The 69,784-nt window shown below is 40.8% G+C and overlaps 6 protein-coding genes and 1 long non-coding RNA gene across 7 annotated transcripts in view; 5 read left to right on the top strand and 2 right to left on the bottom strand.

Moving 5' to 3' along the window:
- Positions 1-9,554, top strand: part of rbl1 (retinoblastoma-like 1 (p107)) — an 11,667-nt gene extending 2,113 nt beyond the window's left edge. The window contains exons 2-22 of the mRNA XM_026349473.1: positions 1-107; positions 920-1,123; positions 1,388-1,452; positions 2,022-2,150; positions 2,781-2,944; positions 3,028-3,092; positions 3,181-3,355; positions 3,446-3,612; positions 4,012-4,124; positions 4,201-4,304; positions 4,387-4,524; positions 4,900-5,064; positions 5,270-5,411; positions 5,496-5,723; positions 5,953-6,143; positions 6,401-6,577; positions 6,880-6,951; positions 7,482-7,569; positions 7,716-7,864; positions 8,764-8,928; positions 9,217-9,554. The exon at positions 1-107 is cut by the window's left edge and continues 27 nt beyond it. Coding sequence (XP_026205258.1) covers positions 1-107; positions 920-1,123; positions 1,388-1,452; positions 2,022-2,150; positions 2,781-2,944; positions 3,028-3,092; positions 3,181-3,355; positions 3,446-3,612; positions 4,012-4,124; positions 4,201-4,304; positions 4,387-4,524; positions 4,900-5,064; positions 5,270-5,411; positions 5,496-5,723; positions 5,953-6,143; positions 6,401-6,577; positions 6,880-6,951; positions 7,482-7,569; positions 7,716-7,864; positions 8,764-8,928; positions 9,217-9,411 — 3,003 coding nt within the window. The 3' untranslated portion in view covers positions 9,412-9,554. The remainder of the gene's footprint in view (positions 108-919; positions 1,124-1,387; positions 1,453-2,021; positions 2,151-2,780; positions 2,945-3,027; positions 3,093-3,180; positions 3,356-3,445; positions 3,613-4,011; positions 4,125-4,200; positions 4,305-4,386; positions 4,525-4,899; positions 5,065-5,269; positions 5,412-5,495; positions 5,724-5,952; positions 6,144-6,400; positions 6,578-6,879; positions 6,952-7,481; positions 7,570-7,715; positions 7,865-8,763; positions 8,929-9,216) is intronic.
- A 7,661-nt stretch (positions 9,555-17,215) lies between these two features.
- tmem74b (transmembrane protein 74B) lies at positions 17,216-21,232 on the top strand. Its single transcript, XM_026349248.1, has 2 exons — positions 17,216-17,686; positions 19,641-21,232. The coding sequence occupies exons 1-2, from the start codon at positions 17,474-17,476 to the stop codon at positions 20,265-20,267; spliced, it is 840 nt and encodes a 279-aa protein (XP_026205033.1). The 5' UTR covers positions 17,216-17,473; the 3' UTR covers positions 20,268-21,232.
- Positions 21,233-28,906: 7,674 nt separating this feature from the next.
- On the bottom strand, positions 28,907-36,277 carry psmf1 (proteasome inhibitor subunit 1). The gene is made up of 7 exons (XM_026349462.1): positions 36,056-36,277; positions 34,927-35,079; positions 34,379-34,461; positions 33,788-33,985; positions 31,009-31,065; positions 30,326-30,487; positions 28,907-29,683 (listed from the first exon to the last, which is right to left on the bottom strand). Exons 1-7 carry the CDS (start codon positions 36,182-36,184, stop codon positions 29,632-29,634), a joined length of 834 nt encoding a protein of 277 aa, XP_026205247.1. The 5' UTR covers positions 36,185-36,277; the 3' UTR covers positions 28,907-29,631.
- A 1,182-nt stretch (positions 36,278-37,459) lies between these two features.
- On the top strand, positions 37,460-44,662 carry pigu (phosphatidylinositol glycan anchor biosynthesis, class U). Its single transcript, XM_026350076.1, has 12 exons — positions 37,460-37,601; positions 38,683-38,747; positions 38,867-38,926; positions 39,149-39,211; positions 39,453-39,562; positions 39,932-40,032; positions 40,236-40,333; positions 40,490-40,644; positions 40,917-41,060; positions 41,371-41,495; positions 41,753-41,895; positions 42,021-44,662. Exons 1-12 carry the CDS (start codon positions 37,472-37,474, stop codon positions 42,132-42,134), a joined length of 1,308 nt encoding a protein of 435 aa, XP_026205861.1. The 5' UTR covers positions 37,460-37,471; the 3' UTR covers positions 42,135-44,662.
- A 238-nt stretch (positions 44,663-44,900) lies between these two features.
- On the bottom strand, positions 44,901-46,477 carry LOC113155381. Its single transcript, XR_003298123.1, has 3 exons — positions 46,342-46,477; positions 45,366-45,488; positions 44,901-45,227 (listed from the first exon to the last, which is right to left on the bottom strand). It is a non-coding gene; the product is annotated as an uncharacterized LOC113155381 (long non-coding RNA).
- A 641-nt stretch (positions 46,478-47,118) lies between these two features.
- Positions 47,119-54,139, top strand: mcm2 (minichromosome maintenance complex component 2). Its single transcript, XM_026349678.1, has 20 exons — positions 47,119-47,181; positions 47,976-48,169; positions 48,259-48,431; positions 48,821-48,951; positions 49,044-49,182; positions 49,281-49,378; positions 49,473-49,594; positions 49,796-50,003; positions 50,090-50,224; positions 50,326-50,517; positions 50,653-50,746; positions 51,112-51,190; positions 51,306-51,477; positions 51,548-51,674; positions 51,834-51,946; positions 52,065-52,229; positions 52,443-52,517; positions 52,637-52,819; positions 52,945-53,100; positions 53,222-54,139. The coding sequence occupies exons 1-20, from the start codon at positions 47,176-47,178 to the stop codon at positions 53,330-53,332; spliced, it is 2,673 nt and encodes an 890-aa protein (XP_026205463.1). The 5' UTR covers positions 47,119-47,175; the 3' UTR covers positions 53,333-54,139.
- A 424-nt stretch (positions 54,140-54,563) lies between these two features.
- podxl2 (podocalyxin-like 2) lies at positions 54,564-68,276 on the top strand. Its single transcript, XM_026347129.1, has 13 exons — positions 54,564-54,796; positions 60,316-60,662; positions 60,868-61,213; positions 61,469-61,578; positions 62,339-62,567; positions 62,768-62,944; positions 63,138-63,385; positions 63,478-63,552; positions 64,185-64,341; positions 64,582-64,643; positions 65,598-65,777; positions 65,982-66,143; positions 66,243-68,276. Exons 1-13 carry the CDS (start codon positions 54,745-54,747, stop codon positions 66,300-66,302), a joined length of 2,205 nt encoding a protein of 734 aa, XP_026202914.1. The 5' UTR covers positions 54,564-54,744; the 3' UTR covers positions 66,303-68,276.
- Positions 68,277-69,784: the final 1,508 nt, after the last annotated feature.

The following is a 69,784-nucleotide window of genomic DNA, read 5'->3' as shown; positions in this document are numbered from 1 at the left end:
TCTCTGTATGCAGCCTGCAGGAAGGGATCCACTCCAACAGTGGGTAAAGGGCTGATGGAGGGAAACTGTGTCTCTCTCACCAGGATCCTTCGCTACTCCAAACTCAGGTGAGTTAATGTGAAATAAGATATAATCTGGAATACGGCACAATATTAACCTAAGAGAGCTGTTACATGGCAGTAATAAATAATAGAAACAGCTGATTTCTGGGGTTTGTTTAGCTCAGAAAAACAAATTTACTGTTTATAGCTGCTTCTTTTTTATTGTTCTCTAAAAAAAAAAGCCATTTTAGATCCATCTGCATCATGTGTTAAATGTGGAATTTGCACAGAACAGCACAGATCCTGATGTGCATCGCTGCTACATCCGTTCTGTCAGAGTGCATCTTCTCAGCAGCAGGAACACCAGCTCCTCAGAGAACAACCCTCACATGAAACCACACATTCATGTGGTGCACAGAATGAGCATCCACAGCACTTTGAATTACACGTTCACTCCTTCAGAAATGTTCCAGCTTCATGTTTTCAGTGACAAAGCAAAAACCGTTCCCTTATGAGGGACAACAGGAACATCTGGTTGAATTACTGGCTTTATTTTATCTGCAGAAATGTTTCTGTTCATTCTGTGAACATATTCTTTGAGCTAGTGTCAGTCTAGCAGTTATTTCAAATTAACAGTCAATGCAGGGTGAGATTGTAGCAGCTGGGATTAGTTAAGTTTTTTTAATTTTGAAATCACTGTGTCTCCAGGTCTGTGGTGTTAAAACATTGTGATTTAACCAAATATTTATCTTCTCCTACACATTTGATCTTGTTCATATTGAACTATTTTACTCCCACAAATCTGTCTTTGTTAGGCTTTGAAGGCTTTTCTTTGTGTCTGTATTCTGTTCCTAACACTCCTCCTCCGGTCCTCACAGTCTGATCCAGTTCTTCTCTAAGATGAGAAAGTGGGTCGACATGTCCAACCTGCCTCAGGACTTCAGGCTGCGCATGGAGCGGCTGGAGCGAAACTTCGAGGTTTCCACAGTGATCTTCCGCAAGTTTGAGCCCATCTTCATGGACATGTTTCAGAATCCACAGGGAGGCGAGCCGCCGCGGCAGCCGCGCAGCAGGAAGCACAGGCACGACACACACACACACACACACATTTATACCAATGTTACCACTAACTTTATTAATTAATTTATTCTTATTGTCAGATTCAGTGTTTGTCTTTGTTTAGTTTGTATGACCACACACACGCTGCCAGCCCTAAAGCTGGAAACACAAGCAGAGATTTTATTCTCTTTGTCGCATTTAGTCAGTTTTTCTGCGTTGGTGCTGCTAATGGAAAGAAAAACACACCCAGGCCGGTCTAACTGAATGTTCTCTGTTTGGCTCTACAGGCGCCTGCCCTGTCACATCAGCGATTTGTTCAAGTTCTGCTGGACCCTGTTTGTCTACACCAAAGGTACAAAGAAACTGAAGCTAACGGAGCAGCTGGAAGCTCAAGTACAGATAAAGCTTTTAAAACGTGTCAACTGTAGTGAGGTGTCTGTAGATCTTTGCAGTTCAACTGCACATATCTGTGAACATTATTTATGACTCTTCAGCCATGAGGACTAAAATACTACTTGCATTAATTATTGCATTAAAACAGGCATCAAATGCTGATTGGTTTATAGGACTCAACATTTGTAGATCTTATCATACTAATGATGGGGAACTTAACAGTACCTACGCTCTGTATGGTTCCTGAACGCCTCCACACCACATGCTGAAACACTGCTTATCTTATGCTGCCTGTTTGCACACAGAGTCAATTTACAGACGTCTAACTTGCATTAAACTTAAGCTTCTTGAGAATGGTGACCGTTCTCTGGTAGAGCCCAGCTGCTCCCGACTCCTTTTCTGCTTGTGTCACTGTTTGTCCAAAGAGCCCAAAGAGTCTCCTTTCAATTTGTTGTTGGGTTAGAAGACAGATTAAGTTTGGGTAGTACTGTACACTGACTGACCGTGAACTCCTCTGCGCTTGTGAAGGTAACTTCCGTATGATCGGTGATGACCTGGTGAACTCGTACCACCTGCTGCTCTGCTGTCTGGACCTGGTGTTTGGCAACGCTCTGCTGTGTGCCAACAGGAAGGACCTCATCAACCCAGCGTTTAGAGGTGTGTGTGTGTGTGTGTGTGTGTAAAAGCCAAATGGTTCTATTACTTCAGTAATATACAATATTGTATTACTGCAGTTTTTTGCTGTATTTTTTACCACAGACAGCCGGCAGTGTTTTTGTGGCTGTGTATGTGCAGAGTGATCTCAACAAATTAAATATCATTAAAAAGAACGGACAAACCAAATCCTGGCTCTAAAGAGGATATTTGACCCTGAGGCAGGAGCTTGAAGTGATGCTATCACACATCTTGGAGAATATAGAGTAAAAATTTACCTCATCATTGGACGTGATTGCTGCTTGATGCAGTTGTCGACGACTTTATGGCACCTGACAGCCTCCACAAACTCTTTACTATTGGAAAGAGTGAGTCGGGGCATTTTGATAACAATCTGCCACCTCACCACTAGATGTCACTAAAGTAAACGTACTTCACATCTCTACTCTGAGACACTTTGGTTAAATTCTGGTCCTGATCAGCAATCAAACAACAACAAAGCTTATTATTAGAGAGACGGGGAGACTGTTTGTAAGACAGCAGAAGAATGAAATAAGAATTCCTCTTTAAACACGTGTACACACTGCTTGTGTACTGACATATACGCTTACTGTGTGTGTGTGTTGTGTGTAGGTCTTCCTGCTGTGTACCACGCTGATGGTCACATTTCACCTGATGAGCCTCCTCCATGTGTGTTGGAGAGGCTGTGTGAGTTCCATGATGGGCTGGTGGTGGAGGCTAAAGGCATCAAACAGCATTACTTCAAACCCTACATACAGAAACTGTTCCAGAGACAGGTACACTCACAGTCACACATCCGTGGTTTATCTCCTGATGTTTAGTTTCTTCTTTTTAATTATCTCCTTTTTTCCCCATTCAGATTCTGAAAGGCCATGAGGAGCACTTGACAGAAATGTTAGATCCTCAGAACTTCATTGATAACAAGTAAGCTGATCACAAATGGAAAAACAAATCTTCCAAAATACATTCTGTGCTTTGACTGCCCTTCATTAACTCTGAGTGTTCCCTACAGTAAAGCCATAAACAGGGAGTATGAGGAGTATGTGCTGACAGTGGGAGACTTTGATGAACGAGTGTTTCTGGGAGCAGATGCCGATGAGGAAATTGGGACTCCGAGGAAGATCGTTCAAGAACCTTCTGCCGGTCAGACGAGTGCTCAGAACCAGCTGCAGCAACATGTAGAGAAGGTACACACAGGTTTAGCAGCGTGGGAGGAAGGAAAACTAAACACCCCCTCACAGAAACATGTGTAGTAGTATGAATCTGTCTTTCTGCAGTCTGGCTCTCTGGCTCCCTCCACCCCACTGACGGGACGAGTGTACCTGAAGGAGAAGGACCTGCTCGTCACTCCTGTGTCCTCGGCGACACAGAGCGTCAGCCGGCTGCAGACCATGGTGACCAGGCTGCGGGCAGCCCCCAGCGACCAGCTGATGCAGATTTTCAAGTCAGTTCCCTTTTGGTTTCTCCTCCTTTGTCTCATTTAGTTACACTGGTAAATGTCCTTTTTCCTCAAGTGAGAACGCATCTGACACAAACAAACCTCTGTTGTTTGTCTTTAAACACAGGTTTTATTTTATTTTCCTACATTTAGGATCTTGTTTTTAAGTGTCTTTTACACCATGAGCCTACTGAAATTATATTTTGGTCTTAACAGATGGAGCACAAGATTAGTGAAGTACATTATTCGTACTTTCAGCTTGGCAAAGAGATTTTAGGTTATGGTCTCACATCCTATTACTCTATTTTGGTCGGCTGCCTGCAGCATGAGCAGCTTGTGACTTCTCTGATTATTTTGGGGTTTGTGCTTTTTGTACCAACACTGTGTTCTGTACTGTTATTAAAGGTCGTGTTCCAGAGATCCCACAGAGTCCGTACTGGCCAGAGTAAAGACACTGGGACAAACTTTCAAAGAACATTACACCAAGGACTCAGTGGACACACCTGGCTCTCATATAGGTGAGTAATAAATTCATATACGATGTAAAACCTGAGATTAACACAAACTAAACTCATTTAGAAATTTTTGTGTCAGATTTTGCAGAGAACCGTCTGAAGCTGGCTGAGGTTCTCTACTACAAGGTCCTAGAGAACGTCATGGTTCAGGAGACCAAACGGCTGCAGGGCAAAGACATGAGTGTAAGAAGCAGACACAGTGTGCTTCATGTGAAGTAAACATTGTGTTTAATTTCCTATGTACTAAATGTGTTTGTGTTGTTAGGTGTTGCTGGAGCAGGATATCTTCCACTGTTCCCTGATGGCCTGCTGTCTGGAGGTGGTGTTGTTCTCCTACAGCTCCCAGAGGACTTTCCCCTGGATCATCAACGTCTTCAAACTGACCCCTTTCTACTTCTTTAAGGTGACACACTCTCAAAAACACACATTTAAAACATTAAACGCTAACAGCCAGTAAGGAGTCTGTCATTGCTGAAGTTATTTCACCTATTTGCAGAAACACAGGAAACTGTGTTTCAAGGTTGGAGCAGCGTTTCCTGTAGATTGAGAAATTTGCTGTCAGGGTGCATATTATTATCTATTTTTGCCCAGATTCCCTCAATTTGTCTTTAGTTTAACATCATCTGTGAATTTTGCCTGTTCAAAAAAACATTATCAGATCCAGTTTTATCAGAAATTACACTTCTTAAACTATTAGCTTAATGAAATGCGAGTCTGATTGTTGAGTAATGTTTTCAGGCTGTACGTGAATGATGAATGTGACTGTTGTTGTGTGCAGGTGATCGAGGTGTTTATCCGCTCAGAGGAAGGTCTCTCCAGAGACATGGTGAAACATCTGAACCTGATCGAGGAGCAGGTCCTGGAGAGCAGAGCGTGGACTGCAGACTCTGCCATGTGGAGCGCCCTGCAGGCTGCTGGGAACAAAGTCCCCACAGTGGAGGAGGTCAGCAGGACACACACAAACACACATATGAACAAATTCTAATGAGAGACGCTCAGTTTTCTCTGGAAAAGGAGGAACAAGAGTCAGATCTGCTTTTAAAAGTGAAAACATTTAGTTTCACACAGTTACTAAACAAATCTAAATTTACTTCTGTCTTCTTTTCTTCCTCCCCTCATGTTTTTACACATCTCTTCTCTTTCTGCAGGTGAATTTTTCCTCCTGTCTCGACACAGGTTCTGGTTCAGGGTCCTCTAGTGGTCCGTCACATCTACCATTGGTCGCCCTCTCCCCCATCATTCACCCTCGCATCAGAGAGTTCAGATCAGGTCTCGGCAGTGCTCGCAAAGGTGGGTGTTAAAGTGGATCAGTGTGTTTAGGTTTCTATTTTTTGAATGGCCGTTACATTTGTTCGTTTGTATTTCCCCCCCCAGAGGTGCCTCCTTCTCCGCTGTCGGTCCACGACAGGTACAGCTCCCCAGCTGCTGGCAGCGCTAAACGGCGTCTCTTCGGGGACGACCCCCCAGGCCAGACTTCAGGACTGAGTTCTAGTATGAGTCCAGTGTCGTCTCCAGCCAAGCGGCTGACGTTTGGCTCGTGCAGCACCCTGAAGATCGGAGGCCAGAGTACACACACAACCGTCCTGAGTGTGCCGCTGCAAGGTGAATGACGGATCATCATATCAGAATTTGGATGAATTAAGACACAGAAATACATGTTAAAGAAGAAACGCGTATCATTCCAGAGAGATATCATTCTTAACAATGACATCAGTTAGTTTTCTATTCTAATGCTGCAGATTCAAATATAACTCCCAGACAAACAGATTAAACCCAAACAGGTTTGGATGTTTTGCCAACTGTGCGTCTCTGGATCTGTGAATATCTGCAGGTGTGAGTAACGACCGGACTATCACACTGATCCCAGTTCAGCCGTATGACTCCTCCGGTGCAGTCAGTGCTCAGTTCCTGCTGACCGCCTCTCCGAGCCGCCCCGCCCCCACTGCACCCACCACCTCCGACAGCCAGACAGGAAACGGCCGTCCGCGACGCACCGGATCACTTGCTCTGTTCTTCAGAAAGGTACGAGCTGCTAGAACAGCGATCACAAACAGAAACATGTCATCAATCATATTGCATCTCGTAATTATGAGATCGGGGTTTGTAATCATGTGCTTATCATCTCGTACTTAATAAAATACTGTAATGGAACTGGAATTAGAGCTGACAGTCATCACGTTTTAAGACGTGACATCACAGTAGTGAAACTGTATGTTAATGAGGGAGGATTTTGTTTCCGTCTTCTGATCAGCTTGTCGTCTCCCTCTCTGTGTTTTCAGGTGTACCACCTGGCCAGTGTACGTCTGAGGGACTTGTGTGCGAGATTGGACATCTCCTCTGAGCTGCGAGGGAAAATCTGGACGTGTTTTGAACACTGTCTGGTTCAGTGTACAGATCTGATGAAGGACAGACACCTCGACCAGCTGCTGCTCTGCAGCATTTACATTATATCAAAAGTGAGAAAACTAAACTTATTCAGCAAATATATCATTTAATTAAGAAATCTGGCTTCTGCTGTTTTAAAACGTGCAAGAAGCTGCAATGTTGTCTCAGTGTTGGCAGCTTAACAAGGTTTTTAATTTCTAGATCAAAATAGTTTTCTTTGGAGGAAAACGTGTTCCTGGCAGCTGCCCTGAACCATTTTTGTCTCATGTTCCCTCTCTTGTTATAAATAACCTCGTAAAGACCTTAGTACTGGTATTTTTATGCACCTAGGAATACATGTAACGGTTACCTGTGTGTGATTCCTTCTTTGTAGATCACCAAAGAGACTCACAGCTTCCAGGACATAATGAAGTGTTATCGCAATCAACCACAGGCCAGCAGCCACGTAAGACGCACACGCTGCAACACACGGGTGACACTTTGAATGCCATGATACATAAAACACGGTACATTACAAACATCATGGAACAAGCAGTTCAACCATTACATGTATGTATGTACTTTTAGATACAAACACTAGTACTGAAACTTACTAAATAGTGCTTTTAAAACATTTTTAGAAATTAAACATTACATTTTAAGCATATGCTAAAAAAAAATAAAACAAATATTGATGTGTGATGCTCAAAACCTTAGAATGATGATTAAATAATGTTTGTTTTAGTTGTGACCATTTTGCTGAGACTTTCTTAATAATATGTTGAACTTGTCAAGTAGTGTGATCATGTTCTTACGGTCCTGGAAGAACGTTCCACCAATTCTAGATGAAATGTATCATATCGATAATGTGACTTTAACTTTAAGTTAATGACTCTTTGGTTTGGCTACAACAACAACACTGCTGATAAAAGCAACCGTCAACACTTAAAATAGAGCATTTAGTGAGTTTGTGAAATCTTATTTTGTGTTTTGTAGGTGTACCGCAGCGTTTTACTGCGTCACACTCCCAGAGAACCGGTGGCTGATGAGAACATGGAGGTTGATCCTGTTTCAGGCGGCGAATGTAAGACCACAGACGCAAACGCTTCTTAGACACTGAACTTTGCTGTTCGTCTTTCAACCGCTCTCCGAACCACACGTGGCCTGTATTATAATATTGAAATTAGATTATAGATTATAGAACACTCACCGAGTCATGTGTGTCTTCAGCTGCAGAGAAAACCAATCTGCTCTCAGGAGACACAAACTCGGACCAATCGGTGGAGGAGGAGCGCGGTGACCTCATCCAGTTTTACAACACCATCTTCGTCCTGAGGATGAAGAGCTTCGCACTGCGATACGCCACACATGATAACCGGGTACGACACAGAGCAGGAAATAAAATAAAAGCATTTAGACTGAATGAACAGAAACGTGTTCTGACTCTGTGTGATCTGACTCTGTGTGTGTTCTGACTCTGTGTGTGTTCTGACTCTGTGTGTGTTCTGACTCTGTGTGTGTTCTGACTCTGTGTGTGATCTGACTCTGTGTGTGTTCTGACTCTGTGTGTGTTCTGACTCTGTGTGTGATCTGACTCTGTGTGTGATCTGACTCTGTGTGTGTTCTGACTCTGTGTGATCTGTTTGTGTTCTGACTCTGTGTGATCTGACTCTACTCTGTGTGTGTTCTGACTCTGTGTGTGTTCTGACTCTGTGTGTGTTCTGACTCTGTGTGTTCTGACTCTGTGTGTTCTGACTCTGTGTGTTCTGACTCTGTGTGTTCTGACTCTGTGTGTGTTCTGACTCTGTGTGTGTTCTGACTCTGTGTGTGTTCTGACTCTGTGTGTGTTCTGACTCTGTGTGTGTTCTGACTCTGTGTGTGTTCTGACTCTGTGTGTTCTGACTCTGTGTGTTCTGACTCTGTGTGTGTTCTGACTCTGTGTGTTCTGACTCTGTGTGTTCTGACTCTGTGTGTGTTCTGACTCTGTGTGTTCTGACTCTGTGTGTGTTCTGACTCTGTGTGTTCTGACTCTGTGTGTGTTCTGACTCTGTGTGTTCTGACTCTGTGTGTTCTGACTCTGTGTGTTCTGACTCTGTGTGTTCTGACTCTTTGTGATCTGTTTGTGTTCTGACTCTTTGTGATCTGACTCTTTGTGATCTGTTTGTGTTTTGACTCTCTGTGTGTTCTGACTCTTTGTGATCTGTTTGTGTTCTGACTCTTTGTGATCTGACTCTGTGTGTTCTGACTCTTTATGATCTGACTCTTTGTGATCCTCCAGGCCGACGCTCCTCCTCTCTCCCCGTTCCCGTCGGTTCGGGCTCAGCCTCTCTCTCCTCGTCGGATCTCTCAGAGACATTCACTGTACGTCTCCCCTCACAAGAACTCCACAGGCTGCCTGACGCCAAACTCCTACACCTACAGGATCAACAGCAGCCCGTCCAAGGCAAGAACACACAGACAGGGCGGGGGGGGGGTTCTGCAAGCTGCTCTATTTATACCTTAACTGTGTTTTATTCTCAGCGGTCGGTCTCTGTCTGCTTTAAGTTTGTGAATCCTTAAGAATGTTTTGTATAAATGTGAGTTAAGTTACAAAAGACTTTCGTTTTGGACTCCCAAAGCCATTGTTGCCCTCCCCAGTAGTGGCAGACCAACAAAAACCACATTAGGTGTAGGTAACGTCCCTCTTTCTGTTGCTTACTCACCGTCTCCTCATCTTTCCTGCTCCCTCCAGGAGTTATCAGACATCAACCGGATGATCAGACAAGGCTGTGTGAGCAGGAAACGGGCCTTCACCATGGAGGGGGATGTGCTGATGTCCTCTGCGTGTGACTCCCCCAGCAAGAGAGCGTGTCCAGAGAATGGCAACAGTCCAGATGTGCTGCTCAAGCGTCTCCAGGACGTTGTGTCCGAACGGCAGAGTCACTGAAGAAAACAAGTAATCAAGTAAATCATTACACAAAACTTGTGTAAGTAATATTTCAGGAAACTTCTCTGAGTAATGACTTACACGAAGCAGCGTGTAGTCAGACGCTCATATCAACACAGAATCTGTTTTTTCTTGTCGTTGAAAGTGGCCATTACCAAAAATGCTCTAAAGTTTCATTCCAGTCTACAGTAATAATAGTTCAATGACTGTGGTGCTGGAAGTCCGGTTTCTGCTGGTGATGTTAATTCAACTGCATGTTAAGTACCGAGGTTGTGGTGTTACACTGCACTACATTATTTTAAAACGTGTTTCTAATATTTTGACCCTTTGCATTTTTAAATGTGATAAAACTTTAGAAGAACCTTTCACTATAATGGAGTCCAGCTCTGAACCCCTCTCCAAATAAAAACTACAGTTGAATTTGAAACATTATGAGCTTCATGAAGATGTTATGATCGAGTATTAGATCATAACCTATGATGATGTTAAACCCAACAAAGTGCTTCAAGGATTTGAACAACTAAACGTGTTAATAAAAGGTTCTTTTGTCAGAATATGATAAATCAAGCTCTATTGTACATACAGTCGTGTTCTGCTACACTATTTGCAGAAGTCTTTTTTTGTGGAAACATTTTGCTGAGAGGAAAATTTAATTCTTTCTCACGTTTCTGTTTCTTTTAATTTTTGCTTTTTGTCATTTTGAACAATTCAGTGTTGGATAATGTTGTAATAATGCTAACAAGAGTGCTTCAGAAGCAGCATTTGTTCCTGTGTGTGTAGTATCTACACTTCATTTTACTGAATTTAACATTTTATTGAGTGTTTGTTCATACAACAGTACTGCTGTTAGAAATCTTTGTAACTTTAAACAATCTGCTGTTTTGTTCATACCTAGTTTGCTAAAAGCACGCTAGAAGGAGTGGATAAACTAACCGCTTGTTGTAAAATACAAATTAAAACTGGCAAATTTGCCTTTAAAATGCTTAAAGTACAATAATGAATGGGAGTGTGTAAACAGAACACAGCTTTGTGTTGTTCTGAGGTTTTTCACACAGGTTTTGTACAATAAAACTAACTTTGAGCACATCGGCTTTATTTTTATTTTTTTTTAATTTAACATCTTTAACATCCTACGTAGGCACTGGTGCCACATACTTTAATTACACAAGCTAGTTAATCTACCTACAAACCTAGTTCACATGTACAGTATTGTAGGAAACTAAGGTTTGGTAGTTATACTAGTTGTAGTTTCCAGTTGAGCCAGTGCACCTTTCAAACACGAGTCTCAAGAGCAGATACTGGACCTGGTATTAGATCGGTTGAGTTCACACGTACATGCAGCATATACTATATCCCAGACTTAGTTTTAGAAATTATTGTATTTTAGCATTCAGACTGTTTTACATGAAGTCCAAATGAAACGATGTTACACATGCAGAGATTCTCCAGGAGAACTCTAACTAAATCTAAAATCAGGATTATCTCACTTCTCGATGACAGAAATCTGATTCCTCGTCTTTATTTCTCATTAACAAATCAGCTACTGAAAAAAATAAGACTGTAAAGAGGTTGTTGAAGTGCATGTCAACGCTAAACCCAGCAGCAGCTACCTGTGAATGACACACAGCATCACATGGTACATCTCACCATAACAACCAACATGCTCAACACAAACTACGATATGTCACCTTCCTTCACAAGCTGCCACAGTGCTAACTGGTCACCACCATCCACCTCTATGTCAAGCTATACACCATGATGTCGCCACCAGGAGCGTTCTGCTAACTCCTTCTTAGCCACTAAGCCTGAGTCAAACAACAAGGACTACGACTGCTTTACAAACACATCCTGAACTGTGCTGCTCACAGGAGAAGGTGAACGCCTCCTGCTGTGGAGTCAGAGAAGGGATGGGATGGGGGCTTGTCATACATAATGCATTATGTTGTTCTTAAAGCAGCTTATTAACAGGTTACCACAGCAGCCTCATCAGTTTCCATTCCTATCCTTTAATTCTCAGTGAGTTCATGTCTCTGTTGACGTCTTATTTATTTTAAATTATTATTATTTTTATTTATTAGTCTGATCTTACATCACTACGTTAAATAACATTGAGAAAGTTTAGCTTTAAACTAATTTGTCATAAAACATAATAATATAATCCATCTGTACTGAGGTACTGTCAATGTGTTTACTTCTCTTTTACCAGTTTAGTACTTTAGTGAGTACACACAGGTACCGTGCACTACTATTGTTTCTCTACCTGCTAGTTACCATGACGATACACCTCTTTCACTGGGTAAAAGTAAATTCTCCCTCTGAGATGAGTCACTGAGCACATGAGCAATACAAAACAACATGTGGAGGTGCAAAGTGATGAATAACAAAGACAATTACAGACTTCACAGGAGCTTCATTCTGGTGCATTAAGCGTCCTAGAAACCTGATGGATCCCAGCGTGGGGTCCGGTAAATCCAGATCAAGGTCACAGAGTAAAATAAGCGATACCTCAACTTTATTCCATCTGAAGAACGTTGAGTTGGATCATAGCAGTGAAACTATCCCATCATAAATCACATTATTCTTGGTAGAAAATCCAACCGACAGTGATAAAAAATTATAATTTAAAGCACAAAACATCTAAAAATGGACTTTATGACTGTAAATGTGCAGAAAATTACTACAATAAGATGCAAACACCAACAGAGAGACCAACTAAGAATAACCAAGGTAAAAGAAAACCACAAAGATCCTCAAACAGCCACTGTTTGAACATGTAGACTGTAAATACACAAAAAAAGGGATGAAAAAACTTAAAGAGACTGAAATTACAACAAATCTTAGCCAACAGCAAAAGACTCAAAACTACAAAGATATAGAAAACAACAACAGACAAAATGACTATAAAGTCCCAAACCGACTTTAGAGACTCGTGACTACAAAGAGGTAAAACGATCACAAAGACACAAAATAACCACAGAGACTTTTTACGAATCAATTTCCTGTAAAATATAAAACTAAAGAGACAAAATGATTGGTCAGTACAACATCCTTTCTCCTGTTAAACTGACTACAACAACAGTCTGATCTAAAAGAGTCTTTAGTCCACCTCTAACGAGTGGCTTCTCAGTGCAGTGACTGATTCACCTCACGTCTCCACAAGGTGAGCGCTGATAATCAGCTTGAGGCTGGAAAACGATCAGTCACCATGTCACGTTTTATTTTTAGATAGTCGTAGATTTTCTAAACATGAGTTGATCTAGTGTTGTTGAACTGGTTCAGGTCTCTCTCCAATCAACAGTCCGTCTGTTTTCTGCAGCGTCTTATTCTAAAAGGAAACTTTCTCTGAGCTCACATTAAAAATTGAAGACGTGCATTATTTGTGGAAGCTGACCCCAGTCTAATAAGCACATTAAAGTAGTAAGAGTTTCAGTAAGAGACATCTTTAGCTACAGTAAACCCCCCCCCCCCCCCCCCATTACATCTATACAGTCTAATAGTGAATCTGTTTATTTGACATTTGCAATATTTGAGACTCCAGAAATCTACATATCAGTTTACGATTTCTCTTCATGGAGCTGTGAATCAGAGCTTTTACTCCTCACATCACGTCACTTTCTTTCTGTTGTAGACTATTCAACATTTTAACAGACAAACTGCTGTTTAAACTTAAAACTCATCAATGTTCAGCTGAGGATGAAACATCTGTGAATATGTTGGAGAGTCGGACGTTAATTCATGTGGAAACATTTTGAATGATAAAAAATTCATCTTTCAAATCTCGGCATGAGGAGACTGATGTTTATTCTAATGTGATATTTCACTATTTCTCTGTGATCATAGGGTTTTACTTCAATTTAAATTCACAACCGATGCTCGTTTCCACTATTTCACAGCAGTTTGAATCAGGTGAAAGTGGAAAAACTCAGCTGACGTTTCTTTACTTAATACAAAACGCTGCCAAACTTTACTAATTTAAAGTTGTTTAAACAGTTAAGTCTATTTTAATAAAAATATCCTTGAATTTAATTGCTAAAGAAGCTTCTAGTAAAAATCAGAAGAACCCACGATTAACTTGTGAAATAACACAATTTAAGAAATAAAAGACATTAAAAAAATCTGACTTTGTTGACTGAACATTTATAAATCATATAGAAAAAGCTGAAACCTGCAGTCAGCAGAGGACAAAACTAAACTCAAACAGTCAAAATAATCTGCTGAATCAAAAATTAAAACCCACTAATAAATGGAATTAAATTAATGTCTGGTTATGTTTGAGATGTTTTAAAGCCGTTTTAGTTTGACCGTGGGGTGGATTCAGGAACTATTTTGACCAAACCTTGAGTGTGTCTGGGGACATAATGAAACACAGAAGGGGTCAACCCCCACTGTTGGCCCCGGGGCCCCTCAGGAGGGGACTCCAGCCCTGAAAGCCTCACATGATGCAGCTCGGTCCATCTGTGTCACCACCAGCAGAGGAACCACGGGCTGCTTCTGCGCATGGTCAGTGTCACCCCGCTCCTCTCTCCCCCCTCACATCCTCCAGCAGCATCCAGCCTCCTCCTCTCCAGGAGCGATGCCCACAGCCGCCTGAATCCCGCCCGGTCGCGGCACCAGCTCCAGGTAAGAGCCGCTGTCAGTCCGACACTTTCACCGACACGTCCGTTCATCGATCCGCCGGCAGATGATCGATGCTTTCAGGCGGCGTTTCTTCGGATTCAGCGCGGGGTGGATGCTGCCTGTGTGCTGCCTGGATGCTGAATCTATCCCCGGTGTTTCCCTGCGGACACATCGACACTTGTGTCGCTGGGTTACGTAATTTTCCTGTGAACCAGCTCATCGGACGCTCGCTGCTCCACTATCCGGAGCTATCAGCACTCCGGTCTGGATAATGAATAACGCGTCAGCCGCTGTGGTTCTTATCAGTCCGGTTCATCCTGATAGCATCTCTCCAACACACACACACACACACGCACACACACAGCAGCGGGGTGTATGGTCCAGGTTCGGGCACTGTGGCGCATCACAAGGTCACAGTGATGGACACTGTGCCCATCAGAGGGTGAAGTGACACTTTGCCCGAGGACACAGGGACCTGGAGGATGATCCACGGTAACTGTGTCAGTGGGCTACTTCAGCCTGGAGCTCCCCGGAGATTAACCAGCTGCAGGAAACCCTGAAGAGAAATGTGAATATTAAAGAAAAAAAGAGAAACTGCAGCTGATGGGGAATTTGAGAAAGGCTAATGTGTCAGGAGCATCGATTAGAGGCTTGTAAAGTAGATAACGGCTCATTCTGTGGTTCTGATTATAACAGCAGGGTGAGAAGCGAAGGAGGCGGCTGCATGAATGAGGTTCACACCCAGGACGGAGACGTTCACAGGCAGGGTGTGAAACAAAGTGCAGAGCAGCATGAGCTGATGGAGTCCTGATATCACGTTTGTTCCCTGAATATATTTCATTTTTAATACCTGCACTTTAACCTCTAATAAGGTGTGTGTGTGTGTGTGTTACCCCCAGGGTAAATATGTGTTGCAGGGCTCCCGTCTACCTTCACTGAACATGGTTTCATGCATCATTCATGCAGTTTCATTTGCACATCATGTTTTAAGTGGATTCAGGCTGTGACACGATCAAACCTGTACGATTCTGACATCATCAGCCTTTTTACACCAAACTTTAAAAACGTGCTGCAGTGTTCATTTCACCACTGTATCAGCGGTGTGACCTTTAATGTGACGTCCAGTGTGACATTTGAACATGCATCACTTTGACAGTAACGGTGTCAGAACTGTGACTCGCTCCGAGTTTCCCCCTATTAAAGAAATGATTTGGACTCAAAGCTGATGTGTGTCAGTTATAACATCAGTTTCCTGCACCGTCAGTTTCCCTTATCCAACCGCTTGAGTCTCCTTGTTTCTCTATCGAAGGGCCTGATCACTCTGAAACTGAATGTAACTGTAATCACGTTACGTTCCCGTTGTACTTAATGTGTGACAGGAGTCCGAATCATGTCGCTGTTTCTCCTCCAGTGAACGTGGGAGAGACTCCTGGAGAAACAACCCAGGTGACTCAATGAAACGTCACAACAAGTCCAAGGAAGATGTCAGCGTCGGTCTTTAGCATGAGGAGGGTCTGGACAGGGTTTAGACAGAATCATTCATTAACCTCAGCACGAACACATTGAACTAACAGCAGCTCTCGTTAACGTCACGTTATAGAACTTAGACTGTGTGCCGTCACTCCAGGAGCAAACATCTGGATTTAAAGCCGACCTCTTTGGATTTGCAGCCTCATCCGTAAATAACCTCCACCTGACCACGTTCATGTCTGTGTAGACACAGAAACAAACACAGAGGGCTGAACTGATTAGTTAACGAACCAATTAGACGATTGACAGAAACAGTTCGTTATCTTTACTGAAACAGAGATTTTGAAACATGTTTGTAAAATAAAGCTGAAAAATTTGATCAGTAGTCAAACTGATAATTGATGTTTACCCTCCACTAAAATCTCTACAACTACAATAAACTAAAACCAAAGGAACTGAGTTAATGAGATAAATGAAAACAAAGAGAATTATACTCAATCACAAATATGACAAGTGACACGTTCCATCTTCTCAAATGTGAATACTGATTGTTTTCTGTTTTCTAGTGTAAAACTTTTCAGACTGGTTGAATAACACAAAACCTTTCAGGATCTGATTTACTCTCCTTTGTGTTCAACAGAAAGAAGAAGCGACAATAACAGTGATGAGAAAATGGAAATAAATAACTACCAAGGTGAGGCGCCTGTGATTTACTGTATATGAACTGTCAGTGATGTTGATTCACAACCTGCTGGTCCTGTAGTTAAACCCTCTGTCATGCAGCAGACGTCGCTGGTTTCAAGCTATTTAAGACTTTATTGATGTGGTCTCATGAATCCTCAGGGACAGAAGACAAACAGATTTTTATGACTTATTTACTACTAGTAAATTTAAGATAAGATACTGGATAAGATGGAAATTAAGACTATTAATCAAATGGGCCATTTTGCATGGTAGCACTATAACAAGTAGCTAATGTAGCAATAAAACGCACTTAAGAGATTCAAATGTAAAGCTCATCATGTAACATAACTTCATTCAGGGTTAAGGGCTACTACTACACACACTCCATAATGAGATAAACAGACTACAAACAGATTCTAAATGGCCAAAAACAGAAGCTCAAAGACACAAAATCAAACAAAAAAGAGAGACGACAAAAATCATGGTATGAACTGAACCATGGATTTAGAGAATTATTACAGGCGTACCCGAAGGAGATGCACAATGGCCACAAAGGCAAATTAAATGAAAAGAAAGACTAAATGATAACAACAAGGTGCAAAAACACGAAGAAGAGATGTAAAATGACTACAAAGAGGGACAAAATGACCTGAACTGATGCTGCATCACTACAACAACCCACACAGCTGTTTAGATAGCTGACAAATTACACACATACATTATTAGAATACTACCACTAATTGATTAATATGTGAAAAGAAATGATAACAGCTTTAAATTGTGTAGTTTATAACAGGGCTTATTTAATTCTGATAAAATATTGAACTGTGAAAGAACTACTGCAGCGTAACATTTGTGTAAGGACTTAAATTACAATATTTACATTTTTTAAATGTAGTTAAATAGAAGTATAAAGTATCATAAAAGAGAAGTACAAAGCACTCCACCACTATAAAAGACATAAAATATAATAGTAACAGTGACAACAACTTTATGTATTTCCTACTTTTAAATGCTGTTAGTCACCTCACTAATAAAAACTACTGGACACAGATGAAATATAAGGCTTCATGTCACTAATGTGTAGATTTAATCCATAAATATTTAAGCATGATACCATAAATATGACAAAGTATTGATCATCACAGACACTGTGTCTCTAGAGGAATATTATTTGAAGCTGTTCTTAGTTCTAAGTGTATTTTGTCCCTTCAGTCATTATTTTTCTGTCTTTAGTGAGGACCATGCCGAGCGGAGATGCTGTGGAGACATGAGCACATCGATCCCATAGATGGAGTCCTCTTTCAACGCCGTAGAGCTCCGAGAGCTGCGGGGCGGAGGAGCCCGGCGAGGTGCGCCTACCACGCCGACCTCGTCGCCCTGGACAGCGGCCACGGTGAGCGGCGCCACCCGGGGATTCGACAACGCCTCCTACCAGCAGGACGAGGAGCAAACCCACGGACAGCAGCAGCAGGGGGCGGCTGTGTCCTCAGGCAATAACAAGGCAGGTTAATGTAGAGCTGTAGTGTAGAAACACCAAGCTCACCGCTATCTATATTAAATATTATTATATTATTACATGTTGGTTGTAAATCAAAATACACATTATGGCGCACCGATTACTCTGATTGGAAACAGTCCAATCGATCTAGTTAAATTGCTTGATTTACAACATTTAAGAACATTTTTATCCGGATTGTTAGAAGAACATGTACATTTGTTAAACACCAACAGAACAGCGGTGGATGTGATAAATCCGCTGTCAGGATCAACTTGTACGGAGACCGACTGTTGTGTCTGGTAGACGGGTGCTGTTCTCACCTGTTGTGCAGCAGTTGGTTGTCATTCAACGTGTTTTCCTGACGTCCTCTGTCTGTCTGTTATAAAACTTAAACTAATTTAACAAACACAGATAAAAATAAAAATGTAGAGTGTAGCCATATTGTTTGTAGCTAGCTAACTAGCTTAGTTCGCTTAGCTTCTCAAAATTAGCCTATTTCAATAAAATCTGTTTTATACGTTGTTCTTCACTGAGCACAGGAATCATATGGAAACGTCAGCAGTGAAAATAGGTTTGAGTTTTAACCACCGGGCTGTTTTTTTTAGTACGGTGACAATAAAAAGTCGTTTTTAGACTAATTAACAGTTAACAGTTAGCAAACAATTAACCTCAAACACACTTCCGGTCGACATTTTCACCGCTGCGTTAGATCAATGCGCGCTCTTAAATTGCCGTTACCACAGCAACAGCGGACGTATACTTACCTGCGAAACAACATCTGTTAAATCGTTTAAGTTTTAAAAGTTGAGTTTCTTCCATTTTATGATTTTATGGTAACTTTAGTCAGGTCCACCAGTTCCTTTCCAGATGCAGATTTCAAAAATGATTGCTGTTACAAACATGTAAAGTTGAAAGTGATGTGTTTAAGGATCTACTTTAGAGGCACAGACATGTCCAAGACGTCATCACTAAGATGATCCAAAGATTTACAATCTACACCTGTTCTAATCTACACCTGTTCTAATCTACACCTGTTCTAATCTACACCTGTTCTAACCTACTCTGTTCTAATCTACTCTGTTCTAATCTACACCTGTTCTAATCTACACCTGTTCTAATCTACTCTGTTCTAATCTACTCCTGTTCTAATCTACACCTGTTCTAATCTACACCTGTTCTAATCTACACCTGTTCTAATCTACTCTGTTCTAATCTACACCTGTTCTAATCTACACCTGTTCTAATCTACACCTGTTCTAATCTACACCTGTCCTAATCTACACCTGTTCTAATCTACACCTGTCCTAATCTACACCTGTTCTAATCTACACCTGTCCTAATCTACACCTGTTCTAATCTACACCTGTCCTAATCTACACCTGTTCCAATCTACACCTGTTCCAATCTACACCTGTTCTAATCTACACCTGTTCTAATCTACACCTGTTCTAATCTACACCTGTTCTAACCTACTCTGTTCTAATCTACACCTGTCCTAATCTACACCTGTTCTAATCTACACCTGTTCTAATCTACTCTGTTCTAATCTACTCTTTTCTAATCTACTCTGTTCTAATCTACACCTGTTCTAATCTACTCTGTTCTAATCTACACCTGTTCTAATCTACACCTGTTCTAATCTACTCTGTTCTAATCTACACCTGTCCTAATCTACACCTGTTCTAATCTACACCTGTTCTAATCTACTCCTGTTCTAATCTACACCTGTTCTAATCTACTCTGTTCTAATCTACACCTGTTCTAACCTACTCTGTTCTAATCTACACCTGTTCTAATCTACACCTGTGCTAATCTACTCTGTTCAACCAGTTTGATTGATTTTTCCTATGAGTTCTTTTTATTCCTCCATATATATATATATATATATATATATATATATATATATATATATATATATATATATATATATATATATATCTTTCTTTCTTTCTTTCAGGGGGAGCAGCAGCACCAGGAGCTCTCCCCACGGTCCTACGATGAGGAGGAGGGAGGTGGAGGACCAGGGGATAGCCAGGACTTCACCGAGTTGCCCCCGACTGATGACCACTCTGCAGACTATGGCTTCATCTTCGCCCTGGTGTTCCTGGTGAGTGGAATAGTCCTGGTGGTCATCGCCTACACAATTCCCAGAGAGGCCAAAGTCGACCCTGATTCAGTATCGGCCCGGCAGATGGAGAAGCTGGAGATGTACTACGCCCAGCTGGGCTCCCACCTGGACAAGTGCATTATTGCAGGTCTGGGCCTGCTGACTCTGGGAGGGATGTTCCTGTCTGTGCTGCTCATGGTGTCCATCTGTCGGGGCGAGATGTACCGACGCAGGGCAGCGTTTGTTCGGCCCAAGAGGACTTACGGTTCCATCAACCTGAGGATGAAGCAGTTGGCAACTGGAGAGGCAGGAGGAGACGAGAGTGGGAGGGACGGAGGTGAGGAGTTTTTAGTGGAACAGGCAGAGACGCAGAATAAGATGGAGTCAGACCCAAGTCTGGACTACAAATCAGAACCAGGACCAAGCAGGAATCCTCCTGCTGCTTCTTCCTCAGCTGCTGCACATGTAGTCAACTAGCTGTGTTTTACAGTTCTGCCTTCCTCTGAATGAGTGATTAGAAAAGTGGGGATGCAAAATGGTGCAGATCCCCCATTTGTGCTGAAAAGAGAAGCACAAGGATGTGGACTGGAGTGACCCGGTTTAAACGGTGAACTTTGGGAGGAACTGTTTTCAAGCTTAAGGAATATTTATGGGATATTTATTCCAACAAACACAAGGGATGTATGACTTGACAAGACAGGGCTCGGTACAGTAGAAGAGGAGAGGTAAGCCTGTTGTGGATAAGAGCACATTTTAGGACAAAGGGTTACATCACAGATCAGAGTTCAATATTAAATATTAATATGTTAAATCTGTTTTACAGTAGAAAGCACATCGTGTCTGACAGTCCTCTGCAGAAAGCAAGATTAACACTTAATTTAGAAAGTCCAGTGTCAGGTTCACCTTAACCTGCACATGAAATATCTGAATATTAATTCTGTAGAAATGACTGAAGGTCAACAGACAGGAAAAATAAAAGTCATTACTGGATTTTCTAAATAAAGTGTGATGGGAAGTGTGATGCTAGCTCTCGCACAAGTGAACAGAGGCAACATTTTTGAAAGTCACGTTTTACTCTGTTGTGACATTTACACTCACCAGCAGCAGCATCAGCAATAGATTAACACCAGAAAAGATAAAAGCTTAAACTGAATCCAACACCGTCGCCCTCAGAAATCTACAAGGAACAGAATAAATGAATAAATTTACGATTAAACGAACGTGTGTAATGTAGCAGCTCCACACTTTGAGTTTGAGTCTCTATATATCTCTATAATCAACCACACTGATATATTCTGAATATCCTCATGATATTTAATCTCAGAAAATATCAGAATATTCAAATTTTATTCATATTTATTGGTCTTAAAAGTTGCTAAATGTAGGGAGAACGTTTATAAGGTTTTTGCGGTCTGAAGATTAAACAATGCAGTTTTAACTTTAAGTGACTTGATTTGACTTTTTCTGAAAGTATCTGAAGCATCAGCAGAATTCACTTATATTGACCAACAGGGACAGTTTTATAAGAGCATAGAATAAGATGCAGAGAGATGTAGGAGGGAGTGATAAGCGAGAGAAGGCGAGGTGTTGGACTGAGAGGTGCAGAAGTGAAATGAGTCACAGTTGAGAGTGTGACACATATTATTCAGAAAGGAATCAGTAACACTGGCATCAGGAGTCCGAGAGCTCTTCTACACTCAATTTGATGTTGATAGTCAGAAATCGTTTTCATTGAATTTGTTTTCGTAGCTTTTCGTGTTTTTTTCTTACCAACAAATAGGAGATGAGAAAGATTTTATTTCTGCAAATTTCACATTTCACATCAACGTCTGCACCAGGATAAATACATTTTTGAGCCATGATGTTGGAAGAAATGCACAAAAATCTTTGAAGCAAAGGTGTGAAAGTCAACTTCTTGACTTATTTATCCTTAACTGGAGGCTGAAAATCGTAAATTCGAGATTTAAACAAATCAGTGAATCCGACATTGCAGTGATAAAGTTTCACATCACATCACATCACATATCATGTATCTTGCTGCATCATCTCAAAACTGTTGCCTGATGTTTACAAATCAGCATTTTCTGCTAGCATCACTTTCCACATCATTAGATAATGGATCTTTGTATCATGCTGAATATAAATGTCCAATATCCTGAAAATATGTGTGAATGATCCTATTTATCTGACATTTAAGTAGAACATAAAAGAAGTCCTTTCTGGTTTCAGTTAATTAAACACTGAAACAAATCTGAAACTGGAAACTATCAAATCCAAAACAAATACTGTAGAAATTCATTATTTAGAAAGCAAACGTGTGTTCGGAGTGTTTTTTCAGTCTCAGTATGGGTCTTAGTTTGGAGAAAAAGCTGGTTTGAAACGAACCTTTAATGACACAGCGCCTACTTGTTTGTATCATATGTAAACAGAAGTTATTTATGTCATGTAAGGATACAATATGCCTTAATAAGTAAACACAGAAACTGTACATTGTGTATACACAAATATCATTATGCTAATGTATTTAAGGTCTGTATAGTGAGAAAATTAGCCCACAGTAATGTAGCTACACATACAAGCAAGCACATACACAAATGTCCACGAGTCAGATGTCCTCACAAGTCAGGTTCAGCACCTCGTGTGGTGCCCGAGTTCTTGTGAGGACGTCTTGAGTCTAACTTTATCTACACTACGACAAACTAATCTCATCCTGTTTATTGAAATATGTACCACATTTTTACTTCACAGTGCAGACACACTGTAAATATTAACACGTAGACCTGTCGGAGGTAGAGGACCAGCAAAGGCTAACGCTCAGAAACCAAATACTCAACGCAGGTATGCAAAATTCAAAAACCTCGTCACGGCTGGACTGATTCCTCAGGCCAACAGCAGAAACATGTTTAATAAAAACACAGTTGAACATCACACAGAATCGAATGGTTAGAAGATAAAAGGATGAAACAGATTTTTTAATTGTAGATTAATCTAACAATCATTTAGTAAATCAACCGGACTAAACATTAAGGCAAATGACCTAATTGATTGTTTAGCTTTAGTTTAATCTGCTTTCTCAATCAACTGTATCATATCAGAAAATAGTGAAAATACCTGAATTCAAATGGCTCATTTTAGCCAACAGTAAAAGACAAACCATATTCTGTTTCCTATGCAGTTTGTCTAACAACACAACGTTACCATGCATTTGGCTTTTCTGTTTGATAAATGCCGCAGCTCTAAATAGTGGAAAATGAAACTGTGAATTATATAATAATTGCTGATTAAAAACTAAATTAGGGAAACAAACTTTATCAAGATATTCGACAAGAACTTGAGAAACAGTTTAATTTCACCATGAATTAATGTACTTTGTGATAGTTTAATCAACTGACAACTCTATTTTTAATAACAATTTAAAACTATAATGAAAAAATCAGTCATTTATTGATCAGTACAGGTCTTTTCTGAAGCAGCAGGTTGATATTTTGATTGAAATACAGTTTGGTTACTCAGCTTCTGTCTCTGTTGAAGTGTCCTTGGCTGTTTCTGGTTTTTGTGAGGGAAACTCTATAAGAGCCTCATCAGTAAACACCAATATATGATGTACAGTTTATACCATTAACAAGCAAGGAAACAAACATTTAATATTTAGATGTTCGATCTTAGTGATACTGATAATAAATATAATGATGATGTGATAATGACTGAATGTAACCCACATGGTATCGCATAATTAAAACCTAAACATGTATATTTAGTTTGTATCCTCAAAAAATCGACATCAACAAAAATTCAATCTTCTCTGCACCAGCTTGGTTTAAATTAGACTACACCACACGCCAGTCGTGGTGACAAGTTGTAAAGTTGCTCTTCAGACTTTCTTTTATATGTAGAATGATTGAATCTGAATGAGCTTCACAATCTCGACCTGCAGCATTACGTTTTCCAACAATAAAAAAAATTAATGCAAAATAGCTATAAATGTCAAGGAATCTAAAAGGTTCTAAAATCAACAACTAAGTTGTTCACACACCAGTTTTCCCTCCATTCCAATTAGCATCGAGTCTTTTGGGCATAATGTGAAGTTTAACATATTTAAATTCTAGAAGTAGAGGTCACGGGTTAATAGTAAAACTAACTGAGTAACATCACATCAAGTTTAGATGTGAGATTTTTATCCAGAATGAGGTACAGTGACAATGAGCAGAAATCCAACTGTTCCTCCATTTAATTAATTATGTTTTTGACGAGCGTTGTCTTTGGAGACAGAAACAGAAACCAGAGGTTAAAAGAGGAAGAAGACTTTTTACGAGAGAGTGAACGAGAGTGAGAAAGGAGCAAAGGAGACGTGGGAGAGTTGATAGGATGCAGCAGCGATGCTGGATGACGTGAGGTGATTCTTGAAGAGACAGATCTTCAGCTGGAGGGGGGAGACGAGTGACTTTGCACAAAGCTAAACACTTTGAATGACACATATTCAGGTTTGTCCTCTCGCCTGTAGGCAGCCACAATAAAGGGACAAGAAGAGACAGACAGATACGAGTCAGCTTCAGGTTTTAACAAGAGTGACAATCCTCCAAAAGCCTGTTAGGTCTGCTGTAAGCTGCAGCTCCTCGTTAGTGGGGGAACGACACCGCAGCAGATGATGGAGGGAACAGTTGTATTTGCTGTTTCACTTCACACAGGTTGAACACAGAGCTGGATGAAAAGAGGGTTTGTAGAGCGGGTTCAGTGACACACAGATGGAAAGAATCAGGCCAGGATGAAGTAGAAAGTTGGTAGATTGCTATGCTGCACTCCTAAAGGGGAACAACGTCCTGTGACCAGACCCTGACCCAGGATTATTAGAATTACATTATTATGTAACATTATTATAAATTTTAAAAATGAATGCATTTTTCTATTTAAATGCAGGACTTTCATGATGGCTGAGGATAATATTTCATAAGAGGCACATTAGACACGTGTGAACACCACCGAAACACTTTAACTCCTGTACGAGGTCAACAAAGTGACATGAATAGATGTTCACTACAAGGAGATGTGTTGCAGATGGAGGGAGAACATACGGGTGTGGAGCATCTGAAAAGAGCAAAGCCGTGTTTCTGCTCCTTTGTGTCGTGAATGTCAAGACCGAACACGAGCACCTTGGTCAAAGACACAGAGAAAATCAATCTTTATTCTGTCTGCAGCACAATGACTCTGTTACCATAGGAATAGTCTATTTATATCAAGGACTGTTGGTAGAGCAGCTCTCGAATGTCGTGGAAAGTCCTTGTGAGGACACAACAGACAAAATGTCACAAACTAAAACACTGAATGTAAAATATGAGCTGGAGGAGAAGCACCGTCTGACTTCATGGAAATAAATTACATTCAATTATTTGGAAGTTTTCCAAGAACCAACACTTTAATTCACATTAAGTCAAGTGTAGAATTTAGCTGAGTAGTCAAAAGTTTAATGGAAGCTGCAGGAAATCCTGACGATAATGCAGCCGAAAAGCTCCGAGCCACTGATTTAAATCTTTTTTTATTTGGTTATTAGACCCTCCACAGCTACACCTCTAAATATTAACATGTTCATAATGGATGGAAAAGGTTTCCTTTATGTTTATGGTATAGAGTCCTGAAACCTGGAAATGAGCATTTCAGCACTTTAGTTCCGTCTTTTTGTACTGAAGGAGTTTTTAGATGCCTGAAGTGAGATCAGGAGATTTTCATGTTTAATTTTACTTTCTCAACAATCAAATCTTCAAAAATCATCAATGTGATGTTTACTTAGTGATTGACAGCTGCAAGCTCCCATTTCTGACTAGAACGACCTCACTCAAGCATTTAACAGCACCTTTACATTATTACAAGCTGTGGAGCATATTTCTACAAAAAGAAATTAAAAGTTACCTACTGTTGCTTTAAATGCAAAAAATGTGCTGACAGAAGGGTCAGAGGTCGCTTACAGCGCCGTGTTCCTACAGCTGCTTGGGATTCAGGACTTTACTCAAGGACACTTCAGCAGCGTGCAGGGTTTCGACCCCGAGCTGTGGCTCATTAATCACTACACATCCTGCTGCTTCGGAAAAATCCAGTAAAGGCTGTGAAATAAAAACAGCTGCTGTGACCTTAAACAAGCTGCTGCTACATCCACCAACAACACTTTACACTTCACAGCCCTGATTTTTGTTCAGCTTAAACTCTCTCAGCTTCCCTTTATGAACAGTCGATGATCTGCACAGATGTAACGCAGCAGTAGCATTTTACTCAGAGACTCTTGAATGTACAAATGAATGCAGCAGGTGGCGCCGTCGCAGCAGATTCACGCAATATTACGAAATCTGCCGTTCACATGTCTGGTGTAACGAGTCGCATCATTTTAGTGGAAACACTTCTGTTCCAACGTTCCTGTTCTTTTTTATTCTGTCATCAGCGTACAGAGTTAATAGATGTGTAATTAATGACTTAAAGCGATGGAACAGTTTGATTTTTTAAAGCTGATGTGTTCAAACACTCATTAACTGTCTTTTTAATTAATGAACTTTTTGGCTTTTCATGAAATGAATTATAAAGTGTAAAAAATAAAGCTGTTGTGTGGCTACAGGAAACCAGAATGAAATGTGCATATTGAAGTTTATGAAATGTATGAAAAGAACAAGAAAAACATTATTTAACTCGAGAAGGACGTTGTTTTTCTGTTTGTGAATCTTTTATGATCAATACATGACAATGAAAGTATGAGATATTAGAGGGATATATCACTTCTTATTTTCAAGTTGACTATGCTCAGCTGGTGGAAATGTTTACAGAAACAGAAACAGTAGTTATAAGTGTATGTGTCGATGTTTGTTCGAAGCCACAATGATTATTGTACAGTTATTTAAGCAACGTGAGGTAAGTCTTTAACCAGAGTGAACAACAGGGTCTCACTGTTAACAAGCAGAGTTATTCAGCTCATTGGTTATTGTTTCATTAATTACTTTAAGCTATTGTTTTCCTCACATTCTGTGTTTAAAAAAATAAATCTGAAGTCGGTAACTTCTGCCTCAAGAACATTTTTGGTAAAACAATGAATAAAACATTAAATATGTTTTGGACGTATTCACATTAGAGATGAAAAACAAGTAGGTAGGAAGAAAATAACCAATGCATTAAAAATATCACTTAACAAATGTTAAAATGTTGAAAATGTCCCCTGTGACTCTTGTAGTATTGTTACTCATGCACTGGTGTAAACAGCATTTCCTGTTGTAATTAGTTAATAAAATAGTCACCAGTTCAGTTCAGATCACTCGACTGATCATTGCTGTTAGTTACTTTAATTTAGAGCATTGTATTTAATATTTTTCCCTCTGCATCGTCTAAATAAACCCTGAATTCAGAAATTAGAAAACTTTAATAGGTGTAATTAAACATAGCACATAATTAGGGAGGTTCACACAAAAGCTGTTTCCCACGTTAATGTGAATACGTCCCAACAGCACATGTTGCATCGTTTCCTCACAGAACTATCAGATGAATCAGATGGGAACGTTCTTTAAGGACGACTTTATGTTCTGCTGTCACCTGCACAGAACCTGGTTTGATCAGTGTATTAATGAAGAGCACAGTGACACGTGTACAGTGTATAACTGCAAATATGTCATTTAAATCAGTGTCATTGTTCATTACTGTCTTACAAATGTTTCAAGTCTGTGTACTGAAGATAATCTGAATGAACTTTTAAAGAGCTGAGGGGTGTAGGACGTTTTTAATGTTGTGTGACTGAAGTGAAGAAATGTAATCCCACTCAAGAAACAGATAAATAGAAATACATGTGTCCTCATTTGGGGAAAGGCATCCATCTTATTTTACTTTAATCAAATGCTGCTTTGTGCTGCAGGACACCAGTCAATCTGCATGTTGTAGTACGTGACGCCGTAAAGGTCAGATGCCTTGTTCCTGTACATACCGAGGGGCTGAATACTGTATCCTGTATGTAACGATGATCTACAACTGGGATTTGATAATAAACGTTCTGTTTGCTGTCGTTTTTAACCCAGTGTGCTGATGTGTGTGACTGTCCTCTGGTGGTTTCTCTCTTAAACTAAAACAACTAATAAATCAACAGGTCCAAAGGTGAGAAGAGCAGCTTATTGTGACCCGCTGCTACGTTTTAGTGAGTGTTTGTCGTAAAGGTGGCAGCATATGAATTTCCTTAGATTGGATTAGAGCTAGCTGAGTACAGATAAATATATATCCTCTGGTGACATACTGGTCCTACACCCCATCATTACAAACAGGTAGCAGGCTGTCATCTGTGGTGTCACAGCATTTGATTTACAGGTAAGTAAATCCTGCCAACCATGACAGTGAGGACTGTTCCACACAGAGCTGAACTCGTACAGTATGTGGCAATTAAAAGTAAATAAAAGGAAAAATCAAACTGATCTGAACAGTCAGCGTGGTGCAAACTCAAAGCTTCTGCCTGGTTCTGTCTTTAGTTGAGTTCTACAGAAATGCTGTTTGTATCTGCACAAACAATCTCAGCCTTTTTTGAGAGAGAGGCAGAAGATGCAGCAGAAAGAGACGGTGAGTGGGAGCAATCAGGTTGTAATGATGTAAATATCAGTGTCACCTCACGTTTTACTTGTTAAATTTAATTAGAGGTTCTGTCACACTTACCCGATGAGTGTAGGTGCTGTTTTTATTTATTTAGTTCTTTGTATTAGCAGGTGGTTGAAAGACAAGTCAGGATTTTATTGTGGCTTACTGAAAACATTATTCACACTTGACTGACGTGTAAAAACTGTGACAAAAGCAAAGAGGGAAATAATGAAAGAGAAAGAGCAAGAGAGACGTATGATGACTGACGGCACTCAGAGGGAGGAGGAAACAGACAGAGGAAGGCAACGCATGCAAAATTCGAATACACCGAAGAACTGATGAAAAAACTGTGGAAAGAGAAATGTTAAAAAAAACAGGGTGTGAGGAGAAGTAGGGGAAACAGAACCTGACACAGTTCAGGCAACAGTTTTAATTAATCTAAAAATAAATCACAACTATCACAGGAGAAAACTACAGGTACAGTGTTTCTGCTCTACACTAAAGACGTTTGGCTTAAAGATCAAATGATGGACGTGAGATGAAAGTTCAGAACTTCTTTTAATTTGAAGCTTTCTTCACCTCAATACGCCAAACAACACAGGAAAAGCACTTTTTGTGTCATGTCACCGAAATGTTGAGTGAAAGTAAAAGTAGTGATCGTGTTACACAGCTGAGTCCTGAGCGATGGATCTAAAAACATCAACATAGACGACGATACAAAGCCTCCGATTTTTATTTGAGCATTTAGGAGTCAGATATTCAACCAAGCATATTGTTCAATAAACATCAACACAACCCAAAGGTTTCAAGATTTCCTAAAAAATATCCACAAAAACATGAGTATGAAGGACTGAACAGCTGCAGTCGGGAGGATTTAACAAACGCACGTCAGCTGTGAAGCTGTGACCTTTAGTTACATTACAACCTCTCACCCTCCTGCATGTTGTCCAAATGTTCACTTGCAGCTTCACCAAATGTCTGTTTCAAAATAAGTTCACATATCCAGATTTCCAGAGGCTGTGCAGGGCAGCTTTTAGATTCCAATATGTGGACATCTCCTTTTTTAATTTCCTCGTAGTGAAAATGAAGTTAGGTTTTCTTGTATTCGCTGACTTATGTTAAACATCACTATCACATCAAGAGAAGGGTCATTCTACTTATTAAATATAAATGAGAAAACAAACAAAGCAGCAGAAAAAAAAATTGGTCTGATCTCTCGAAGAGGTGCTGCTGTTGGCCAGTGGACTGGATGTTCAGCTGGGCTCTACATGAACATGTCATCGTAGCCGGGGGGGGGCATGTGGTCCGGATCTGGCCTAAAACACACAGACACACCGCTGTCATCCGCTAGATAGTTCACTCACTGATTTCTCTCCCTGTTTCCAAAGATGAGGAAGCACCTGAAACACCTGTACGTGTTCCCAAATACCTGTAGTACAGTATCAGATAAGACACTGGTACCAGAACCTCTAAACGTAGTCCTGGGTTTTGGGTCCAGAATAGCTCAGACTCAGGTCAGTCAAGATCTAGTGAAAGTAAAAACGCCTAAATAAAAAGATTCAATCTAAATCCATCTGAGCTAGAAAGATTAATGTGTGACCTTAATGCACATTCATGTGAAATAAAAAACTCTGAATTGGAGAAAAGACTAAAAATAAATGTACATTTTATTCAGCATAGTCCAGTCATTCATTATTTAGCAGACTATTCTTAATGGATGATGAATTTAAACGCTGCTGGCAGCAGAGATGAAGTCAAACAGACACACTGATTTAAAGACCTCTGACTCTGAGCTTTTTCTCTGAGTCGTGATTTGCAGTTGAAAAATAATCAGGGTTCAAAGATCAGTGTCAAACTTTAGACATTTAAAAATCTTGCTCTAAAACATTTAATGACTATTTTGATGTGTGAAAACCACCGATCTGTGAAAAATGAACCTGTGTGTGTTTGAGTCTTACCCTGGTCTGTGTCGACCAATGGGTCCAAACGGGTCGAAGCGAGCTCCGGGGGGAACGGCTCCGGGAGGCAGAATGTCTGGAATGCCGCTGGAAGGGTCAAAACCAGAACGAGGATACCCCGACCTCAACGGGTCGACTATCATCCCACCACCGCCGCGAGATCTGTGGAGAGGAAGAAAGAAAACAGGGAAAGAGAGGTGATGTGTATTTTTTCTTTTCTTCCCCGATTTTCTCTCTTAATTCCAATTTTGTTATTTTATTTTACAAGTGACTGAAAATTGTTTTGACCTATTTTTCCTGTAGGGACATCAGTCATCCAAGTTAAAGATATATGAAGTTCATTTTTATGTAGGAAAACTAAGGTGTTGTTCTGTTGAAATGTACCTGTTGTGTCCATAACTTTTTCAGTATCTTTGTGCAGGACTATTTAATATCTAGTGATTAATGAGCGGCCTTGATGTAAAACGAAGCTGCTGCTTTGCTTTGTATTTTCTCTTCACTGTGTGACACTCGAGCTTCACATTTATCTGACAGGAAGTAGAAGAGTCTGTACAGTAATCCACTGCTGCCTGTCTGTTACTGTGTGTACAGACTGTTCATCCCCAAATCCCAGATTAGAACTAAAACAGACTAATGCTTAAATATATATGATTTGTAGGATTTATTGGGAGGGAGAGACTCACCCAAAAGGGTCCAGATCTGCTCCTCCAGCAGCAAATGGAGGAATCATTGGATCGGGCCTGAAACACACCACACATGTGTATAACCTCCTCTGTATTGTTCCCTATACATAACATAGTAACATCATCCTGCAGATAATGTTGTGGGCTATTTTATGTTTTTTTCTAGATCAATAAGGTAATACAGAGTTAAATGGTATTATGCTGCAATTAGCAATTGAACTGTAGAATTTCATACTAACTGTAATTGTGAAACAGTTCCTTGGATTAAACAAGGATACAAAGCAGACGTGAGGACAAAAGGATTTTAACAAACCACATATTTAATTGCTGCACTGAATACCCTTTAAATGTTTCTCAAAATTTACCTGGGAATCCAAAATGACACATTCATTTTTAAAAACCATCTCTGAACTAACTGGTAGTAAATTACAAAGCTCTGATCAGGTGTGAAGACAGGAACCGCGGTTTTGTTCTCACTCAGCTGCAGGAACAAATGAATCAATCATCCCAGATCTGAAGTCTGACCACGTTTCACACATAGATAAAGCTGCACATTAGCATGAATTAAAAGATAAAAGATGCAGTTATTTTGCCCTCAAAGAGCTTGTAGGGAGAGAATATGAGAGGTCCCAGGACTGACCCTTGAGGAACTCCACAGGTTAAAAGCATACAATCAAACAAACACTAATAATAATAACAGAGCTATTCAGTCTCCGTATATACTGTTATATATATATATAGTTATATTACTGCAGCAAACTGTGTCCTCATCATGTTACTAGAAATTGAAATGTAGTTGCCAAAATCCAGATAGAAATCTTAACCCCAACATTAAGCATTATTTATCCAATCAGACAGCAATCGCAGTTAAACTGTTAGTAATGATAATTATTAATTCCTGTCTTGTCTGTCCCTCCATATTCTCTATTCCTCTTATTCCACTTTCTGCTCTCTGCAGCTCTGACTCTGTTTTCACTTTCTCATTCATCATTCCTTGTCTCCTCGTCTCTCCAAATCCCCTTCCACTCCTTCTTTCCTTCTGTTTTTTCTTATTTTCTTCCCCCCTTAGATTTGAGTTTACTTTCTCTCCATCTGTCATTGTTTTGATCTTGTCCTTATCTCCCTCCCACCCCCTCTTGGTCCCTCTGGGACGAGGAGGCGACAGCAACGAGGTCGATAAAGTGCTGACATCACCCGACATCTCATCTGATTGGGTCACGGCTAAGAGGATGAGGGAGGAAGGAAGGGAGGAGGAGGGCCAGTAAAAAAAGAGTGTCTGCATCTGTCTTAAACCTCCCTGACTCCAGTGCACAGCTGTGTTTCCATCACTTCAGAGGATTTATAATGGCTTAAACAACATTCATCTGAATTTTAAAATGTGTGAAAATGCCTGAACAACATGAAAATAGCTGAATATCTTCTTCACAGCCAACATCTGGGGGCCTGGATCATGAGATGTGTTCAATTTCAACTTTAAATCTGGTTCTCTTAAGTTTATCTTCAGGTTAAAATTGGCTGGAGCTGTTTCATGTGAGAGTACACACTGTTCTCCATATGTCGCCTAACAAGTCTGGTTCAACATTACTCAAATCAGAGTCGTTAGCTTGTTTACACTGCCTAAACCTGATAATCTGAATCTGCTGCTGAGTAGGTCTGAGGTTGCCAACAAGCCCAGAAGAACCAACAGATCCAGGATCCACGTGAATTCATCAGCGATATTATCCAGCTAACCTGTTAATCAATGTACGAAGAAAGAGGCCTAGTGGTTTTACACATGAGAGATTGTTTTAGTTTGGACAGAGAGTTCAATCAGAAACTACAACACACTAATCTATTCTAACTGTAAACCACGCCCTCACCCTAAAATTTAATGATTTATAATATGGACATTTATTTGTTCTCAATGCCAAGTTCTAACCCTCAAACAGCTGAAAGTGTGTTAAAAAGTGAGAACCAGACAAAATGGCCCTACTTTCCCTAAATGTCTTTGCCCCGGGCGATACTAGTACACACAGCTCTTGTGATATTTTCTTTTTCAGTCCAAAGATCTTCTGTAACTCTCTCTCCCTGCTGTAAATATTGAATAGAGAATACTGCAGAGGCACACCATCACCGTCACTGCACACCCACACCCTCCCCAGCTGCCCGAGCTCTGCCCTCATTTACTCTCTGCTGTTGTTGTCGCCTAACAGCTCGTCCGTCTAGACTTTCTACACAAGCACAAGCTCAGCACATCCAGTGATGTGTGTGTGTTTGTGTAAGTGTGAGTGAAACGCAGGTTCTTTATAAGTTTGCAGCAAGAATGACAACACCTAATCAACTTGCTGCCATTATTGATTTAATCGAATAAAAATATATATTAAGATATAGCACAGAAGATGAGAGAGTGCGGTTTAATTGTGCTATAGTTTGGTGTAGTACCTGGTTGCTCCACTAGGTGGTGTCTTTAACTATTTAATGAGATGGAGTTAAAAAAAATATTGAATATAAATAAAATATTTTCTAAAATATGCAAGTTTTACCTCTAATAAAGCCTCCACAAAACAAACACACGTTCTTACCATCTAAATAAATAATAAATAACACCCACCTTCACCTACCTACCTCCAACATTATCATACATTTCAATCATCACAACAACAACAACAACAACAACAACAAACAACAAACACTGAAACTTATCAACTTAAAAAATGTAAAACATTGCATTTGTTTTTTCTTGGTCGACCTAATATACTGGCAAATAAATTTCATGTCCCAGCTTTCTGTCATTACTAACCAGTGTGGCTGTGTTCCCTGACGAGGATGTCTGTGGGGGATGCGAAGGGGGTCACTGTCCTCTCCTCTTCTTCTCTGCTCCTCCTCCTCCTCCTCCCTCCGACTCTTCCTCTCTGCTCTCTGTCCCGTTTGTCTTTCCTGAGCAGGCAGGAGTTGTGTCTTTACCTTCTCTGACAAACTGTCAGCATCTTTGAAGACACTGTAAAAAAGAAAATTTCATTTTAGCTTAATTTAGCAAATTTAAGCTGACTAAGCATCTTCTTCTCTCTTGTTTTGTAAAGTTCAACGTACACCTTCCCATATGTTGAGATGTAGAGCATTATGACTCTGCAGCCCAAGACTGGACAGACCCCAATGCACTCCTCAGCTACCTGAAAACTATGAATCATCTAAATTTGGGACTCAGTACACTTTGCGTCCGTTTCACTGTTTTCCACCGGCTGGGTGCAAGATGTGCTAATCACATGGACACCACTCTAAACTAATCTCATACCGACTGATGGTGAAGAAGTAATCATGTAATGTAATCTTTTATAAAGATTTTACTGTAGTGCCCAAACCTCCATGGCAAAAAGAGGAATCACACACCAACCTGTCAAATGTGCGCAGCTGGTCAGCGTTGACGTGATCGCTGACGTTCACCGTCAAGTCTGAAACCTGCTGTGTGCCGGAGTTCTTCACACAAACACAGTAACAAACAGGCAAAAGTCAAAATCTCTTTTACATTTGTTTGTTCAAATGTAAAAAGCTGCTCTAATAATAATAATAATAATAATAATAATAATAATAATATATATATATTATTATTATTATTATTATTATATGTGCAATAGTACACATTAGTATACTGAGACCCCATATACCAGACCAGTGATAAACAGAACTGAGATTAGACATTTATGATTAAATGTAAATCCTCAAACTCTCATTTATTTACCAGCAGTAAGGTACAGGTAAATAAAGACACTTTAAGATGTGATCAGAGGTGCCCCAAAGTTTAAAAGGTCAAGTGTACAGATAACACAGGTTTATACACAGGGATCTATTTATTCCTAAAGCGTATCTTACAGTTGGCGGAGTTCAAATTTGGTACATTTTAATTAAGAGATTTCCCCCAAAGTGTGTGTCAGCTATGCCCACCATCAGGTTGAAGATCAAGGTGGAGTCCACGACGATGGCCTTGAGCAGTAACTGGGAGTCACTGTCATTAGCTCTATACCTAAGACTGTACAACTCCTTGTTGATGCTCCAGTCAGCAGGTAGCAGCTCGGATTTCTTATCACTGCTGCGGGGCTGGAGGTTGAAATAAGAGGGAGAGAAAGAGAAAGAGAGAAATATAGAACAGCTACAGCTTCAGGGATAAAAAGAGGCTAAACAACACTGTGGTATTGTGGGCACCAGGTGGCAGGAGACTAGTTCAGCTAGCTAGAGATGACATGACAGTTTTTATAGCTCACTGGAAATCACTAATACAGCTGCTGGTTTATTCAAACAAAGCTAAAAACGTTTGTCAAAATATTATATTTCGCCAGATAACGTCAGTTACATGCTGCTGGTAATGCTCATTTGGGAGCTAACGCTAATCTAAACTGAGCAGGCAGCAAGTTACAAAATTCCATTTAGAAAACTGACACTTTAAGATTTGTCTGAACAGCATGGTTCAACAACATCTTTGGAAACTAAAACTGTTTCTGTAAATGAGTAGTTAAGAGCCATTATTAAATTCGGTGTAAAACCATTTTTCAAAAAAGCAAGTACTTTGATGAAACTCGAGTTAAAATAACATCAGACACACTAATGCGCAATTAGGAAGCTAACGATAATGTAAACTGAGCGGTGGTAAGTAACGTGACAGATTTCCATTGAGAAACTGACAATTACACTTCTTTCGAACAGCATGATAAATAACTTTAACTTAAAAACAGACCAAATATTTGTGCAATGTCAGTTAAGAGACACTCTTCAGTTCGGGGCATTACTAATTCTGAAATAATAAAGTGTTATAAAGAAAATCTAGTTTAGCTTCATCGTTCATATGACTCTCCTCAGGATGCAGCGAGCAGTTGAAATCAACGTTTTAACAACGGAGTGTTGAATCTTTAACATGTAACATTTGTCCACAGTAAAATGAAAAGTAATAACTAGTGTCACTGTGATATAAACTCTGACTAGTGTGGTTTGAGCGGAATTAGCTGTAAAGGTTGTTATAATATATAACGTTAACGTTAAATAGTTTTAGCTAATGTTAGCTCGGTTGACGCTAACTCACCTCGTCTCCACTACCGATACACCTGTATCCACTCTTTATCATTTCCCAGTGAACAAAACACACCACGGCGTCCTGTGGACAGCTGATGCTGCCGGAGACGAGGGTGTATAACACCTCTAAACCTGCCATGGTTTCTGTCGTATAACTATAACAACATCGATTCTGTTTCTGCACAAATGAAAACGAAAGTCTTAGATTAACGGCAACAACTAACAGCCTCCACTTCCGGTCTGCACCTTTCAGTGTAAAAGCACAATGTGAGGTTTAACGCCGAACTATCAACTTTCGTGCAAATAATAAATTTCACACCTAAACACCTCTTTTAAATAACATCAGTTCAGTAATTCCACATTTAACACAACTGAATTAGCAACTACTATTCATGAAGTCCGTAAAATTTGAAATTAGGGTATAGTTAGTAGTCGTATACAGTTTTAAGTAGCTTTGTATAACTGATGATTCCATTGTCAGTGTAAAATAAGAAAATATTGCTAAATAAATAAAAACAATAATATTAAGAACTGTCAAACTTGTCACTGTTCAATAATAACTCACAAATCAGAAAATAATCAGTGTTTATACTATGCGTTTTAAACAAGATACTCTACTATTATTGTCTCATATAGTTTTGGGCAAGCAGCCAACCAAATAACTCTATTACTGGTAAACAAAACATTTATTCATGCTTTACTTTACATCTCTTATAATGCTTATAACTGATCATTATACATATTCATCAGTTATCCATCGAGTATTAGTAAATTATTTTAACTATTAGCATAATTAAAGATTAAGGGGTGTGAGTGGTACCTTTTTAGAAAGTGGTAGAAAAATTTAAGAATAAAATGTATTATTATCACTAATAAGGGATAATAATTACAATTAGATCCTTTGTCAAATAGTGATAATAATACATATCAGTGTAGCAGAAGCAGTAGTAGGTTTATAAATAAAACTAAATAAAGATACATCAAGCTGAATTAAATTGTCATAAGTTTCAGAATGTTTATGAATGAGACACTTGCCCAAAATATCTATAATTTAGATCTCAGTAAATTTTATATTAATGAAAGGAATTCTAAATCCTAAGCGGAAACTCAGTGTTAAATGTGTTCAGCTTTATAGAGGTTTGTTTTGATCCAATACAGAAAGTGTGCCGGAGGGAAAACATGGCAATAATGTGTGTTCCCCTTTCTAAAAAGCGGACCCTACATTACTTAAATGACTGATTGCAGCACAGGCACAAATCCAATATATTTTTATTTACTTTAATTTTTATTTTATATCTTTTTTATTTATTTCACAGACATTGTATTTTTAATTTTATGGGTCCGGTCCTTCCCCTTTGCCTCGTGCGCTGAAACACTACATTTCCCATCGTGCCCTTCGCGGGGTGGACAGCACTTCCTGGTCAACATGGCGGCTCCTTTGACTCTACTTTTAATTGTAGCTGTTACAATCCGTGCAGCTCTTTATAGATCCAGTTTGGCGGAGCTGATTGCAGAGCGGGTGGAGGTGGTGTCTCCGATAACCGCCTGGAAACGAGGTAAGCGGGGCTTCAGGAGCGTTTTGGCTGCGTTAGCTCTCTGAGTGTCCGTTTCGGTTGCCTCCTCTCGGCGCTATCACCCGGTTAAAGTGGGGAGCGTTAAACCGGTTCATCGTGGTTCAGTTAATCACACCCTTTAAAGACCACCAGCATTATCTGCAGGGGAATAAGACAGGCTGGATGTGTGTTATGTTGGCGAACATTCACATTATTTTTAGGTGGTAATTTCCTGGTATTTCGACTGCACCACAGCGTTTAATAGAACAACAGCCACGGCCGGATTACTGTCCTCAGCGGCCCGGGGCGGACAGTCGCTGTTGGCCCCCTCTTGACCCTCACTATATAAAATAGTTTAACTATATAAGGATTTAACCCGGGTCTTGTTTCCTAAATGTAGGATGGAGACAAACCTTTTAAGCTTAACATTTTCATTCTGGATGGATGAACTGTGTTTTGATGCAGCCACCTGCCATAAAACAACCTGGAGGGGTGTAAATACTGTACACTCAAAGATCAGTTACACAGTGGAAATTGACTTTCTTCCAGACACACTGCTCCACTACTTTGCTTGTGTCCAGTCTTTAGTCCTACAGACATGTGCACTTGCAAAATGGAAACCAGGTTACAAGAATATATTGTGCAGAAATCTGCATTCTCCAAGAGAAATGTAGTCTGGAAAATCAAGTTTTCAATTGTAGTAAACAGGTTTTGTAAATGTTATTTATTTGTATGTTGTTGACCAACACAGCTAATTGATGGATGATGTCACAGTGAACTAGAGTACACCTTTTCAATTTGTACACAATAGTGTACAATCATTATTTAGGGAAATATTGTTTATTTTCCTCATGTGTAATAAAGTAGTTTTGCCTTTTTTCAGCCTCACTTTGTGACAACCATAAAGAATTCACTCTCTCCCACACACATAAATGGAAACACTGCAGCCCTTCATGAATTGTTCATTAGGCTGCAGCTGTAACAGGAAATGGCTTCATTAAAACTCTGCAGCTCTATTTGTCTTAAAGGGAGAGAAAAATGAAGAAACTGTCTCTGTGTGACATGTTTTTCTGTTTGTTTGCAGTGGTTGAAGGCTTGGCTCTGCTTGATTTAGGGGTGTCACCGTACTCTGGAGATGTTTTCCATGAGGTGAGAGATCGACAAACTGTATGAATGTGGTACATACATTTTAGTAAAATGAAGTTAACAGGCCTAGAGAGAGAGAGAGAGAGAGAGAGATAAGATAAATATCTTTCTTGTCTCTTCAGACTCCTATCATCATTTACCTCTTTCACTTTCTGGTGGACTATGCAGAGATAACATTCATGGTGAGTTTTTTAGAGGTAGTTTTATGTTTTACATTTTGGTCTGAATATTTTAAGAATCATAAAAATACTTTAAATACAATTACATTAAGTATTTGGGTGAAAAAACTTAATGAGATGCTTCAGATTTGCTCTGGTAAATAGAACAGGGAGCTGTATAACAGTTTTTGTTGCTGTTAAATTTCAGCTGCACTATTTCTTAAACTTCTTATTCTGTTTCTTCAGTTGGCAGATGTGATCACAGCTGTGGCTCTGTACATGGCTGTGACAGACTACAACAAACAAGTGGTAAGAACACAGTGAAATAATCCCCAAACATACTTTAATATTCATTATCATGAAGAAGATTGTTCTGCATGTTTATTACCCAGCACTGGTATTAAGAGAATAAATTGTAACTCCACTGTTTTTTTTCTTATACATAACCAGAATATGATGGGTGAACGATGTCTTCTCTGCTGATAAGGATTGTTTTTACTTCCATATTCAGAGACATCCCGTATTTGACATGCAGTTATTTATGTTTCAGTTCAGAAAACAGAAATTTGCCCTGGAGGCAGACCGCTACCCCCTCGACTGTCTGGAGCTCATCAGAAACCCCAAAGAAATGTACTACATCCCTTTGAAAGTAGCCATGTTGTAAGTACTAGCATCTGGTACTGTATGTAAACAGAGAAATGCTCTTTTTGTTTTTCAGTTTGTACAGAAATTCTTTAGTTTATCCTCTGAGTTTTATCTAGTGTTTCCATCATGAGGATGTTTGTAGTTTTAAATCTTTTAACCTTTGGATGGTTTGCAAAGAAATTATCTCGGGTTGAACTAAAAATAACTTTTTATGTAGCACTATCATCGGGTCAACATTTTAATTTGACCTTTATTTAAAACTAATCTGCAAAGCTAAAGATATTCAGCATCAGCTGAAGGACGCAAAAAGAAATAAATGAATGATGTAAACATTTCCTCTGTTAAGTATTATTCTCCTAAAACGTTCTATTCTTCTACTCTCAGTTACCTGTTGAACCCATTCACAATCCTGTCCTGTGTCGCCAAGTCAACCTGTGGTCTGAACAACGCCGTCATCGCCCTCTTCATCCTCTCTACCATTAAGGGTAAAGTTAGATTTGAACTATGAGAGCAGCGTCATTGTTCTAAAGTTATTGACTTTTTTCAAATCTACTCCTCATATGGACTTATGTTCAGTTTTTAGTGCTAATCTCTATTGTCTTAAATTAAACCGCTGCCAGGACTAAAATCAGGAAGTGATTATCTCGATTTATTGTTTTTAAGGAGTTGTTCTGTGTTTGTGTTGCAGGAAATATCTTGCTGAGTGCCATATTTTTGTCTTTGGCCACGTACCAGTCCATTTATCCTCTGACCCTGTGCGCTCCAGCTCTGCTGTATTTGATGCAGGTGTGTTGACTATAAATTACTAATTACATATACTAAGTGTGTGTTGTATAGATTCTTTGTTTCTTTGGTCTCTTTCTACCCACTGCTTCAAAACCCTTCTTATTATGTCTCTCTCATCTTTTTTGCCTTTCCATGCTTCTGTTTCTCCTTCTCCAGCGTCAGTACATCCCAGTGAACTTCCGGCGAGCCAGTTTCTGGTGGTTCGTCGTGCAGTATGCCTTCATGTACCTGGGCAGCCTGTTTGTCATCATCTGTCTCTCCTTTTTCCTGCTCGGCTCCTGGGACTACCTGCCATCTGTCTACGGCTTCATGTGAGTGGTTAAAAAAAAGCTTGATCTACATTTAACGGTCGCCTGTGACATTATTGACCTCTAGTAACACTATAAAACAGTTCCTGGAATTAGTTGGTTTCCATCTGTCAAACAAGGTCTTACAGCCTGTTCCCTGGTTTTACGTCTCTGGAAAATTATACCCTAATGGTACAAAGAATTAAAACAGTAGAATACACCTTATTATTAGGATTTCATGCTGATTTCCAGTATATGTGTCCCAGTCTGACTCTTTGTGGTTTCTCTCCCTTCAGTCTCTCAGTACCAGACCTCACTCCGAACATCGGCCTCTTCTGGTATTTCTTTGCCGAGATGTTTGAACATTTCCGCCTTTTCTTCCTCTGCGTCTTCCAGATCAACGTTTTCTTCTACACCATCCCTCTGTCCATCAAACTCAAGTGAGTCCTTTTCCAAGAGAACCACATGTTTATGAGATCGTTTGGTGTTTATAGAAGAATAAAAGTTTAAAATGTAAAGAAAATAAATTGATTTAAACAATCTCACTACTCAAGCAATGTTTCCCTCTGTCATGGAATAGATTTATTAAATTTATTAAGAATGAATAAAAGAAAATGGTCAGTACTCAAAGTAGAAGAACCTCAAAAGGTGCTTGAGAATTGTACTCAACTAAATGTACTTAACACCATAGGAGTTTTGCCACCTATGCTCCAGTATGTGATCATTAAAATGCATGTGTCTTTGTTGCAGGGAGCATCCTGTGTTTCTGATTTTCATGCAGTTGGCTGTGATCTCCATCTTTAAATCTTACCCCACTGTGGGAGACATCGCTCTTTACATGTCCTTCCTTCCCGTCTGGAGTCACCTGCACAGATGTGAGTTTATAAATCTCCACAGTTGAACTGTATCCTTTTACTTTGAAATCTGGAGAAAGTATTCAGATCCTTTACTACTATAGGAATACCACATGGTTTAAATACTTTGTAAGGCCATTCAGATGGTGTTGAAGGTAATGGAGATGCACTAGATGTTTACACAAATTCACATTTTATCCTTAAAACAAATGTTGACAAGTCACAGTTTCATTAATATGGGATCAGATAAAAACTCTCCTGGTTTCTTCTCTGTTCAGTTCTGAGGAACATCTTCTTGGTGTCCTGCGTCCTGTTGGCGTGTTCGGCTCTTTTCCCAGTTCTCTGGCACCTCTGGATCTACGCTGGTAGCGCCAACTCCAACTTCTACTACGCCATCACACTTCTGTTCAACGTGGCACAGGTAGGAAGGTCTCGCTGAACGCTGTTCTACTGGGATGAAACCACTCTTTGTTTGTTCAAATTCATGTTCATTGTTACTCACTGAGCACATCCATTAGTCATCATATTTACTGTGTTTCCATTCAGATCCTGCTGGTGTCTGATTATTTCTACGCCTTTTTGAGGAGAGAACACCACCTGACCTACGGCCTGTATCTGAAGAAGAAGGATGGCTCCGAGGCTACGCTAATTCTTAAATAAAACACAGGCACAGTCATACAGCCTGTGCCACGCAGGGAGAAACAGCTCGACGTCTCATCTATCCTCAACGAACAAACACGAACTGATGAGGATAAAAGATTTCTGAAGCCGCCACTGTTGGTCAGAACGAACATGTGTGCATGGTACAGCGTCACATGCAAACAACAGAAATGCAACATACTACGCAACAGACACACAGATGTTGGGTGTAGAAATCTGTCTCCTTCCATGTGAGACAGCAACTAAACATCAGTTCCTCTTTTCACCTTCTCGTTTGGAGCACTTTTATTTTGAAGCCCTTCTGCACCTGGAATGAGGGCCTGACTTTTATTTTGAAGCCTTCTTCCTTCTCACAGCCACACTTTTAATTTAACACTGTAGCGCCTCTCCATCGTGGACAGCTTTTATTTTGAAACACCAATTCTCAAGCAGTGTTCATCTGGAGTGCTCTTATTTTGATGCCTTTCTCCATCCCGACACTCAGACTTGAGAAGAGGTGACCTTTATTTTGAAGCCTACTTCCTACTGTACAACAGTTTTATTTTGATGTTCTGTTCAAATCACAGCATCACCACTTTTATTTTGAACCTCTCATACAGTATTCATGGGGCTATTATTTTGTAGCCTTGTTCCTTTTAATAACACAAAAACAGTTCTAAAAAAGTGGAAAACACAGGCAGCTCCCACTGACATCTATGGTAAAATTAGTTGTGGTGGAAAATAGAAGAGGAACATTATTTTTAAGGGGTTTTCCATGAAATCCTGTCTCTCCATCGATTTATTTAACTTCCTTTGCCTTTCATCGTATTTCTTTACACTTTCCTTCTTTTAAATTCCACATCATCAGTGCTGCATCACAACAGATAAGTAAATAAACAGTGAAACTAACCAAACACTACCCAGAACAGAGGTATATAAGGTTTTAATTACTAAACCAGCGTATGACAGAAACTGCAGTGAAGATGTTTAAACTACTGAAGTTAAACACTTGTGGTTCTTTTGGACCAGGTTAAACTAATTAAAATTCCACCTCTGTATCATTTAACTTCAAACGTTTTTACCGTAGTTCACAGTAGTTTCACCAGTTTGAACGACTAATGATTAATGTGCAAACAAATGAATTGTTAGTGGCTCAAGTTTCGTAATGTTAATACAAACTCTGTTTCCACATCACAGTGGAGTCATGTCAGGCGTCCAACTTTGCCTTTTTCCCAAATATTGACTATTGCTAATGAACCTCAACACTTCCTTTGGGATGTTCACAGTAAAAGCCGTCTGTCTTTCCTCTTTATACTCAGGCTTTTAATGTGAAAAACATCCAAAGGTGTTGTTTTGCTGATGGGCCCTCAAAGGAAAAGCAGTTTGTGCCCATATGAACACTGAAACAAGTTTTACCTGTAATCATTCATCTTATTCACGGTGGTATTCAGTTAGATTTTGATTTACAGCTGTGAGCAGATCTTCTGTTTCCACTTTATTATTTAAAAAGTCATTGCTTGTTTTCAGTAGACTTAATTTCGTTACTCTACCTGTGTGAATGCATCTCAAACCAAAACCCCGCTCACTGTAAGTGTCGTGTACAGCAGATACACTCCATAACTCCTGTTTCTTCATTTAAATCATTTTCTTCTTAATGAGGAAAACAAGACCGGACTCAACGTGACATATAAACGGAACCTTTCTCCCTGCTGCCTAGATGTTACTGATTTAATTCATGTCTTAAAATAAGCCTTAAAAGTTAAGACTTGTCATTTCTGTGTTTTACACTCCATGGTCGCTTTATTAGGAACATTTGTTCGATCTTAAACAGTCCACTGAGCTCATAAAGTCAACGTTTGTTTCATATAAGTTGTACAATTTTCAGCTTTCAGTTAAAATGGACTGAACTGCATAATGTTCAGAGGTGTTACCAACATCCCCCAGTGTGACCAACTGTCATTTTCACCTCTATGACAGTGTCAGAAAAAGAAGTCGACTTTATCATCTCGGCTGCTCTGTTGCTTTGCATTAGATGGAACCAGTGTACCTTATAAGGTGGCCTTTGAATGTATATGATGAATGTTTCTGTTTGGTAACTGATGAAACAAAAAATCACATAAGAAACTAAATTCAAGACAGTTCAGAGTTCAGTATTTACACATCTGACGTCTACTGAAAGTAAAAATGGTTTAAAATTAGGTAAATTAGTTTTAATGCGAAATCTCAGTAAATCATCAAGTCATTTACAGTGAACTGTTTTAAACCCCCTTAAAATCTGTTTCAGCAGGTCGATGGCTGAATATCAACGAGTGGGAAATAATTAGATATGTATTTATTTGCTGCACTGAAAACTTTAAAACTAGATTTAATTGTAATTTTCTTTTCTTTGATGTTCTTTTAGTATTATTTCAGTGAGGAGCCCTTTCTTTAATGCTGTGCATACTGTATGTGAATATATGTTTTATTACATGAATTAAAGTTCAGCTTTTGAAAGGGAAAATGTTTTATTTGATCAAAGGGTGAACATGATATAAAAGATGATTATTAAACTGGAGGTGCTGGTTTAGTTCTGCTGTGTGTGTGTGTGTGTGTGTGTGTTTAAGTCTAAAGTGTTCATTTGCATAAGTTGCTTCACATGTCTCATAAAAAAGGTTTCAGCAGAAATCCAACATGTTCAAGTCTTTGAGTTTAATTCATGAATTCCTCCCTCTTAAATGCAGCATTGCACCATCGGCACTATTTAGATCATGACTGCACCAAAGAAAGTGTCCGTACTTATTTGGGAAATGTTTGAGGTGTTGCTCACTTTTACAAAAACATAACAACCTTTGCACAAGTGAAACACTCCACTGAGGTAGCTACTGGAAGCAAATAGTCCTCTCTGTGAGAAGCTCTCTGACATGAGAGAGAAGTCAACTGGATAATGAGGGTTGGTTTGAAAAACTTTGTGGTAAAACAGTTTATCATTGCATTCAAAGGTAACCAGAGAATAGACGTGGTAAAATCCTCCTTTCTTAGCTACAAGCCTCCCGTCTTTGTGTTCCATCTCATGAAGAAGTGAATCGTTCACTCTCCAGTGCACAATCTGATCTTCATGGACCACCTCGGACCCAGCTGTAGAAAACAAGCAAAAGTTCAACTCAGTTTAATATTTTCCTGCAATGAATCAAATCAAGTCATGCAGGCGACATCAAGAAATATCTGTCACATAATAATCTCTGTAAATCGGTGTCATATTAAAATCAATCTTACCTTTCAGATGTGCAAATGATCGTGAAGGCAGAACCAGGCTGGACACATTGTGGACGGCTTTGATGATCTCAGCATTACGTAATGAAAGGTTTTCTATGTCTGATGTGCTGCTAAAGTTCAGTGCTGAAACACTCTGTACCAGAAAAATACGTTTAGTAAGTGTGATTGAACGTTGTGCTGCACACGTGTTAACTACTGCACAAGTTATTAAAAAGGCAAAGAGGAGCCAACAAATAATCATGGGAAGATTCAAATGTTGAGCTGAGAGAGATACTTATAGTAATACTTACTTATTACTTAATATTTAGTACATGTAATTCTAACAATCAACTGGAGCTGTCACTGTTAGAAAGATCATATGGAGTGGTTACTTTAAACAGTCTACATTAAGTCTTTATTAGCCATTTAATTACTGCACCTGTAGTACTATGAGAACAGTTTTGAGGTACTTGTACATAACCTGGGTATTTCCGCTTTCTGATATTTCTACATCACCAGAAACTCAACCACATTTTTAACCACTGTACCTTTTTTACAACTTTAAATATCAGCACCAATTCAGATTTATGAAAATCAACAAGTACTTTCTTTCTTATATTTGTTAAGTATGTTTGATTCTAACAAATTTATAATTTTTAATAATAACAAAAATATATATATATATTATTAGAAGGTTTAAACAAATGGTTAAGAAAACACTAAACCTTTTCATCCTGTACATCAATAATATTCTTACATTTCCCACCGTGGACCATTATTAGTCTTAATTCATGAATGTTTTTCTGCTTAAAGTTCTGCACTTGAGTAAAAGATTATTATTATGTTTATAACGAGGTACTGAAGAACTTGTTTGGTGTAATTAAACAGGTTTAAATAGACATGATAAAGAAAAGTCAAAGCTAAGGAAGAACCAGAAAGATTCAAACGACCAAGAATGACCCAAAAAACTAAATTCAAAGACTAACAAGCTACTTACAGACATTTGATGGCAGAGATGGTTGATGAGATAAGCTTGTCTGCACACGCCCCAGAAAACCAAGCTCATCAGCACAAAAAGAAAAGTTTGTGGTACTTTGAAACTCTTTCGATCCTGGACTGGGCTCTGGATGGTATCATGGTTTTCACCAGTGTCTTCCATCCCTGCAGTGGAAATATCGTCCAGGAGCTGCAAATAAACAAAGTCGAGAAGAGCTGGTGATGTCAAGAGGGACGTCAATGTACCTAAAGAGGTGTGGGTGGATGATTGCTTATCAGTGTGTCAGCTGTGATCAAAGACCACGCTTCTTCGGAAATGTGAACCTCTTCACCACAAACCGACATACTTTTTTATATATTTTAAACCAGAGGTGACAGGAGTAGATATACAAACAGTTCTCAAGTAAAGAACATAAAACATATTATAGGATGCAGCTGTTTGAACTTTTTACCATAACTTTTGTACATGTTATTAACTTTATTCTTCCATTTCTGCTTTTGAAAACTTGTGTTTTAAAGAGGATAAACTAAAATAACAGAGCAGAGTGAGCAGACAAAGGAGGCACTGAAGAAGAATGGAGCTTGGCCCAAATATTCCCGGGAAATAAAGTGTTACGTCACAAACCCCGCCCATGTGACAGGGGTGCGTTTGTTTTATATGTGGCTCCGCCCCGCTCAAGACGCACCGACCAATCAGGAGGAGAAACGTCAGCGGCTAGTTTGAATATTCATCATTTTTCGCGGGCTTTCAACGTCACGTGGTTTCTTCGCGCGAAAAGCGACTCCCGGCAGGAAGAAGAAGAAGAAGAAGGCAGAAAGAGACGAACGTGCAGCAATGGCGGTGAGTTAAAACCTGTAAAAACGAACAAATACGGTCGAAAATGTGTGTTTAATGTGTCTGCTGGAGGAATAAGAAGTAGTCTCAATCTGATGTATGTTTGTAGTTTGAGTTTTTAAAGTAAATAAAGCTTGACGTTCGTACTTTAGTGAGGACAAAACAGTGACAGACGTGGGTCGATGTTTGCTTTTAGAAAACTGGATTAAACTGATTTAAAAGTTTGGATCTACGGTGTTTTTAGTCATTTGTCCATTTAATGTCTTAATATCAACCTTTTCCAGTTAATAGCAGACGACAGCCTGTTATTAATCGATCTGTTGCTGTAAATGCAGCTTCGCCATGTGGCTGCTGATCTTTTCTCAGATGTTCAGTCAACATTCAGTTTAATCTGCTTTAAAAACCTTTGTGGATCTTTTAATGACAAGACTTTGATGATAATGACACATAACGTTTTGCTCTTGGTTAGATTATAATGTACAGTCTAACATGCATTTCACCGTTTAAGATTTTGTGCACACATCTGTAAAAGGGTAACTGGTAGCTTGTTGCTAAGTTTGCAGTATGTTTCCTTCATCGTACAATGAATGCATGAGCACGAATGAGCCAAATATATAATAATAGAACACAGAGGTCATTTTTCTGCGTTGAGTACTGGTACTTCTGTTCCTCTAAAATCACTTTTCTCATTTCGTGTCTTGTAAACACAGAGGATGCCCAGTAATAGGTTCAACATTAGAGCTGCAAGACAAATAGGAAAACATAAATGACTCATTCTTGTGTTTTGAACTTGTGGTCAGGATTCCTCCGAGTCTTACCACATGGCCACCAGCCCCAGCCGAGCCTCCAGGAGAGGAGACATGACTTCCAGCCCCGGACGAGACCTGCCGCCCTTTGAGGATGAGTCGGAGGGGCTGCTGGGTGAGGGACCCCTGCCCGAAGAGGAGGAGGAAGACATGGACGGAGAAGAATTGATTGGGGACGGGATGGAGAGGTGAGGATGGAGATGAATGTGTTTCAAAACTTTAAATACAGTTTTATTTGGGCTAAGTGACAACAAGCGTTTGTTCCTTCTCTGTTCAGGGATTACCGTGCCATCCCAGCCCTGGATCAGTATGAGGCAGAGGGTTTGGACTTGGATGATGAGGATCTGTCAGAGCTGTCACCTGGAGCTCGAGCTGCCGCCGAAGAGGCCATGAGGAGGAGGGACAGGGAGCAGGGGATCAGTGGGCGGCTGAGGAGAGGACTGCTCTACGGTGAGGAGTGACTGGAATAATATTTGTGGAAGGAGTAAATGTCCTAAAATGTTCAGTTGGAAATCCTGGAAGAAAGAATTATCCCGTTTTTAGGTTTATCTAAGTATTGCAGTAATGCAGTGATAATTACCTGTACATCAGCCATTCAATAGAGGTAAAGGACTTGTATGACATTATATCTTCATTACAGATGTGCACAGTACCACCTATAGAAAAGAGTTGCAGAACATCCTGTTTTTAAATTTTCTTCAGAATCCAGTGGTAGTCGTGTAGTTTAATGCTGACTAAATGTAAACTGAGAATAAAGAATGGAGTTTGCATTACTGGGAGGAGGCTGAATGGTAAAAGGTGCAGGATGAATAGCGTGTTTGTCTTTTGGTGTTGTTCAGATAGTGAAGACGAGGATGACGAGCGCCCGGCGGCTCGGCGCCGGCGTCTGGCTGAGCGGGCAGCAGAGGGCATTACAGATGGAGAAGAAGAGGAGATGATTGAGAGCATTGAGAATCTGGAGGACATGAAGGTTTGTAACACTTCTGATGATGATGATGATGATGATGATGATGATGTGGTACTTGTGGCAGGGTGTCTGACGGTATTTCGGTTGGTCTACAGGGCCACACTGTGAGGGAATGGGTGTCCATGGTGGCTCCCAGGCTGGAAATCTACAACCGCTTCAAGAACTTCCTGCGGACACATGTGGACGAAAACGGCCACAACGTCTTCAAGGAGAAGATCAGCGACATGTGTAAAGGTAGGTACAGCAGGATGTAACAATAAAGCTTTGTTGTGGACACTTGACTCGTTTCTGCTGATAAATGAATGAACTTTGATCCAAATATGTGATTTCAGAGAATAAGGAGAGTCTGGTTGTAAACTACGAAGATCTCGCAGCCAGGGAGCACGTTTTGGCTTATTTCCTGCCAGAGGCTCCAACGGAGATGTTGAAGGTGAGTTTAGCTCGTTTAATATTATCAGAGCAGAACTGATGATGGACACTGTTCATGAAAGTAAACAAAAACCAACCTGTGTGTTTTTCATCAGATTTTTGATGAAGCGGCTAAAGAAGTGGTTTTGGCCATGTACCCAAAATATGACCGCATCGCCCACGAGATCCACGTCCGCATCTGCAACCTGCCACTGGTCGAGGAGATCCGCTCGCTCAGGTAATGCCTCACCCTGCTGGATGTTGGGGTCCGAGTTGAATGAATCCAGTTATTAAACTGGTTTGTTTGCTGGGGAATAGAAAATGTTTTTTATTTCGCTAAATACAAAACAGATTTGTTTTTTGCAAGCAGATGAGGTGAAAATCATTTAGTTTGTCGGCTCCTCTGAAACTTTCTGCTTTTCCAAACTGTTTTCTTCAGGCAGCTCCACCTGAACCAGCTGATCCGGACCAGTGGCGTGGTCAGCAGCTGCACCGGCGTCCTCCCCCAGCTCAGCATGGTCAAGTACAACTGTAACAAGTGTAACTTTGTGCTGGGGCCCTTCTTCCAGTCCCAGAACCAGGAGGTGAAGCCCGGCTCGTGTCCTGAATGTCAGTCCCTGGGGCCCTTTGAGATCAACATGGAGGAGGTGAGGAGGAAGTACTAAAGAAACAAGTTTGTTCATTCCCTTTGTACGTGTCCTCTGTGAGTTAACCAGTCGTCTCCTTTCTGCAGACCGTGTATCAGAACTACCAGAGAATCACCATCCAGGAGAGTCCCGGCAAAGTCGCCGCCGGACGCCTCCCGCGCTCTAAAGACGCCATCCTGCTTGCCGACCTGGTGGACGGCTGCAAACCTGGAGACGAGATTGTGAGTCAAACAGAAATTTTAAATGTCTGAAATCCATGATGAGAGTTTGTGGTTTTGTTAAAAATGAGGTTGGACTGACACATTTTCTTTCCTTCTCTCAGGAGCTGACGGGAATCTATCACAACAACTACGATGGGTCTCTGAACATGGCGAATGGCTTCCCAGTGTTCGCCACAGTGATTCTGGCAAACCACATCACCCGCAGAGACGAGGGCGTCGCTGTGGCAGAGCTGACAGACGAAGACGTCAAGGCCATTGTTGCATTGTCAAAGGACGAGCGTATCGGAGAGAGGGTGAGGAGTCAATCGCTGTCTCAATGTTTTATTTGATCTGCAGTAATGTGTGATATGGCAGCGACTGCAGAATGTGTTTTCACATGGTGTAAACGTGCATTGAACACAGCATAACTCAGTTTCTGTTGTCTGTAGATTTTTGCCAGCATGGCTCCGTCCATCTACGGTTACGAGGACATAAAGAGAGCTCTGGCCCTGTCACTGTTTGGAGGAGAGCCCAAAAATCCAGGTAAAAAGACAAATCGCTTTAGGAAACCCAGTAAATACACCTGTGGGACACCTCAGCCCTGGTGGCACTGTTTTGTTCTTCTTTTGCTCAGTCTCACAACCATAGTGCTCCAACTGGTTGGTGCACAGACAACAATGGAATTCCAGCAGGAAAATGCAATTTGGAAATAGTTAAAGACCAGTAACACTTTTGCAGTTGTCTAGTTTATGTGCTTGTTACTTGGTGTTATATTTTTTTCTGCTCTCCTTTCTTTCTCCTTTGATCGCCATTTAGCAAAGAGCTGAATCAGTGCTTCTACTGTAGAAAACAATCTCTCCAGTCTTTCTGATTCTTAAACGCTCACCCCCGTCACTCTGTTTTTGCAGGTGGCAAACACAAAGTGCGTGGAGACATCAACGTGCTTCTGTGTGGAGACCCAGGAACTGCCAAGTCCCAGTTCCTCAAGTACGTTTCAACTAACGCATTAAAAACATTAGCTACTGAACTTACTGGAGTGAATCTGCACACAACGCTGTTTAGTTGTAGTAGAACTTTTCTGATCGATACCTTTTCTCTGCAGGTACGTGGAGAAGGTGGCGAGTCGCGCTGTGTTCACCACGGGTCAGGGAGCTTCTGCTGTCGGTTTGACCGCCTACGTTCAGAGACACCCGGTGAGCCGCGAGTGGACGCTGGAGGCCGGAGCCCTGGTGCTGGCCGACCGTGGCGTCTGTCTGATCGATGAGTTCGATAAGGTGAGTGGAGCCAAACTGTTCGTCGCTCATAACCCAGTGAATAAAGATCTAACCGGACTTTGTTGTTCAGATGAACGATGCAGACAGGACGAGTATCCACGAGGCCATGGAGCAGCAGAGTATCTCCATCTCTAAAGCCGGCATCGTCACCTCTCTGCAGGCCAGGTGCACGGTCATCGCTGCCTCGAACCCGATCGGTGGGTAAACGCTAAATGTCTCTTCACTCATTTATCCACAGTGGCTGAAAGCAGTTTGTAAATAAGAGGATTTTCAGCTGTTGACTGAAAACTTCTACATTTTCTATTTTACAGCTTCTTCTAATTAATTAATTAACAGTTGTCATCATTTCCTTGCAGGCGGCAGGTACGACCCCTCCCTGACCTTCGCAGAGAACGTGGACCTGACGGAGCCCATTGTGTCTCGTTTCGACGTGCTGTGTGTCGTCCGTGACACTGTCGACCCCGTGCAGGTACGTACACACACACACACACACACACACACACACTTGTCTTTGGCTGAATTTACTCTGTAACTACCTTAGTACTTGATGATTCTTACAACATATCCTTTGTCTTGGGATGGACCAGGATGAGATGTTGGCTCGTTTTGTGGTCGGCTCTCACATCAAGCATCACCCGAGCAACAAAGAGGGCGGCGCATCCTTGGAGGAGGTGGTTCTTCCCAACTCCACCGACGTGCCGACGATTCCTCAGGAGCTGCTGAGGAAGTACATCATCTACGCCAAAGAGCGGGTACGAACGCTCACACTTACTTATGGTTTAAAACCATCAGAGTCACACATATAAAAATTAATGTGTAAATGATGCCAGAGTGGTGAATCATTAGTTTTCAGGGAAAACAGAACATCACGCATTTTACTCTGATAAATAATTTAATAACAGCTGATTTAACTTTATGACAACGGACAGCGACATGTTTTAAAATAATTTTTTTCTTGTTTTCAGATTCATCCCAAGCTGAACCAGATGGACCAGGACAAAGTGGCTCGCATCTACAGTGACCTCCGCAAAGAGTCGATGGTGAGTCCCATGAACTACTCTGTAAATAAAAATGATGGTGTTTACACAACGTGCACATTAAAATGATTCCGTTGGATTTGATATCGAATCTCTAATGGCTGGTTTGGTTTCGTTATCAGGCAACAGGCAGCATCCCCATCACAGTCCGCCACATCGAGTCCATGATCCGCATGGCCGAGGCCCACGCCAAGATGCATCTGAGGGACTACGTGCTGGAGGATGACGTCAACATGGCCATCAGGGTCATGCTGGAGAGCTTCATCGACACACAGAAGTTCAGCGTCATGAGGAGCATGAGGAAGGTTTGTAGCTGCCGCTTAATAGTCGGGGTGTTTGGGAGGCAGATGGCCTTAATTAAGTTAATTTTAAAAATGAAATGATCAGTTTATTGACAGAACTCCTGATTCTGATGTTTGTCTCTGTGCAGACGTTCGCTCGGTACTTGGCCTTCCGCAGGGACAACAACGAGCTGCTGCTCTTCATCCTCAAACAGCTGGTGGCCGAGCAGGTCTCCTACCAGAGGAACAGATACGGAGTCCAGAACGACACCATCGAGATACCGGAGAAAGACCTGCAGGATAAGGTAAAGAAAAATGAAAGAGGTGTAGTGTGGCACACGGTGCTGTGCAGTATTTTAATCCTGTTTTTACGATTTTAATATTAATAAAAAAACGAGATCTAATGACCTCCTGTTCCTCCACCAGGCGAGACAGATCAGCATCCACAACCTGTCGGCGTTCTACGACAGCGAACTTTTCCGCTCCAACAAGTTCAGCCATGACGGGAAGAAGAAGCTGATCCTGCAGCAGTTCTAAAACTCAAATCCTCCACCGCCCAGCCCCAAGAGATCGTGATATTCCTGGGCCTTAAAGTTGTCGTTTGGGTGGAAATACAGTGAGACGTTGTTACCTTTGGGTGTAAACTGACTAGGAATTAACCAGCAGAGGAAGACTGGCTGTGCGTGAAGACGATCCTGCACAAAATGGTGAAATTATCGAGTTTCTGCTGGATAATGTATCACAGAGGAAATAAATAATAATCAGCTGATGTTGGTTGTGTTCAGGTCTGATGATGATTAGCTCTACTTTGTCAGGACCTTATGGAAAAACTGCAAAATAACAGAAAAAAAAAAAGGAAAATAAATTGTATTTTTACAGAATAACTGACAGGATCTTACTTTTCAGGTCCTTCAGAAACATTCAATCCATTTCCTGTCACTGTATCTGCCCTCAGTTTGGGCTGATTGTAAATAAATGTACATGTTTGTTGTGTGAAGAACTTTTTTCTCTGGTTCCTCGTCAGTGGCTGCAGAGAAGATGTTTGAATTGAATCCTCTAAAACTAATGTTGATGTTTCTACTGTTTCACTTGATGTTGGATTAAGGTCTGTTGTAATATTAAATTTCTTTGTTAAACTTCTGTTTTCATCCAGTTTTTCTTCACATTACTTCAAATGTTTTCATATTTTTTCACCCTTTTTCTTTTTCAGCACTAATGTGAAATGTGTTGCCCAATGTTTGCTTGTTACAGTTAAAGGCTTAATATTAATAATATTGTGTATAGTAAATGGTTCTCTCCTTGAATTTGTACATTAATTGGACTTCAGACCTGAAGCTGTTTGATTTCTGCACAAACTAAATAAATACTTTAGTAGTCTTAGGAGTGTTGCAGTAGCTGTTAAACTGAATGAAACGTCTGAATCCTCTAAAGATTAGTTTGTGGAGAGGATGTGAGCTGATCTGGACTCAACTCAAACATGTTTAATCAATCCTACTAAAATAGGTTAATCAAGAGTTAATAGTGTAACTATAGTTATTCTTTACTTTAAATCTCAAAGTAATCCACAATACTTCTACTTGTAGTGGACTACTTTTTACTACCTAAGTAGTGAGTTTGTGCACCTCTACCACCTCTGAAGAATCCAGAATTCACGAGAAGCTCCTGAACGCAGCAGTCAGGAGTCAGCGCAGCGACACCCAGCGGCCACGGCCGGCAACAACAGGCAGCTGGCGCACGGTGATTTCCAGCGTCGGTGCTGCAGCAGCAGAAGATCAGATCCTGGTCTGTGCGGACACCGCAGACAGCTGCTCACTGAGCCCGCACACATGCAGGACAGGCGGCCATGAGCTCGGCCTCCTCCTGACGGCCTCCATTCACATCCAGAGCGCATCTGCAGCTGAAATCTGCGAGGTCTGAACATTCAGAGCGGAGGAGGAGGGAGGCAGAGGATGCTGAGCACTGCAGCAGACATGCCGGGCCTGCTGCACATCACACTGATCGGTGAGTCTGTTTCTATCCCCTCTTATTTATGACACAGCCGTGGACAGCTGTAGTGAGTCAGTAGTTTTAGAGGACGCACAGGTTTCACCGCAAACTGAAGCAAATGCAGAAAATACACAGGAGATAAATCTTTAGAGAGTTTGAAAAACATCACACAGCAAGAGGAGCTGAGCGCAAACTCACTGCTGAGCTCCACAGACACGTTGGGACTCAGTGGAAGCACGTTCATGAGGTTTATTTCACGTCCTGCAGCGCTGCAGCATCATGCTGGTGTTAATGATGGAGTTGGAACCAGGGTGTAGTCAGCAGCCGCCTGCTTCAACCGAGTGTTCACGGTACATTCTGCAAAGTGGATGCACAGACTGGCAGCGTGTGGGAGGCACGCAGCGCACTTAAATCAGCAGACATACACACTGCAGAGTCAGACACACACACACACACACACGGCAGACCTGCTGCATGAAGAGTCATCATCATCATCATCATCATCATCATCATCACATGAGTTAGTTTTCAGTGGTTTACAAATGATCCATCAGCAGTGCTGCATCATCACAGACAGAAAGAATCCTGTTTTATATGAGTCTCATTATAATATTTAATGATTTAAGCTGCAACTAACCGTTCTTTGAATTATTGATTAATCTGCTGATTAATTTTGGAATAAATCCATGAATCATTTATCAAATATCACAGTCACTGCAAGGTGATGTGTTCAAGGTGCTGTTTCTGTCAGAGCAGCAGGACCGAACACAAAGATGTTCTATTAAAACAGAAAATCACCCTTTAGTTGAAAAATGATAAATAATCAAACGGGTTACAGATTAACGTTATGTTAATTCACCTGAAGTTCCAGTATTTGCTTTTCATGGTGCAGGATTTACAGTGAAACTGTAGTTTAAGATGTCTGCAATTAAAAATTCAATTAAAGGCATCAGTAATTATCTTTTAGTGAGAATTACCCATTGACCTCCATTAAAATCCAATTAAAAATATGTACAGTTCAATTTAGTCTGACTAAAATATTCATCCATTTAAATAATCACCTGTCAAAACTCAAATTAAATGTATTGTTTATGTTTTTTTTCTTGATTCTGCTTTAAGAAACCTTTAATTCTGTTTTTGAAATACTTCATAGTAACATTTTACTAGTTAAAACTGCAGTGGTCAGTGTGTAAATCAGTGTTTGTTCTAATGTGTCTACACTGATAAAACTCTGTTGTTGAGTTTTTAATATCTACAAATGCATTTTGACCTTAGTCAGAATCTAAATTCAAAGAATCTTTATTACATTTAGTTCATTTTGACCTATAGTTTAAATTATGACTTTAAATAAAAGGTAAAAAAACTGCGTCATTATTTATTTTACTGTATCTTTAAAACTAGTTCAAAAAGCGTTTGCACCACACTGATCACATCCGTAGGGGTGAAGGGGATTTGGGGGAGGGTTCCAGCCTAACTTAAGCTGATTTGCGGGGTCTCAGACCACCGTGGGAGGGGGCTTCAGGACCCCCAGCTCCCAACATGCAGCATATTTAGGTTCACGGTCAGAATCGAAGCTGAACGCAGCAAATAGGAACGTTCATGTTCCTGAGAAAGCAGAAGCTTCACGTTGTTCAGTGTGTCGAGCGGCTCGTTCCTGATTCTGCATCTGGTTCAGTGTCGGTTCAGGAACTTCAGAGGAATCTCCTCCTGCACCTGCTCGTTTCGCCCCTGTGGCCCCCGGCCCCCTCGTCGAGCTCAGCGTGGAGCTGATCTGTGTTAAGCTGATAAGGCTGAACTCAGCTGGATGGACGCTGGAAGATGTTTCTGAAGTCATTACGGTGCCAAGTTCCTGTGTGGACAAAAATCCAAGGTCACAGTGAAGATGTAGGTTCATGAAGGATCACACGTCACCGTGTTACTGGATTTTATTAGTACAGAAAGTGAATCCACGACTGTTTGAAGGATTCAATAATCATTACATTATATTTTATTATTTATTGTTATTAGTAGTAGTAGAATTATCTGCACGCTGCTCAGTACACCAGTGGTTTATTTCTTCTCTGGTTTGATGTGAATGTGTTAGTCCTGCTGTTGCTGAACCTTCAGTGGGGATTGAGTGGAGTTTCAGGAACGTCTGGATTCTGAAAGATATTCTGTCACCTAGTGTAGTTTAGATGTAGTAAAGCCTTTAATGGGTCAGGATGGGATGTTTATGGGAACCTCCCACAGTTCCATGTTGTACTAACCTCTGTGATGATTATAATTGTGATAATATTACACCTCCTGTGTTTCCTTTTCTCTGGTTCCTGTCATCTGTAATGTTCTTTTCAGTCTCTGGAGCCTCTAATTCTCCATCAGCTCCTTTTATTTCTCCTACCTGTCACGTCCTAATTTTAAACACTATTTATTTTAAATCACCGTCAGTCTGGTTCGTTCCATAAAGTTCCTGTTGTAATTTGAACTAATTGGTCCAGTGTTCAGTAACCACGCTCTCATCCTGCAGCAGTCACACCCAGCTGATACACAGGATGAGAACACTATTTAAAAAAGACCTTGAACAGTGGACTGAGACATCAAATAATCCCCATCATCATCTCATACTTCAGTTTCATTCACAGGATCGACTTCATCCCAATCAGGCACCTAATAAACACATTCTTACTCCTGTTGGGAGACGACATGTGGTTTGTTTTCCAGTCTGTTAGATGTTGTTATAGTTTTTTATGATCTTCTTCGACATTTCTCCTGGAAAAAGAGAATATTTCACACACAGGAATCAGTGCAGGAATAAAATGTTAGCTCTGCTCTCTGCTGGAAACCTCCACACTCAGCTACTAAAACTCAACGAACACCTTTCACTGTATCTTTCATACGGTGCCGTCAATAAAAAGGATGTAAAGTGTAACGCTGAGATCATCCTCTGAGTAGCAGGATATATCTATATATATATTTAAAGGGTGTGAATGAGGTTGTCTCATTCACAGTGTAAAGTGGAGGGTCATCAGGAAATGCTCTGACTAATGCTGCCTGGGTTTGAGGGTTCAGTCCCTGTTCATGTAGCTGGCCGAGCGTTTCTGTTCTGCAGGATCTTCCTCCTGGGTATGAGACACAATAACACTGCATCAGGAATCATGATTTAAAGAGTGAAGCGAAGTCTCCAGCTGCACACGCAGCAACTTTTAAACCCTCTTTGGACTTTTAATGGCACTGCAAGCTCCCCTCAGCCAGACAGTAAAAGATCAATGAGAGATGTGTGAGCAGGAGCCACGTTTTAATGGTGACATCTGGCCCATTATCTGTGATATTCCAATGACAGGCAAACGCACAACAAGCGACCCTGAACTGAGCTTAGCTCCACTTTCTAAAGGTCTATTTTTCATCATTAAATTCGAGCTGTGACGCCGCCGAGGATGTTTCAGACTGTTATCAACGTGGAGTTTAATCAGCACAGTGCTGACTTTGGAGTTCATGAAGAGGAGAAGATTTAAAACAACCCCAGCACTTCTCCACCGGGTGACGGATCCCTTATCTGTGTCTCCTCCTGTTCGTCCCTCCGTCTTTAACGTCCATCCTCTCATCTGTCTCGTCTCGCTCTCTGTGGAGCTGCTCGCTGGACCAGTCGCCCACAGAGAGTAGGACGTTTTATAGGCCACCGGGTTTTTGTACTAAGCATATTTTAAAGGTGAACTAAAGGTCTGTACGGTTTTATCATTGTCGTGTTGAAACAGGTCTGATGTGGCATCTAACAGGAAAAAGTTTTCAGTGTCACACACAAGCCACCACGTCTGTCCACAGTTCATTAATAAGCTCTTAGCAACCTTCTTGCTGCCTTCGTCTTGCACCTTGTCTCCTGTCAAATGACTAAATGTAAAACTCTGGAGTTTGCGTTTCTCAGACATCAGACTGTTGATGAACTGGTGGATCGGTGTCACGTCAGACTCTGGGGGTCTGTGCTGTCGAGCCAGATCGTAACATGATGCAGACGTGTGCGTGTTGGCTCTGATGCCGTAATCTGCTCAGTCGGCCCCTGAGGTCAGACGACCATCTGTGGTCCCAGACAGAGAGGACCAGAGGATACAGGACTGTGGTGAGGGCCCCGCTCTGTGCCAAGTGATGGAGATTAGTGAAGGATGGATGGAGGCACGCTGACAGACAGACAGGCAGACAGACAGGCAGACAGACAGACAGACAGACAGACAGGCAGACAGACAGACAGACAGACAGACAGACAGACAGACAGACAGACAGACAGACAGACAGACAGACAGACAGACAGACAGACAGACAGACAGACAGACAGACAGACAGACAGACAGACAGACAGACAGACAGACAGACAGACAGACAGACAGACAGACAGACAGACAGACAGACAGACAGGCAGACAGACAGACAGACAGACAGACAGACAGACAGACAGACAGACAGACAGACAGGCAGGCAGATAGACAGACAGACAGACAGACAGACAGGCAGACAGACAGACAGGCAGATAGACAGACAGACAGGCTGACAGCTGTGTGACCTCCTGAGGGCAGCGGTGCAGACGAGAGCACTTTGTCCTAACAGCTAATTAAATGTCTCTTCTCTGCGTTTTCTCCCTGTTTGTATTTAAAACATAAAACACAAACTGTCTTAATCCTGTTTAGGGAATTCATTAATTAGTTAGTTAAGTTGGTTCTCTGGTTTCAGCCTCCATCATTTGTTTATGAGCGTCTAAAATCATCTGTGATCAAATCACATGTTAAAATCTTCTAGTTAGAACTTTTAAACATTATAAAAGCTTCAATAAAATGTTTATAATTCACAGTTTTTAGCAGATATGTCAAAATTACAGATTCTTTTATAAATATGTAACACAGTATATTATATTTTATATTAAATATTTTATATTATACTAGAAAACCTTAATTTACTGTTTAAACAGAAGATTCCTCCTCCAGAAAATGTCTTTACTTATTTTTGACCTTTAAAAAAGAAAATTTAAATTAAACTTAACATTAACAATTTGTACTTTTACAGCAGGAATCTTATTTATGAGACACATGTGGAATAAATCCAAATAATTTAAAATACTTTTAAAAACTCAGTCAGCTTGATGCCCAGAGAAATTACTTTCTTAGTGGAGTACTTGTACTTTTGAATTTAAACTACATTTGAAAGCTTGTATCTAATACTTGAAGTTGTTCTTCTACTTTTACTTGGTATCTCAGTGCTGCAGCCTTTTATCAAGCTCAGTATTCAGCACTATTCAATGACTGAAGCGCCTGTTTATTGTTTATTTGTGCACAACCAACATAAAGTGTCTTATTCTGTTTGGCCACCAAGTGGCACCATTGGTTCTTCAGTTCTGGACTCTGGATCCAGGGCCATGTCCTCTGTGTTGAGTTCAGGTGACTGTGAAGGCCAAACATATGATTCACTTCACTATCATACTCCTCAAAGAGTCAGTCCTCCCCCCGTCTTTCCTGTAACCTTCACACCAGGTTTAATCAGATTCCCTAATGAAGACATTGTTTCTGTCTTTGCTGTAGCTCTTCTGACGAGCTGCGATGGCTTCAGACTCGCCTCGTCCCAGCGCGTCATACCCTTAAACCCCCCAGCAGCTGGTCTGTTCCAGGGTGAAGAGCCAACGCTGCCGCATTTCATCCAGGAGTTGGTCAGAAACAAACGTCAGTCCGTCGCTGAGTTGGTGCGAGCTCAGCCTCATTTGGTCCATGACATGGGCTGGCCAGAGATTCACGAAACATCCCGTTCCCAGAGCAAGATGGACTCAGTGAACTCCTCTCAGTTAAACCCACCACCCTCAGGCAGCCAGGATGTAGCCAGGACCCGTGTTGCTGCTGTGGATGAAAATGTAGACGTGGAGGACGAGATGGAGGTGAGGACGAGCTCGAGGTTGAAGTTATTATATGGTACTGATGAATCTAACAGTGCTTTTTATACAGATCACATTTTATCAGTATGAGTCAAACACATACTGTATGTAAGAAAAATAATACTTGAATACTGGTAACGACTAGAATTATTTAAAAAAAAAACGAATTAAATCTTCTTTGTCACATATCTGTGTGTTTGACTTTCAGCGTATGGTCCATCTGGTGGTTCCCCAGGATGTAGAAAGCTACAGGGGACACACGGGCACCACTGACCCAGAGACAGAGCTCCACGGTGGACCGGGAGTTGGTGATGCCTCCCAGGAAGGATCGGGCTACTATTGGACAGATATAGAGGACAGAGAGAGGGGAGAGGAGGGAGGAGAGGACCGAGAGAGAAGAGGAGGAGAGGACGAGTGGGAGAGAGACACCAGGGAGGACAGAGAAAGGACCGGGGAAGACATAAGAGGAAGGGACGAAGAGGGCGGAGGACGAACAGATCATCACGATCACTTAGAAGTCAACCACACGACACCAGATCTGGACGCTCTGATTGGTTAGTGGAACTTACAACAATCAGCTTCAGCAATCAGCAACAGTTCCACAGACGTTAGTCTCTGCACCAGCTGCAGTTTGTCTCAGATCAGGTCACATGTAGATTAACATGATTTAATTTAAGTATTATTTCTCCACTTATTGTCTTTTTGTCCAGTCAAAACCTTCTTGCAACTGTAGAAGATTAGCTGGCAAGAGGTTTATTCATGATACAAACACAGATGTGTTTCTGAAATGTCTCTTATGTGTCTCACAGGCTACAGTCCAGTTTTACAACCATCCGCCTCCAAGCAGCCTAACGTCTCCACCCCAGCTGAGATGCACGATTCTGGGCTAGAGAAGCATCGTACTTCCCCAGTTCTGGAGGTGACGACAGAGAAAAGTTGTACATAGAATTTATTTTATTTTCTATAAACCTAAACTGTATTTTCCCTTTATAGATTAAAACAGCTGTTAGAAAAATATGTGAAAGACAGAAAAACCTATTACCCAAACCCATTATTATTATTATTATTATTATTATTATTATTATTATTATTATTATTATTATTGTACAGTGTAATTGGCAGATTGCAGCAGAACGGTTTTACTTCTAGAACCTGTCTACGTACAGATGCTGAGCAGTCTTTAACAAAGACGCTGAAGTTTGGATCAGTTGCAGTTGGACTTTAATTGGATTGCAGATAATCCAGAGCTCACCTACTAACCTTCATCTGAATGATTTAATTAGCATTTATGTGGCCTGTGTCGACCGAGTGACTGCAGAAAACTGACAGAGTGACTTCTGTTTCTTAAATCTTTAATCTTCAATGAAATAAGACACATGTTTAGGTCTTTTCAGGTTAGTATGGATGGTATGTTAGTCTGATGTTGATGCTACCTTGACACCATCATTCATCCCATCATGAACTACTTGTGCCGTCAACATTAGAAACATTAGAGTCACTTCAAAACACCGTCTCAGTGATGAGAGTATTTAAGATAAAAAAGCAAAAGCAACATAATATGAAAGCTTTTTATTTCCATTTTAATCAATATTTTCTTTGTGGGAACTATCTATTACTACAGTTTATTATATTTGGACATCCACAGTGTCTCTTTGTAACCTGTCTGTTTCTCTATGTAGCTGGGTGGGAGAGAGCTGTGGGAGGCAGAGGGGGAGGAAGACACTCAGTCCAGTGGCTACGGAGTTCTTCATTCCTCCATCACTACAACTATTACTACACCTGCTGCTACTTCTACTTCTGCTTCTACGTCTACTGCTACTTCTGCTGCTGCTGAGGACCCTGTAGGAACAGCCACACCGGAGACAGACACAGGCACAGACTTTGGGCTGCTGCGAAGTTACACTAAAGGTAAAGTAATTTCACCTAAATCTGCACTAAACTAAAAGACTTTCAGGAGATTCTGTTAATTAACTGGTCTCTGCATGTTTGGCTTTTGTTGATTTCAGTCATGAAATATGAAATAAAACAAACACTGTTACAGTTCACACCAACAAATGCTGAAGTTGAGCTGATGGTTGCTTGTGTTTATCTGTGCTCGATCGCTGCAGAAGGGACGGAGGACGAAGAGGCAGAGAGGGAGGAGGAAGATGATGAAACAGGTCTGGCACATATCGGACTGTTTACCCAGAATCCCACTGTACCAGAGGTTGGCATGGCTCCCAGCAGAGAGCCGCTGCAGCCCAGTGTGGAGGAAGAGCGGGAAGAGAGAGGGCACGAGCTGACAGGTGAAAAGACATCATGATATTATAATACAGAACAAGTTAACGTGGAGTGAAACAACAATCTGATCTTTAATACAGAGGTTTCAAGCTCAGTGCTGTTTCATTTTTTACATGTTAGTTGGTTCACTTTACTTTTTACTGATGATAGGGAGCGACGTAAAAACAGATAAAGGTCAAGATTCAATTTGTATTCAAGGTGTTCGAGTGGAGGACGAAAGTGAAGAGGTGGAGGAGGACAAGTGGAGAAAGGTGGGGTCAAGAATCAGGCACATCATCCCGCTCACCACAGATCCCTCCCCCACAGTCGGCTTCACTGACCCGTCCTGGGATTGGCTGGAAAAGACCAAGTCTGTGCAGACTCAGAGGTCAGAGGTCAGGGGCGGTGGGGTCACAGAAGTTTTCATGCCAGACACTGATTTTGATGAGATGGAGGAGGCCCAGCAGGTAGAGTTACACGTGCGTGTGTGTGTGTGTGTACGATCTTACATTTAGTGATTATTATCATTCTTCTTATGTTGTTTGTTGTCGTCTTTCAGGTCGTGTGTGTGGACTGGAGCGAGCTGGCCGGACGCGGTTACGTCATCCTCAACATGACGCAAAACTTGAACTGTGTAAGAACAAAGCTGTAATATTGACGTTAAAGGTGCTGTGTTTATTTAGATAGATGCTCTATTAGACATATCAAAGATTTAGGCCTCCAGCAGCACATAGTGACACAAAACAACAAGAATGGAAGTAAACTGACCAATATCAAGTCATTTAAACACATACACTCAGGTGTAGAAAGTAAAACAACAAATAGTACCCACATATAGGACGATTCTGTATATAGGACAACATCTCCTCAAGCAGCTGTTGCTAAGAAAAACCCTTCACACCCGAAAGTTTCCTGAGATGAATCCAGGAAGAAAAGAGTCGAATGAAACATAAAAGACCCACATTAAACAGTTAAAGCATCAGAATCAACCCCGATCATCAGTATTTAACCTGTACTGTGTCAGTTTAGACAGAAATGACTTTATAAACCAGAGACTGATTCTCCCACACAGTCAGAACCAGAACAACAGGACTTTACTTTTAGAGGCCGTTTGGTTTTGTGTGGCTCAGGACGTGATGGAGGGGCTGTCTCTGTGGTGTCTGTCGCCATGGCAGCGACCTTATGGTTGTTATGGTTGTTCTCCTACACTCGTCCTGTTGGATCTCACTCCTCAGTTGTGTGTGTGTGTGTGTGTGTGTGTGACAGGAGGAGTTTCGTGTAGACCAGGGCGTACGGTTGTTGAAGACAATGGAGCGAGTGTTTGCTCGAAGGATGAATAGTCCCGAGGGATCGTGGGTGCTGTACCTCAGCAAGCCGACACACCAGCAGCACCAGCTGCTGATGAACGTGGCATCTGAGCACGGTACTGACATACACACACTTATGAGGACACGTAATGCATCCCCTAGAACTTTACTTTGAACCCTTTTACCATCACAACGTAATGTCCGACCCTAATCCTTATCCTAACTGTGTTTACCTTCATCTAATTACAGCATCTAATTAAAAAAACACAGGGAGGAAAACATACACAATGTGATATCTCAAGCCTGAAAGTTATGGCTAGGATTGAATTTAATACCTTGTGTTTTGTGTCTTCCAGGAGTGATAGCTACCAAGGATGTGCTGGGAATGCTGGGAGAAATCAGGAAAAGTTTAAATAAGGTACATGTCCAGTAAAATCTACCCTCAGATATGTAGAGAACTGTTACAACAGAAGGTTAGATTAGCACAGGGCTCAACTTCATTTGATTAACACTATTAGTAGTTTGGATGCTTTTGGTCTCCAAACCTCTGTTAAGGCAGAATTATTTAATATTTCACAAAATAAGTAAAGCATCAGCGTTTTCTTTCCTCCCCTGAAGCAGCTTGGTTTGAAATGGTGACAGTGCAGAACTGTCCTCAAGTATTTTATGGATTCTTGGTTAAATTTATTGGTGGCTGCACAAATGATAATCACTCAGTGCTCAGCTGATCAGTTAAGATCATTTTATAGTAGAATCTGAGTTGATAAATAATCCTGATAAATGTAATATTCAGCTAAATATATCAAGGTCAAGGTTTCTTATGTTGTGGTTACTGCTCCCAGGTAAAATATTAACTCGGGCAGTTTATTGAGTCTGAACATGTTGTAAAATGTTTCCAGATGAACAGTTAAAGTCTTTCTAATTACTTTACATTTATACAATTAAAAAAGAAAAAACTGCATTTCACAGATTGAACATTACTAAATGGCCAAACAGGAAACCTCTACTCCGCCTTGAATCAAAGGGAGTCTTATGCTGCACATCTGCAGCTTCTTGGACGTAAAGTAAAGCCTCTCTCGCTCTTCAGTACCAAGATGTACCTGTCTCACCTCCCAGTAGATAACAGTTTGAGTCCTCAGGTCAAGGTTAATCCCGGCTCTTCTCTGCCTTTTTGTTGCACTATTACAAAACACAAGTTTGCAACTTGAATATGAGGAACACACTGTAATAAAGATTATCAAAGTTTTAGAATCCAACGTGGTTTTTAACTCAAGTTTCCTTCAAACGTCTGCAGACGTGTCTGATTTCTAATGAAGAATTGTGTTTGTGTTACTATTTAGTTAAACTGCTGTGTGTGATTGTGTTTCTTGAGGTGGGCATCCAGAACTACAGCGCAGCCAATACGTGTCAGTCTCGGCCCAGTCAGACGCGCAGCGACTACGGCAAGCTGTTTGTGGTTCTGGTGATCATCGGCTCCATCTGCATGGTCATCATCACATCTGGATTCATATACATCTGCTGGCAAAGACGACTGCCTGCAGCTAAGACAACGGTCGGTGGTAACACACGCGTACACGCTTGTATTTGTGTGATAAGATGATTAAATGGATGCAGAAATGAGCTGCAGACGTGTGTCGCGCTGCTTTTGTCAATAAGAACGATGAGCCAACTATTTAAATGTTCCTCACATTAACGTCAGGAGATGCACGTGTGGAACTTATGTGAATTTCTTCACTGCTCTTGTTTTTCTGCTCAGTTTCGAGCCGAGGAGCTTCACTTTGTGGAGAATGGTTGCCACGACAACCCCACACTGGATGTGACCAATGACAGCCAACCTGAGATGCAGCAGAAGAAGCCGAGCACCAACGGGCTCGCAGCGGGAGGAGAAGGAGTCAGGGAGGACGGCAGTCGCTGGCAGGTGATGGGACGACTGATTAGATGGAAAATAATGTACATGCAGATGGATGAGGAATGAACCTGATGGTAAGAGGGTAATGGGCTTCATCTTCTTTTCCAGGTGTTTGTCAATCAAGCAGCGACTGAGGAGGAGGAAGAGGAGCAGGATACACATCTCTGATGGACGAAGAGGACGAGGAGACAGGGTTATGGACAGATGATAAGCGAAGCCTAAAGGGACGAAGAGTGAGACTGAAGAGAAACAGATGTTTGTGGAGAGATGATGAAGAAGAACTGAAGAAATTATTGATGGAAGTTAAAACACTTAGGTAAAAACTGGTGTTGTCCAATCAGAGTCAAGGTAGGATAGATCATAGCAGGAGGAGTCTTTGATGTCATCATGAAGACGTTATGGATTAGACACTGGGGAATATTTCACACACACACAATAAGTTTGAGATTAAAAATTTCGATCCACAAAAGAACAATAAACCAGAAAAACCTTCTGAGATGTCAACCTTTAAAAATCTGAAGGTTGCACTTCAGACTGAAACGTTGGAAATGTCATTTCCTCATTGATGTTAGATAATGTCACCTTTACTTAATAAGTAAGTTTAGTGTGCCTTATGGTTTTACGTTTTAGCTTTTAGTGCTGTTGATGCACAAGATATTTTTGACATAAAATTAGAAATAAATCATAGCATAAAGCACATTTTACGCCTTTAGTATTTGAATGTAAAGGAACAAAGTTTGGCTGTTGTCTTGAGTCACATTACACCAAATAGAGTGGGAGCAGAAATCTCAAATAAAGTGTTGATCTTACCCAAAAAGTACCAGTTGTTGAATGTAACACGTTTAGTGCTGTGGTTAAGTACAATTCTGAGGTACTTGTATTTTACTGGAGTATTTTCCTTTTTGCTACTTTATTATTCTGCTTCATTATATTTCAGAGGCTCATACTGTACCACAGCATTCATCTGGCAGCTACACTCATTAGTTACTGTACAAATTAATATTTTAAATACCAAACCTATGATGAACTTAAAATATAAAATACCCAACAATATATAAAGTGGTTTCAATGCACTTCCACATCTTCCTAGTTTTTGCATATTAATTACATATTTTTCTACCTGTTGTTCATCCCTAATACTGTGAATGTCAGATTCTTACAGTTTTCTCCACCACTGTTTGCTGACAAAAGCCAAGTACTGAAGTACATGAAGTCTGATCATGAAAGGTCTATTTAGAGTCGGTAGATGTTCCCCAGTGTCTGACTTGGTGACAGCACTGACTCCTCTTAGCTGCTTCTTTAAAAGACGGAACAGAAAACCTTCAGCGACTTTCACAGAAAGCTTTTGGCACTTTATTGAGTCCTCTTGGAAATAGCGACTATCATCGGTGAAATGCTGCATCATGTTTAATGTATTACATACTACAGTGACTGAAATAGCTCTAATTTGCTTATAGGAATGGTTGTAACCGCTGAGGATGTTAAGTGTTCACTCTACAACAAGTCATGTGATGCTCTACTATGTGCTGTTAGCCTAATACGCTTTTTACAATAGTGTTGGAATGGCTGCTGTATGCTCCTGGCTAAATCTTGAGGCGATGACACATGGGCAACATTCAGAGACCAAAAGCATGAAAAATATGTAGAAGTCAAGTCGAGCCCCGAGTTTACGGTGTTTTAGTGTTAATATTAAAATCGGGGTCATCACGCTCGTGCTGTGGTCGTGCTCTGGCCACTAGAAGCATGAGACATGTGGTTAACATCACCTGAGTGAGTCTGATCTAAATCAGTGTGATCACGTTCAAATCACTGCGGCTGTGTTTGAGTCACTAGAGTCATGTACACGTAGCCACGGGAACGTCCGAGTCACTACTATAATATTTACATCATTAACTCATGGTTACTACTGGAGTCAGTGTGCTCGTGTTTGAGTCGTGTTAGAGTCACTACAGCGACGGACGAGTCGTGTTAGAATCACTACAGTGACGGACGAGTCATGTTAGAGTCACTACAGTGACGGACGAGTCGTGTTAAAATCACTACAGTGATGTTTGAGTCGTTTTAGAGTCACTACAGCGATGTTTGAGTCGTGTTAGAGTCACTACAGTGATGGACGAGTGGGTTAGAGTCACTACAGTGATGTTTGAGTCGTGTTAGAATCACTACAGCGATGTTTGAGTCGTGTTAGAGTCACTACAGCGATGTTTGAGTCGTGTTAGAGTCATTACAGTGACGGACGAGTGGGTTAGAGTCACTACAGTGATGTTTGAGTCGTGTTAGAATCACTACAGCGATGTTTGAGTCGTGTTAGAGTCACTACAGTGATGTTTGAGTCGTGTTAGAGTCACTACAGTGATGGACGAGTCGTGTTAGAGTCACTACAGTGACGGACGAGTCGTGTTAGAGTCACTACAGTGACGGACGAGTCGTGTTAGAGTCACTACAGTGACGGACGAGTCGTGTTAGTGTCACTACAGCGATGTTTGAGTCGTTTTAGAGTCACTACAGTGACGGACGAGTCGTGTTAGAGTCACTACAGTGATGGACGAGTCGTGTTAGAGTCACTACAGTGACGGACGAGTCGTGTTAAAATCACTACAGTGATGTTTGAGTCGTGTTAGAGTCACTACAGTGATGTTTGAGTCGTGTTAGAGTCACTACAGTGACGGACGAGTCGTGTTAGAGTCACTACAGTGACGGACGAGTCGTGTTAGAGTCACTACAGTGACGGACGAGTCGTGTTAGAGTCACTACAGTGACGGACGAGTCGTGTTAGAGTCACTACAGTGATGTTTGAGTCGTGTTAGAGTCACTACAGTGATGTTTGAGTCGTGTTAGAATCACTACAGTGATGGACGAGTCGTGTTAGAGTCACTACAGTGACGGACGAGTCGTGTTAGAGTCACTACAGCGATGTTTGAGTCGTGTTAGAGTCACTACAGTGACGGACGAGTCATAAAACCCTGCTCCAGTCAGTGTTATAGTCCGATTCCATGAGCTCATGTTCACGTTGCTGCAGCATCGTCTGACTCACTAACCAGCTTTTAATCGTTGCCAAGTCACTAAACGTGAGACTCGTGGGCTTGACAGGTTCAGTGCTGCATTTCTAAAATACCGGCAAATGACCAAACTGTCATATAACAGTAGTAATATCAGATCAGACGTGCTGGCTGATTTACTGAAATGGAGGACGACAGATGCAGCAGCTATTTTCAACATGCTTTTTATTTTTTTTCAGTTTTTGACAGTGATTTCGTTGCTGCAGCTGTCACTCTCCACGTCTCCTGGTACAGATAGAATTGCCCATCTGCATTTAATCAAGATGCTGCCTGTGTTTCAGCTCCTTTTACTCTGACTTTTCTCGATGTAACAATACTGTATATGGCTTCACTGTAAACTAGGCTGATTGATATGCACTTTGTTAGCTAAGCAGGGTTTATGGAGAGTTCAAGACAGAGTACTGTTCATGCTGAATAACTAATATGACTGCCTGCTATGTAGATGATCTGTTTAAAGCACAAGACACAGGCAGGACACGTGTCCCCTTGTCATCTGGATTAGCATGTAGCTTTCAGCACTGCAGCGAGCACCAGTATCAAAAACCGTAATGAAACACACAGCTTCTGTTGCTTTAGTTTGCTGAATGCCTG

Source organism: Anabas testudineus, chromosome 5 (assembly GCF_900324465.2).
Source record: "Anabas testudineus chromosome 5, fAnaTes1.2, whole genome shotgun sequence".
Taxonomy (NCBI): Eukaryota; Metazoa; Chordata; class Actinopteri; order Anabantiformes; family Anabantidae; genus Anabas; species Anabas testudineus.
Note: the sequence above shows the minus strand (reverse complement) of the source record. Positions and strands in the feature narration are given on the sequence as shown.

What these genes read in the sequence shown, in the direction of transcription:
- pigu (XM_026350076.1), top strand. Translation starts at nt 37,472, where the DNA reads ATGGCGGCTCCTTTGACTCTACTTTTAATTGTAGCTGTTACAATCCGT. An exon ending in ATGCAGAGATAACATTCATG is followed by an intron (nt 38,927 to 39,148) that starts GTGAGTTTTTTA and finishes CTGTTTCTTCAG; the next exon opens with TTGGCAGATGTGATCACAGC. An exon ending in CCTCTGTCCATCAAACTCAA is followed by an intron (nt 41,061 to 41,370) that starts GTGAGTCCTTTT and finishes TCTTTGTTGCAG; the next exon opens with GGAGCATCCTGTGTTTCTGA.
- psmf1 (XM_026349462.1), bottom strand. Translation starts at nt 36,184, where the DNA reads ATGGCAGGTTTAGAGGTGTTATACACCCTCGTCTCCGGCAGCATCAGC. An exon ending in GCAGATCTGGACCCTTTTGG is followed by an intron (nt 30,488 to 31,008) that starts GTGAGTCTCTCC and finishes TCCTCTCCACAG; the next exon opens with ATCTCGCGGCGGTGGTGGGA. An exon ending in ATTGGTCGACACAGACCAGG is followed by an intron (nt 29,684 to 30,325) that starts GTAAGACTCAAA and finishes TGTGTGTTTTAG; the next exon opens with GCCAGATCCGGACCACATGC.
- podxl2 (XM_026347129.1), top strand. Translation starts at nt 54,745, where the DNA reads ATGCTGAGCACTGCAGCAGACATGCCGGGCCTGCTGCACATCACACTG. An exon ending in TGACGCAAAACTTGAACTGT is followed by an intron (nt 63,553 to 64,184) that starts GTAAGAACAAAG and finishes TGTGTGTGACAG; the next exon opens with GAGGAGTTTCGTGTAGACCA. An exon ending in GAACGTGGCATCTGAGCACG is followed by an intron (nt 64,342 to 64,581) that starts GTACTGACATAC and finishes TGTGTCTTCCAG; the next exon opens with GAGTGATAGCTACCAAGGAT.
- tmem74b (XM_026349248.1), top strand. Translation starts at nt 17,474, where the DNA reads ATGGAGTCCTCTTTCAACGCCGTAGAGCTCCGAGAGCTGCGGGGCGGA. An exon ending in TGTCCTCAGGCAATAACAAG is followed by an intron (nt 17,687 to 19,640) that starts GCAGGTTAATGT and finishes TCTTTCTTTCAG; the next exon opens with GGGGAGCAGCAGCACCAGGA.
- mcm2 (XM_026349678.1), top strand. An exon ending in AGAATCTGGAGGACATGAAG is followed by an intron (nt 48,952 to 49,043) that starts GTTTGTAACACT and finishes GTTGGTCTACAG; the next exon opens with GGCCACACTGTGAGGGAATG. An exon ending in ACCTCCGCAAAGAGTCGATG is followed by an intron (nt 52,518 to 52,636) that starts GTGAGTCCCATG and finishes TTTCGTTATCAG; the next exon opens with GCAACAGGCAGCATCCCCAT.